The 72,089-nt window shown below is 35.7% G+C and overlaps 6 protein-coding genes across 9 annotated transcripts in view; 2 read left to right on the plus strand and 4 right to left on the minus strand.

Annotated features, from left to right (window-relative positions):
- LOC104907335 (60S ribosomal protein L18a-like protein) overlaps positions 1-632 on the minus strand; it is an 8,027-nt gene extending 7,395 nt beyond the window's left edge. Inside the window, exon 1 of the mRNA XM_010696248.3 lies at positions 159-632. Within this exon, the coding sequence (XP_010694550.1) occupies positions 159-387 (229 nt within the window). The 5' untranslated portion in view covers positions 388-632. The remainder of the gene's footprint in view (positions 1-158) is intronic.
- Positions 633-18,911: 18,279 nt separating this feature from the next.
- On the plus strand, positions 18,912-23,182 carry LOC125496901 (uncharacterized). 2 transcript variants are annotated; one of them, XM_057394232.1, is made up of 4 exons: positions 18,912-19,242; positions 20,134-20,198; positions 20,874-21,277; positions 22,583-23,182. In XM_057394232.1, the coding sequence occupies exons 3-4, from the start codon at positions 21,227-21,229 to the stop codon at positions 23,039-23,041; spliced, it is 510 nt and encodes a 169-aa protein (XP_057250215.1). In that variant the 5' UTR covers positions 18,912-19,242; positions 20,134-20,198; positions 20,874-21,226; the 3' UTR covers positions 23,042-23,182. The 2 variants fall into 2 exon arrangements, with proteins under 2 accessions (XP_057250215.1, XP_048498885.1); XM_048642928.2 differs by lacking the exon at positions 20,134-20,198.
- Positions 23,183-23,706: 524 nt separating this feature from the next.
- Positions 23,707-33,536, minus strand: LOC104907336 (persulfide dioxygenase ETHE1 homolog, mitochondrial). Of its 2 annotated transcripts, none has more exons than XM_010696250.4 (9): positions 33,048-33,536; positions 29,982-30,110; positions 29,115-29,222; positions 26,735-26,869; positions 24,604-24,645; positions 24,424-24,464; positions 24,248-24,301; positions 24,132-24,156; positions 23,707-24,028 (listed from the first exon to the last, which is right to left on the minus strand). In XM_010696250.4, the coding sequence occupies exons 1-7, from the start codon at positions 33,282-33,284 to the stop codon at positions 24,259-24,261; spliced, it is 735 nt and encodes a 244-aa protein (XP_010694552.2). In that variant the 5' UTR covers positions 33,285-33,536; the 3' UTR covers positions 23,707-24,028; positions 24,132-24,156; positions 24,248-24,258. The 2 variants fall into 2 exon arrangements, with proteins under 2 accessions (XP_010694552.2, XP_010694551.2); XM_010696249.4 differs by having other exon boundaries at positions 24,424-24,483; positions 33,048-33,534.
- A 10,773-nt stretch (positions 33,537-44,309) lies between these two features.
- On the minus strand, positions 44,310-46,563 carry LOC104901068 (uncharacterized). Its single transcript, XM_057393988.1, has 6 exons — positions 46,391-46,563; positions 45,858-46,274; positions 45,489-45,702; positions 45,049-45,397; positions 44,797-44,946; positions 44,310-44,716 (listed from the first exon to the last, which is right to left on the minus strand). The coding sequence occupies exons 1-6, from the start codon at positions 46,561-46,563 to the stop codon at positions 44,310-44,312; spliced, it is 1,710 nt and encodes a 569-aa protein (XP_057249971.1).
- A 4,008-nt stretch (positions 46,564-50,571) lies between these two features.
- Positions 50,572-68,057, plus strand: LOC104907337 (C2 domain-containing protein At1g53590). Of its 2 annotated transcripts, XM_010696251.4 has the most exons (12): positions 50,572-51,171; positions 51,311-51,385; positions 51,559-51,702; positions 52,606-52,701; positions 52,835-52,966; positions 60,468-60,620; positions 60,728-60,769; positions 60,917-60,965; positions 65,124-65,216; positions 65,284-65,470; positions 66,681-66,804; positions 66,889-68,057. In XM_010696251.4, exons 1-12 carry the CDS (start codon positions 51,046-51,048, stop codon positions 67,810-67,812), a joined length of 2,145 nt encoding a protein of 714 aa, XP_010694553.2. In that variant the 5' UTR covers positions 50,572-51,045; the 3' UTR covers positions 67,813-68,057. The 2 variants fall into 2 exon arrangements, with proteins under 2 accessions (XP_010694553.2, XP_048498864.1); XM_048642907.1 differs by lacking the exons at positions 50,572-51,171; positions 51,311-51,385 and having other exon boundaries at positions 51,559-51,683.
- Positions 68,058-69,039: 982 nt separating this feature from the next.
- LOC104907338 (pentatricopeptide repeat-containing protein At3g14580, mitochondrial) lies at positions 69,040-70,351 on the minus strand. Its single transcript, XM_010696252.4, has one exon. It carries the CDS (start codon positions 70,287-70,289, stop codon positions 69,075-69,077), a length of 1,215 nt encoding a protein of 404 aa, XP_010694554.2. The 5' UTR covers positions 70,290-70,351; the 3' UTR covers positions 69,040-69,074.
- Positions 70,352-72,089: the final 1,738 nt, after the last annotated feature.

The following is a 72,089-nucleotide window of genomic DNA, read 5'->3' on the forward strand; positions in this document are numbered from 1 at the left end:
CAGCAGCAACAATCACGATAAATCGACTTTTGACACTATTTACAAAGTAATCTTTTGGTAATATCAACTTTTTATAAATTTTACTTAAACATAATTCGAATATTAATGGTCAAAGCTGTGCGTTGGTAAACGTGTAAAAGCGAGAGCGAGGAAAAGACCTGGAACTGCTTGATAACCGCGGGAATAGTATTCTGGGGGTGGATCCATGGAGCCAGGAGGCGGGGCAGGCTGAGGAAAACCCATGGCAGGAGAAGAAGGAACACCCTGAAATGTGCCATAATGAGGTACAACAGGAGGTGGAGGTGGAGGAGATTCATCTTCTTGATGATGATGATGTGGTTGGTGTTGCTCATGATGATGATAAACTATCTTGCCTTCTTCACTCATACTAGTATTTGGTTGTAATTCTAGTTTTGTTCACTCTTCAATTGAATGTAGGGAAGATTTTAGCTGGTTTTAATGCTGATGATTGTTTGTAAATTGTGAATTCTGAAAGTCAAAGTTTTTTATTGCTTTGTTTTTTTTTTTTCCAAAGTTGTATCGATCAGTTTGATGAAGAGAGAGAGGGTGAAAGAGAGAGGAAAGTGAAAACTGGAAAGTGGGATGAGGTTGAAGGGCCCAGGAGTAATGAGATTTGAGAGTGGGGGTAGTACAGGTATTATCATGCTTTTTTAAAAAGAAATACTATTTCCGTCTCACAATATAGTATTTGATTTCTTTTTTTCATGGGACTTAAGACAAAGGAAATCTTGGATATGCATAGCAGCGTAGGAGAGTACAAGGATTAGTTAGTTAAGCTTAATGGAAAAAAAAACAAATTAATGTATTGTACACGCATAAAATAAAATGAAAACTAAAGAGTCATTAGAAAGGTTGTTCATTCATTAACTTTGTACAGCCTATTTACATTTAAAATAATTGACAGCGATCCTTGTACATACAAACTGACCAATGAGAGAACTTTTTATTGTTTTTGACAACCATAGAATTTCAGAATTAGTGTTCACACGGATTATGCCTCAAATCCCGAAAATTTGGAAGGAAAAAAATTTCCCTCCAAATTCGAAAAAGGGGATTGTTCATACTCTTAACCTCACTATAAATATAGGGGTTTGCAAGTGATTATGGTAAATCAAACACAACCTAAACATAATTAAAAAAAAATTTAACTTGTTCTCTGCTGCATCATTGCCTTTGATTTTTCAATGGCTTCAGAGTGGAATGTGAATGATGCATGGTGTCCTGATGATGATGGCAGTGACTGAAGATTTAGCTCAGAATATTGGAGGGGACTTGTAAGGTGAAGTCTTTGCAATTGATCTGAACATTGAGCCTCATGTACTCAATGTTGATCTTAATGAGCAACCAGAGGGAACTGAGCAACAAGAGGGCAGTGACCAACTAGGTGGCATTAACCAACCACCACAGGGAACACAAGGAAATGGTCATCACAACCGTCGCTGGCTCAGCAGTGAAGACAAGTTTCAGGTCCTTTGTTGGCTTCTTAATAGAGCCAAAGAGGGGAAACTCAAATACGGTTCTATCAAACAAGGGCAACTGAATTCAACCTATCAAAGAGATGTGTAAGCAACATTTGGAACACAGTAAGGAAGTTCACAGATGCATTCAGAAGGTTCAGTGTGGCAACCAGATTACATCATAGTGGAAGGAAGAGGATCCATGTAACAAACACAGATATCACACAACTGTCCATGGGACAAAGATTATGCATTAGAGACCTCTCATCTATGTTAGGTGTATCAAAGAGCAGGGCCGTCTTAAATACTTTAGAGGCCCTGTTCTAATATGAAAAATTAGGCCCTTAATATCAACTATCAATAGGTGCCATTTTTTCTTCAGCTAACATTTTTCTTCGTAATTTTAACCTTAACCATAATTCATTTTCATAATAGTTAGATTAGCCATTAATACATGCTTTTTTTGTAAAGAAAAAGAAAACTATGCAATTATAATCAATTATCAAACTATCTGAACACTTTTTTTTTTTTTTTTTGAAAGAAACTATCTGAACACTTTTTTTTAATAGATAACTCAGCAATATAAATATAAGAGAAGAAAAAGGATGATAATATAAAACAAACAATTGGTTACAGTATTAACTAAGTGTCTAAGTCTAACCTACAACAAATTGTTAAGATATGTTAGCTTATAAATGAAATTTTACCATTCTGATTCAATACACACCAAAAAAAAAAAAAAGGAAAACAGCACGACTAACGAAAATTCAGTATATCTAAACATATCCTATATGTTTGACAACTACAAAAAATAACATTAGTAATCTAAAAAATAAGATTAGCAAAAAGAAAACAATCTTATGAACTTATAGATTGCACTTGTTAGTTGTTTGGCAGCCGCTTGCGGAGAAAATTCTTCAAATCTTCACATCAGCCCTCATTACTCCTTTTCCCAAATGAATTTGTTTTTTTTGTCCCAGAACAAAATAATCGATAACTGTAATCTTAGATTCTTAATCGATAACGAAATAATCAATTGATGAAAATGTATTTGGTTGTTAATTCAGAGAGGAAGGTGAGATTCGGATTAAAAAAAAAAAAAAAGAGAGGAAGGTGAGATGGTGAACTGGAACTTTGGTTATGAGAGAAAATTAATTAATAAATAAGAAAAACAAGAATTAATCCGGAAGTTCCATTGATTTGTGGAATTCTAAGATAGAAAGAGTAATCAGGGGAAGGGAAGATCAAAAGTTTCTATGTAGCCTTGAAAATCAAATGAAAAATAAGGAAAGTACAAGACACCGATTAGTAAGAAAGAGAGAAAAACAAGGAACTTAATGAATAGGCTGTAGAATGCGGGGCCCCAAAAAATCCGAGGCCCTGTGCTATGGGTCTGTTTGCACAGGCCCATAGCCGGCCCTGTCAAAGAGTGTAGTACATAGAATGATAAAAATGAGGTTAACAAGGCCACATACTAATGCTCTTCATCCAGGATTAAAAGATGCAAACAAAGTAATAAGATTGCAATGGATATTGAATTTATTAATTGCAAACACACCACAAACCATGAGAAAATATTATCCAATGTACGATTTTGTCGTCTTAGATGAGAAGTGGTTTTATTTGACCAACAAAACACAAAGAGTTTATTTAGCACAGAATGAGAAAGGGAAGTATAGTGCAGCAAGTTCAAGCAAATTTATACCTAAGGTGATGTTCACTGCTTGTGTGGCAAGACCTAGGTATAACAGTGCGCAGGAGTTCACTTTTATTGGAAAATTGTATATTTCCATTCACATACCAAGAAGCAGCCAAGAGATCCTCAAAAAACAGATGTAAGGGGACTACGGTCACAGAAGTAGTGGAGTCAGTCAATCAAAAAGTCACAAGAGACGTTAATCAACAAATAATCCCTGCCATTAAAGTAAAATGGCCACAAGACACTAGTAGAATAAATGCTTATTGTTGCGGTCAAAAAGTGGCCTATTACTGCGGTTTTGGGAGCGCAGCAATAGGTGATATTACTACGGTCAAAAAGTGGCCTATTACTGCGATTTTTTACCTGTACCATGATCTATTGCTGCAGTTTTGAGAACCAACCGCAACAATAGGCCAAGATATTGCTGCGAGCCAAAACCGCAGCAATATGTTTATTTTTTATTAAAAAAGTACAATGTATTGCTGCGGTTTTAGCTACGAACCGCAGCAATATGTTGGCCTATTGCTGCTGTTGTTGCTCAAAACCGCAGCAATAGATCATGGTACAGGTAAAAAATTTTTTTTTTTTTTTTTTGCATTTTTCAATTAAATTTGAAAGAATGAAACCAACAACTGACCCATCCACTATCCACCAAATTGAACTTAATATGAAATAACAATGAATCTCATTAATATATAAACATAAAAATAGTTACATAAATATTACAAAAAAACAAAAAGTAAAATGAAAAAGCAAAAATAAAAAAAAAACGGTTACAAATAAATGACTAATCACACAAAATATAATAAAACCTAAAAATATATTATAAAAATTAAGAAACTGAAATTAAAAAAATCCTAAAACAAAAAATCTAGATCTAAAAAATGAAAAAGAAAACGAGAAAAAATAGAAAAAACAGAAAACAATAATCAAGCAGTTAATGTCACGGTGGTTTGGCCATGGTTGACTAAATCCATCTGCGAACGGGTGTTGGTGGAGAGTTGCGATTGATCGGGTGCAGCCACGATGTCTCAGTGAGGACGGATGAAAAAGTCGACCGGTGAGAGATAAAGGGGTCGACGGTCAGAGAGAGAGAGGGTCGACGGGTGTTGATGGAGAGGTGCAGTCATGATGTCTCGGTGAGGACGAGAGAAAGGGTCGACGGGTCAGAGAGAGAGGGGGGTCGACGGGTGTTGGTGGAGCCATGGTCGACCGGTGAGAGAGAGAGAGGGGTCGACGGGTCAGACAGAGAGGGGGTCGACAGGGTGTTGGTGGAGCCAAGGTCGACCGGTGAGAGAGAGAGAGGGGTCGACGGGTCAGACAGAGAGGGGGTCGACAGGGTGTTGGTGGAGCCAAGGTCGACCGGTGAGAGAGAGAGAGGGGTCGACGGGTGAGACAGAGAGGGGGTCGACAGGGTGTTGGTGGAGCCAAGGTCGACCGGTGAGAGAGAGAGAGGGGTCGACGGGTCAGACAGAGAGGGGGTCGACAGGGTGTTGGTGGAGCCAAGGTCGACCGGTGAGAGAGAAGGGTCGACGGGGGGGGGGGGGGGGGGGGTTCGACGAGATCGAGGGTCTACTACGAGAGAGAGGGGGAGTTTCGAAGAGGAAAGAGAGTCTGAAGGAGGAGAGAGAGAGTCTGAAATAGGAGGGAGAGGAGCGAGATGAGTGAAACCCTAGTTGGGCCTTTTAATATTAATTTCAAAACCCTATTGCTGCGGTTCTTTTAAGAACCGCAGCAATAGCTTCAAATAATATTTTTTATATTATTTTAATATATTGCTGCGGTTCTTGTCGAAAACCGCAACAATATGTTTAGTCAAATAGTAAAAAAAAAAAATTAAAACCATATTGTTGCGATTTTTGGCCGAAACCGCAGCAAAATGGTTGTTTTATATTTTTTCTTTTCTTTTTACGTGATATATTGTTGCGTATGGGCAAAACCGCAGCAATATCACCGCAGCGATAAGCAATTATTTAGTGAGATGAAGGACCAAAAACCATCTTTATTCAACAAGACAATGCTAAGGCTCACATCACCCAAGAAGATCTGCAATGGCAGCAAGTGTGCCAGCAAGATGGATTCACTTTTATTCTGTTACAACAACCTCCTAATAGTCCAGATCTCGATAAATTGGATCTTGGATTTTTTTAGGAGTATACAATCCTTAATGCATAAAAAATGTCATGTGATGTGGACAAAATGTTGGAGGCAGTCCATGATGCATTCCATGAATTAAGCCCAAAAACACTAAACAATGTGTGGTTGACATTACAATATGTCATGAATGAAGTACTCAAATGTGGTGGTGGAAATGAGTATGCCCTTCCACATGTCAATAAGAAAAAACTGGAAGCACGGGGGAAGTTAGAAGAACAAGTGAGTGCACGCACCCATGTGGGCTGTTGAAGAAGCATGGGAGAAGATAAGAGGTGGAGCATCAACATTAGGGATAGCAGCAGGGGCAGATATAGGGGCAGGAGAGGAGATGGAGTATTAAAACAAGGGAAGAACATAAGCTCTTTATTTTGCAATTTTTTTGCATTTTTAAGTTTATGTTTTGAACATGTTAATTTTGTTAAAGCAAGTGGACAAGTTGATGTTTTGAGTTCATCTATTGAATGAAAAATTATCTTTAGTGAAAAAATTTGCAGCAACTTTGCAACATGTAAATCTCATGACAAAACAATCAAAAAGGCTCCAAAAGGTTTGGTTAAGTTAGAAATATGAAGTTCGAAACATGTTCTTACCAAATAAAGTAACAAAAAAAAGATTGAAAACATAAAGTAGAAAGATTCTCAGAAGTTCCCAAGCATCATTGACACATTTAGCACAAACTATAAACTACCAAATGCCTCCAAAAAGTCAAGATGACTGGTGGCAAAATTGGTGTTTTAGTTTGTCTTAACAATGTTAAATGTGTCTCACAATTGGTTTTTCATCATTGAATTTTGCAAGTTCAATTTATCATCACATGACCAAACAACCAAATGCCTCCAAAAGTCATTCATGACTGGTGGCAAATTTGGCGTTCAGTTTGTGATATGTTTAAAAAAAAGGGTACTAGAATTTGAACACTAGAAGAGTGCCAAGATACTTAGAACACCAAAAAAAAGGGGACTGGTATTCAACATTTACCAACTAAAACAACAAAGAACAACAAACATCATCTCAATCACCAAGTAAAACAACAAACATAATTAAGCCAGAAGAGTGCAAAACTACTTAGAACACTAAACAACATTTTATTATTCATAATTTACCAACTAAAACAACATAAGTAGAACATAGAACACTAAACAAAAAACATCATCTCAATCACCAAATAAAATAATAGAAGAGTGTCAAGATATTTAGAACACCAAAAAAAAGGGGACTGGTATTCATGATTTACCAACTAAAACAACATAGAACAACAAACATCATCTTAATCACCAAGTAAAACAACAAACATAATTAAGCCATAAGAGTGCAAGACTACTTAGAACACTAAACCACATTAAGTATTCATGATTTACCAACTAAAACAACATAGAACAACAAACATCATCTCAATCACCAAGTAAGGCAACAAATGCCTCCAAAAGTCACCAAGTAAAACGACAAACATAATTAAGCCAGAAGAGTGCAAAACTACTTAGAACACTCCACATCTTATTATTCATGATTTCCCAACTAAAACAACATAAGTAGAACATAGAACACTAACCAACAAACATCATCTCAATCACCAAATAAAACAACAAACATCTCCAAATTATTCATGATTATCATACATATAACACTAAATCACATCTTATTAATCATAATTAAGCCAAGAATAGTGCCAAGATACTTAGCTAGCAGACTCGGCATCACTAATTTCACCATTTGGAGCATATTTGTAATAGCCCTGTTTTTAAAAGCGTTTAATTGAAAGATGATTATATTCATTAAGTTAATTATGTTCCAAAAATTCTTATTTTATTTGTGATGTGGAATGTGAATTATATTGTCGTGTTGTAATGTATTTATTTATCTAATTTTATGAGATTATTATTATTATTTTATATTGTGGGTTTCATGCAATTAGTTCACAAATTAGAAAACCAAAGTCATTTCTTTTCTTTTTGTTGTCAATTAGATAGGTGAGCCCAAATATTTCCCTTTTGTCGGTTAATGAAACAAAGCAAAACCCCACACACTCTCTTTTCCGTGTCTTCTATTTCGAGACCCAAAACCCCACCCCACATTCACTCTCTCCTCCCCACGAAACCCCGGCGAACCAGACCCCCTCTCTCTCTTGTTCGCCGGCGCTGCTCGCGAAGCTCTTTTCGTGGGCGCCGCCGTCCGCCGTTTTCAGATAGTCGGAGACTCGACCTCGCAGCCCTGTTCATCTCCCTCGTGTGCTGTGTTGTTGTTCGTGTCGCTACTGCCTTGCATCGCGTTGCTAGTTCGCCGCCTTGGCGGACCCGCGTCACACCACGACCGCTAGCTTCGCCGAAGCTCCGCTGCTCTGCACTAAAGCTTCGAAAATCCCCCTCAATATCTCTGTTTCTCGGTTCTTCTTTATTCCTCGCTGCTCCAAGTAGAGCAGAGGTAAATTTCCTCTTTATCATTAATTCAAACCCTTTTCTTTGTAAATTAAAGCCCAAGTTGTTGTTGTTATTGTTTCTGTCAGTTGTTGTTGTTGTTGTTGTTATATTGTTATGGTGGTGATGTGCCACGGTTTTGGTTTGTTATTGTTGATTGGTGTTGTCGTGTTGTTGGTTGTAGTTGTTATAGGTTGTTGTTCTTCTGTTCTTGTTGTTGCTGCGTGCTGTTGGTTGTTATTGGTTGTTGGTGGTGGTGGAGTTGTTGTAGTTGTGGAGTTGCTGTGGTGTTAGTGTGGTAGTTTATTTATAAAATGGTAAACTGAATTGTTGTAGTTACTTGTGGTGGTGGTTGTTGTAGTGGTGTGCTTGGGTAGCGGTTGTTTGTTGTTGTGAGCCAAGTTTAGCTAGTGTTGTTAAATTATAGTTGAATCGTGTATGTGAGGTTGGTTTATGGAATTGGCTAGTTAGTTAGGTTCTATTGGAATGTTTCAATTAGTGAAAGGATTTATATTAGAGAAGATTTAGTCCAATGAGTCTTTTAGTTTAAAATTTATTTGGATTAGTTCCTTTATCCGAAACATAGTGAGATTGGAAAGCAATTGATTATTGTTATTATTTTGAGGTCAATGTTGGAGGATTGTTATTAATTTCAATAGAGTTGATGGAGTTGTGAAGTTCTCAAAGTTCTTATTGTCGGAGCTAAGGAATTGGATTGCGTTCAGGTAACTTTTATGTTCAGTAAAATGTATTACTTATGCCCATGTGTGTGTGGAGTGTTTTATTTTCATATATAAGTTCGTACTATGGCCATAGATATGAATGTGATGATGAAATGTCATTGATTGATTATGAATACGAAAACTGTTTTGCTGGCTTAGTTTATGAACTGAAAATAGAAAGTGGGCAAGGTATGGGTGGAGGACGGTTACTCTTTGATCTGATACGGTCGGCTACGCTCCATAACGAACCTTGGGGGTAGTATTGCTGGGCTCCATAATGAATCTTGGAGGCAGTGTTTGTCCTTTGTCCAAAGCCTGTACTTGCCACTGGTTGTTTAAGAGAATGAGCTATGCCAGCGTTGTAATGAAAAGGAAATGATTTGAGAAATAAAATATTTATAACGGGCTGAAGTAAAGGTTACGAGTTTTCCACTCATTTTGGAATTGTGTTTGTTTTGTATTTTTCCCCTGAATTTGCAGGTTTGATATTCAGAGCTCGGAATTCGAAGTGGAGCAAGATCAAGGTGTCATAGTGGCTTAAGGATTAAGCTTGTATTTTAGATAGTTGGTTTGAGAAAAGTTATTTATATTTCATTGTGTATATTATTTGGGAATTTTAGTCGAGTTATTGGTGTATTTAAGGATATTTTTCCGCTGCGAAGTAATTTATTTGAGAGTTAATTCTTGTTTATGGATCTTAAGTGTGTTTAGTTAGCAGCTCGGAAGAGCGGGCTGTTACAATATTCATCACCATCATCGTCACTTACATCCTTTTTAGTATTTTCAGATTTTGGAACATCCAAAACTAGGGTTTTTGCTGGTTTATTTTCTTCTGAACCATTATCATGATCCTCAAGAACTTCGGTCTTCTCAGATGTAGAAGAAAGGATTTGGCCACGAATCTTTCTAGAATTAGGGCTGAAACCGTGAATTCCTTCACAGTTGTTGCCCAATTCACAGTATGGATATTCCGAACAAGAGTAGGTATCACTTGGAACATCATCTTTTGAAGAATGTGAAAAACCGAAACTCGTCTTTAAAATTTACAAGGGACTGAAAAGGGGACTTATGAAAAGTTTGATTTGAAAAAAAAATCCAAACCAAATTGATCTGAAAAAGGGTCATGTTCTAAAAAATTTGAAAGAAAAAAAATCCAAACCAAATTGATCTGAAAAAAGGTCACGATCTGAAAAATTTGAACGGAAAAAAAAAATCCAAACCAAATTTATCTGAAAAAGGGTGAGGATCTGAAAATTTTGAATGGAAAAAAAATTCCAAATAAAATAGTTTTTTAAATCTGGAATCAAGAAGGGGACAGATGCAAAATTTACGAAGAGAAAGATGCATTATATAGTGAAGTTACAGTGAATGAGATGAATTTATTTTGGATCGAAACAATTTCCAAGTATGTAAATTTCAAATTCATTGAACGAAACCCAGATGTGAACAATTGAAAAGAGATATTGACCGAAATTTTTAGGGTTTGTGTATGAACAGAGAAAAGAAGAGAGGAAATGTCAAAGATGTAGAGGAGAGAGAAAGTAAACAACGGTTTCCATGTAGTGAGGCTTAGTGAGAGAAGAAATGGTGTATAAAGATTCCACCATCTGGCATTAATGAGGGTACATTTCCACATGCTGAATTGAGGACAAAAGTGTAAATAAAAAAAAGCTAATGAGGGCATTTTAGGTAGAATCTATGACCAAAAATATAACCAAGCACTATATTTTGGGACACTCGAAAAGAAAATGAAGCACTATATTGTACGACGGAGGGAGTAGTTAGAAACTAATTGTAATAAAACTACTTTTATGCGTATCAAGAATTTACAACGCTTAAATGATGCGCATGTTTGTACGTGCAGCATGGTGCACACATGTGCACGGTTAATAAATTAAATGTACATGAATAATAAGTCAAATAAAAACATGTACTTGGCTTACAAGCCAAATGAACATATATATATTTAGGATAGTACATGTTCATTGGCATTGGTCTTTATGTTGATAATCTAGTGTTTGATGTTCATTGTGCATATGACTCATCCTACAAATGTGTAATTTGGGAAAAATTTAGGCCTTGTTTGGAATTATTTTCAGTTTTTGATTTTTGGTTTTATCAATGTAAATGAAATACTCCCTCCGTTTCCTAAAGATCTTCCCTCTTTCCGTTTAAGGGTGTTTCCAAAAGATCTTCCCTCTTTTGCTTTATTCCTTATTTGGCAAAACAAATTTCCCTATTTACCCTCTCATGTCACTATCATATGGTCTACCATTACATTATTAATTCAATTTTACTCCCTTTCTCTCTCCTACTTTAACACCTTTTTATTTGTTTATTTATCTTAACCCCTTTCTCTCTCCTACTTTACTCACACCATGCCCCACACAACTTGATTTTCCTTGGTATCTGTAGGAACAGTAAGTGGGAAGATCTTTAAGAAACGGAGGGAGTATGATACAAGAGTTATAATAAACTTAAAATTAATTAAATTTGTACTCGTGTCAATTATGAAAATTGACAACAGTAAGCTATAAACTTTTGATATCCATATTTTTGTTTAGGTTATTTTTACCATCTGCATCAAGTTGTGTATAGGTTTAGCAATTTGTTTCTACATTTATTCAACAAAACTGATAACTATGACATAGTTAATTAAGGATATTATTCTCTAATTGATATCTAAGGAGATAGGAAGCAAGATTGAATTACTTTCTCCCTATTAATTAAGATGTTACACTTTTGGTTTCACAAACTCAAATGCAACTTTTCTTAAAGAGTGATTAGAAGTTTGGGATATTGTTAATAAAGTGGCGGAGAACAAAATAGTGGTAAAGTTTGAGGGAGATTTTTTGAGACCACATAATTTTTCGAGGGGAAATATTGGAGGCTGACCACGTGGTGCTACTTTTTAGCCTCCAAAAATTGTTGCCAACACTGGGAGGGAGGAACCGTCCAAAACAACAAACTCGAAATTGTACAGTTTCCCTTTTGACCATATTTTACGTAGCAAATATGAGAGGCAATATTTCTCTCACAAACTTAAAATTTTGACAAATTAACAAGAACAAAAACAAATGACATTTTTTACTGAAAATGGGAGGGAATTTTCACCTCCAAAAATTAATTTACCCAATTAGTTTTCACACTTGAGACCAACAATTCATACCCTTGCCATCCAAGTAAACACCCCCTATTTATACCCAAAACAAAGGAAACAATCATAAATGTTTAACCACCAAAAATCAGCAACAATAAGACGAGTTAGTAGAAGCAACCAATAATTAGCAAAATTACACAACATACACAGCACTTAAATTGTTCATTTCCATCCCAAAAAAATAAAATAAAAAAATCATCTTCTTCATTTCTAGCTCTACTTGGGGCAAAATGCAGAATTTGCATGATGATGGCATGTTAATATGCTTGATGAGAGCTCTGAGTTAGATGAAGGATGTGTTCCAGATGATGTGGCAACGGGTTTACAAGAAGATGCAGAACAAAAAACAACAGAGAAAAGAGTTAGAGGGTCAGCATTCAAAATAGAAATACGTATATAAGAGAGAAGGAAGTTAGGGGAGAAGCTTTTTCAATTAGAGCATGCTAATAAATTACTATGGGCACAAAAAGGAAAATGTCAAGAGAGTTTGGTATTTACAAAACCACTCTTGATAGTATTTGGAAACTTGCAAAAAAAGTGCAAGGAAGAAGGTGTTACAATGGATGTTAGTACAAAGAAACATGGGAAAGTTGGAAGAAAACCCCTAGAGTATGCTGAAGAGTGGCTTCAATCGTGTCTATTAAGCTATAGGTCAACTGTAAGGGAATTTGCAAGATATCTTAAGGTTCCTCATTGCACTATATACAAACATAATTAAGAAAGACAAGCTTAGAAGTCACACTGCCAGCAACCACCCATCCCTCATAGAGGCATATCAACTTGAAATGATGAAATGGGTTCTTTCTCACATTATACCAGCCACAGAAACTGGACCAGTAGTGGTTCAAAGCATGGAAAATGATGTTCACATCAATCAAAAATAATTTTATTTAAATCCACACATGAGAAGATTCTACATATATTACTACCAAAGGAAGATGACCCTTTGCACATAGTCAAAGAGGTTCAAGATCACGACTTTGTATGACACATAAGGGAACATGATCATGATGAGAAATTTGGTATTTACCCTTTTGTCGAAAGGGTTGCAGCAAAGAAAATATGCAAAAGCAGAGTTGTAGGCACTATTGAGACCAAACCAATAGAGAAAATCATCAAAGAAGTCATCAGAGATGTCATTGTCAACAAGGCCATACCAACAATCATGCAAAAATGGTATGCTCATCTACCAAAAGACATTGTGATGCAATAAGATAATGTAAGGCCACAAATTCATCCAAATGATCCAGTTTTCAAGGAAGCAGCAACAAGGAATGGGTTCAACATAAAACTGGTATGTTAAGCCCACCCCCCCAATCCCCTGATCTCAACATTTTAGATCTAGGTTTCTTTAGTGCCATACAAGCTTTGCAGTATAGATCATTTTTTAAGAACATTAATTACTTGATTGAGAAAAGTACAAACATCTTATGAATTCTTTGATCCATATGTTTTTAAGTATACTTGGTTACAACTACAATATGTGATGGTTGAAATTTTAAAAGTCAAAAGGGGAAAACAACTACAAGAACCCTCACCATAGGAAGATAAGATTAGAAAGGTTGGGATTTTCTCAAAAATATCACACTTGATTAGGAACTCATTGATGATTCAGTGGACTATTTGTTTGACAACTTAAAGTTAGTTGAAGATTATTCGATGGAGTTTTTTGAGGTGGATGTAAACTAGTGGTTTCCAGAGGTCTTGATGAATAAAACAAGATGATAACTTTAACCTTTTATTTTCACTGCTACAACACAAGTTTGATTGTTGCACAAACCTTATCTTCATAGTGTCAATTGATATGCATTCTCTTTTTTGTGAAGTTAAATTGGATGGACAATAATTTTTTGTGTATTGAGATGGTATATGTAGATACATACCAATTTTTGTGTAGTCATTTGGTATGAATATAAACTTAGGTAAGTAAAGGAACTTTTGTATAAATTAATGAGTTGCATATCAACTTTGGTTTGTAGATGCACTCAAGTTTAATGGACCAATACTTATGGTCAAATGTGGTCCTCTATGTCTTTATGAATCACTTAGGGTTTTCTTGCTGTAACTCGTTGAAAACAAGGTTTGATACCTCAACAAAGTTAATTCTGGAGCAAATCAAATATTGTTTTGCGGTCAATGTGTTCCTTCATCATTTGGATTAGGTGGTAATCAAGGACTCTCAACTACAACACTAAACCATCCAACCAGACTAGGGACTAATCAAATTGATATCATGGATCATTAATGTATTTCAAACAAGCAGGTACTTAACCAATCAAGCATTTACATAATAAGCTAACAACCTCATACACAGTAAAAGAGATTGCTCATAGTTATTGACAACAAATGTTACAACAAGTATTCAGATCTTTTTGGGACAAAATAAGTATTTATTATGTGCTTATTGAGACGAATCAAATAATATCTCATATATCTATATCGTGTCTTCTATATTGAAAAGAATTTAAGGGCTTGTTTGAGAACTAGGATTTCATTTGAAATTCTGAATTTGGCCCAAATCAAGTGTTTGGGTACTCAATAGAATTGGATTTGGAATTGGGCCAATTACACCTCAATTCCAAACCATGTTAGAAAAAGCTATTTTCAAATCAGACCCCCTCCCCATGTGATTTCAAATTCTGGCCCAGACCAAATCTCACCCTTCCCCTAAAAAAACCACGATTCTCTCTCTCTCCTCCCTCAACGATCGACTTCTCCAAGATGAATTTTCAGTTCCTGCGGATTCTTGCAAGAATTTCCGGTTGATCTCAAAAATTTAAAGAACTAATTTGCAGTTGATATCAAAGATTGAGGAAAAATTTTAAATCTGAAGGTACAATTTCTTTTTCCGTGTTTTTCCTACTTTTGTAATTAGGTTTTTTCTACGGTTTTTTCACCAAATACCCCCGAGTTTTCATGAAATTCACCGGGTACCCCTGCACTTTTGAAAATACACGGGGTACCCCTCAGTTTCTGAACAATACACCCAAATGCCCTTAATGACTAACGGTGTTAACCGCCGTTAGTCATTAACCCTAATTTTTTATTTTAAACCCTAATTGACCCCTAATCGTAACTCTAATCCTAACCTTAACTCTAAACTCTAACCCTAACCCTAAACCCTAAACCTATCCCACCACCTCCTCCCCCACCCTCCCAACAGTCCCCTCTCCCACCACCGGCTAACAGTTCCCCCTCTCACCACCGCCAACCAGCCCCCTTCCCACCACCGGCCAACAACCCCCTCCCACCACCGGCCAACATCCCCCTCCCACCACCGCTAACCAGCCCCCCTTCCATCACCGCCCAGCAGCCCCCCTCCCTAATCCCCCCACTCCCGACGTTTTCCCCATTCCCGACGGTTAACCCTCGTTGATTTTCACACCTCCCTCCTAACCCCAGTCTATTTCGGTACCTTCCCCCGCAACCGCAGTTGATTTCGACACCCTCCCCCCCACCCCTGCCGGATTTTGTTCAAATGGTTAGGGTTTCTGGGTTGTTCATCAACGAAGGTGGAGGTTTGGTGCCGAAATCGACTGGGGTTGGGGGAAGGGTGCGCGACAATCGACACGGTGGAGGGGGTGGGAGGAGGGGACTGAAACTCATCGGAGGTGAGGGGAGGGAGCGAAATTTGAGTGGGGGCTTGGTGGGGTGAGCGGCTGCGAGGGGGTGGAGGTAGGGGCTGCGAGGGTGGGGTGGGGCGCGACCGGTGGTTGGGGAAGGGCGGTCTGCTGAGGTGGTGGTAGGGGGTTGGGGAGGGGGGTCTGCTGGGTGGTGGGTGGATGGGGTGGTGGGGAGGGTGGGGAGCGAGGGTGGTTAGGGTTTAAGGTTAGGGTACAAGGTTTAATGTTAGAAGTTAGGTTAAGTTAAGTTATGGTTAGGGTTAGGTTTAAGGTTAGGTTAGTAGTTAATTATGGCTGAAAACAACAAAATAACAGTTAATGACTAACGGTGGTTAACGGAGTTAACCGCCGTTAGTCATTAAGGGCATTTGGGTGTATTGTTCAGAAACTTAGGGGTACCCCGTGTATTTTCATAAGTGCGGGGGTACCCGGTGAATTTCATGAAAACTTGGGGGTATTTGGTGAAAAAATCGTTTTTTCTAATATAGTCGAGTTTATGATTTTTTTTGCTTTTTTCAAGATTAAATTTGTGAATTTGATATTTCTTTGGCTATAATCATATTGCGTTTTACTTATTTAGATCGGATTTTGCGGAATTAGGGTTTGGTTTCGGATTTTGCGGAAATAGGTTTGCGATTTTGATATTCTTTGGCTATAATCATATTTATGTACTGTTAGATAGATGATAACATCTTGTTTTTCAATGGTTTGATTTATTAATTCTATAAAATTCAAATTGTTGGTTTGAACTTTGGTGGTTTATGAGTTAAGTTGGTTGGTAGAGGCGTAGAGCTCTAGTAGATGAAAAATTGATTCGATGTATTGGGTTATTCACTTATGGTTTTATGTCTGGGGATTTTCTTTTGCATGTACAGTGATTTGTGTATGTGTTGGTTGGATTTAGTGGACATTCTTCAAAGTTACACTTCTGCCATACGTTTATCAATTCTCTATAATGTGCACTATTAATTAATTACACATGGGTTCTGTAAAAACACAACACTTCAATGGTCATGTAGGTGTCCTCAACTTCACTTCATACCAGGTGTCCTCTAGGTATATTCCTTTTGCAAAAAGGGAAGACTCAAGCCAATAAAATTAGATTCTGAACCTCAGTTATATGGTATAGCTCGTATGAATATCTGACATACTAATATTATGTTGACTGTAACTTCTTTCACCCTCATTGTTTTATCTTCTGTTTTAATAATATTACCTCTTTTTTCTGTTAAAATAATTTCTAGAATAATAATTCCTGTTGGCTGTGCAATATTTTCAATTCCATGTTTTTTGTTGCTATGAGATAGTGATGGGTTTGCTATTTTTATTAATCTTTGGCTATTTTTATGTCTCAGTATATAACAAGATACAATATGTCTCATGATCAACAAGTTTCTACTATTAGAAAGCGAACTAGATATGACAATGATGATGAAATGGAACTTATTACAATAGTTAGTGGCTTTATTATGGTAGCAGTGGGTGCATGGCATAATAGGTTTAAGCATAAGGACATGCCTTGGAATGAACATGAACGTGCAATGAAAAGAGCGTATTGGTTGGATTCCCTCATGAATGATAGAATTTGTAAGGAGCAGTTGCGTATGGATCGGAGTTGTTTTGATAAGTTATGTCATGTTTTAGTGGCTAAAGGAGGTCTAGTTACTACTAGGAATGTAACAGTCTTAGAAATTGTTGCTTTCTTTCTACATACTCTTGCACATGATCTTAAGAACAGAACGATTGGTGATGTGTTCACTCGTTCGGGAAAAACGGTAAGTCGTCAGTTCCATACCGTGCTCAAAGCTGTGATGAAGATAGGCAAGTTATATATTAAGCAAGTAGATTCTAGTGTGACATATGATGGAGACAATAAGTGGAAGTGGTTCGAGGGGGCACTTGATGGGACACTTATTAAGATGACAGTTCGAGTTGAAGATCGGCCTAGATATAGAGATAGGAAAGGAGATATTACTACTAATGTACTAGCTACATGTGATCCTAGTCTTCGGTTCAATTATGTTTTGCCAGGTTGGGAAGGATCGGCTTCCGATCCTCGCATTCTAGGGGATGCCCTCTCCGAAGACCTAATGGTCACAAAGTTCCCAAAAGTGAGAAAACCTCAAGATTTTTCATCTCTCTCCTTATAATAATAATAGTTAATTTAGTTCCTTATAATCTTTTTAATGTCACAGATAAGTATCTTCTTGTCGATTTGGGATATTCTAATGCACAAGGGTTCTTGGCTCCATATAAAGGCACTCGTTACCATTTGAACTTGTGGAGAGGAACTACTCCTACAAACTATAAAGAATTGTTCAACTTGCGTCATTCATCTGCACGTAATACTATTGAAAAAGCATTTGGGTTATTGAAAAAAAAGGTGGGCTATATTGAGGAAAAGTAGTTTTTATGAGAAGCAAACACAAGTAAGAATCATAAATGCATGTTTTGTTCTCCATAACTTTGTTAGAGAAGAATATGGATGAGGAGAATTTGTTATACGAGGTGGATGAGGATCTATCAAATGTTGAAGCTGTAGATACCTTGGAGGATGAAGGGGAGGATTTCGTATCAACGACACAAGCCTCACCTCAATGGAACGATTTTAGAGATGAATTGGCAAAAAAACTGTTTCGGGAGTATCAAGCTCGAAGGGAGCTACCTCACATCCTCTACCTTAGTTATTCTAGTAAAGTTTTAATATTGTAAAAGAATATTATTGGACCTATAGACTAAAGGGTCAGCTTTTTTTGTTTAAGAGCAACACTTTTTAGAACTCTTTCCATAATATTTGCTCCTTATTTGTGTGTTTTTCATTGTTTTATTGTTGCAATGTTGCTAGCGTGGCGGTTATGCATACACTGACTCTTTGTAACACTTGCTTAATTACAGCCTTCTTTTTCATTGTTTTATTGTTGCAATAATAACCTCTGCTTTAACTGTATGTGGATTGTCACAAATCATTAGTAATGAGCAACAAACGGAAGGAACCTATGCAAGCTCTTAAAAGAGGCTATGTGGCTTGGAATAAACAGATGGATGATATTCTCACCCGAGTTTTGTTGGAACAACTCCACAAGAAAAAAGAGATGGAGATTTTAAGCCCCAAGCCTACCAAGCTGTTGTCGATGAACTAAAGAAAGAGTTGGGCATCCCAATCAACGTGGAGCATGTGAGAAATCGAACTAGACTTTGGAAGAAGCACTATGGTTGCATCTGTAATATCCCGAAAATTCAAACTTGATTGACATTAATACTTAGCTTAAATAAATTATTTAAAATTTATTTATTTACTTAATCACTTCTCTAATATATTTGAAAATAAAATAAAATCGAGTATTCAATAATATAAGCTAAGTTAGATTGGTAATACATTAAAAAGGAAGTAGGAAAAATCACTATTTTAGTATTAGTAAAGGAATTAGAAAATTTCCAAAAAAAGGAAATTCACCATCCACACAATCCATCTTCTTCCTCAAGCTCCATGACCTTGCTCCCCAAGGCTTCTAGAACTCCTTCCTCCCCAAGTATACTTCACCATTAATCCACCATTATTTTAATTGAGCTTTGTTCCTAAAATTACTATAAATGTATGCTGATTTTACTATTCATCTCCATCCAAAAATCAGAAAACTTTCAACACACCACCCACACCTCCTTATTTTCCGGCCACTCTCCGACCACCACCACCTGTCGGCCTCCCTCACTGCGCGCCAGACTCGCACCACCAGCCAGCCACCCCGCCAGCACCGCCACCTCCTTCTCCCTCCCCCACGCTGCACCCCTCCTCTTCCTCTTCCTCTCCTTCTCGCTGCACTCTTTCCCTCCCCCATCTCGCTGCAGCCTCCTTGCTGCCGCGCCGCACCTGCCGCCAGCCGCGCCGCACCGCCGTCCTGCCGTCCGTCTCGCTGCTGCACCGCCACCTGCTCGCCGGAGCTCCGACCCCCACTGCACTGCCCGTCTTCTCCTTGTTACTTCACTTAGTGAAGGTATATTACATACCTTTCCCTCCTTTTATAAATTTGAAAAAAAAAAACTTGAGTTATGTTAGTTGGGCTTAGTGATTAATTAACATAACCCATATAGTAAGTTGGACTAATTAACTAAACTACCTTGAATTATTATCTTTTTGTTTATGCATAAGTGTACTTCTAACCTCTCAAGTTAAAATATAGAAACTTAGTATGGTTAATAAATCAAGTTGATTGGACTTAGTTAATTAATTTAATATTATAAATTCCATTTTATGAAATAATTATACAACCTAATTATAGTATAATATAGATTATGACATAATCACTAATATTACACCTTTACTATATATAATGGGTATCTTTGGTTAATTAAGTTATAGTTTCATGTTCACATAGATATTAACTTAAGTTTATGTAGTATAAAGTAATACTAATTAAGTACACTTGGATTTTTAAGTATAATATTAATAACCTTAATCTATAATTATAATCCCACTTTTAGCTTGATTAAATGAGTATCACTTTTAAGTTGTTAATTAAGTAAGTCACTAACTAGTAAGAAATATCACTAATACAAGTCAGAGTTTAACAATTAGTTAAATATCACTTTACTATTAAAAGTTTAACTAAAGTATGAAAGTTCTCTAATCATACCTTCAAGTCATTAAACATGAATTTCCATGAATCTTAGAAGAAATGGTTATCATTAATTAAATAGTTTACATAAGCTAGTAATCAAGTTACTAAATTCAAGAAGTATAGTTTAGTAATAAATGTTGTAATAAGGTTCCATAACTATTAATTTTATAAACACTCTAGTAATTCATAGACACATGATGGAAATGGATCGTAGAGTTTAAACTAGAATAAAATATTAATAAGTCGTCTTTATTAATCCTTGAATAGATTAGAAAGGAAAAGGGATATTACAAGCCTCACCCGGCTATCAAGTATAATAATCGCGACTCGAGGTAACGTCTACTGCTAACACCCGCACTCCCCTTCCAACTACGTTTTATGACGCTTTTACATAATATTTTATGATATGTGTTTATGGATTGCGGGATACGAAATGTTTTGCTAAATGATGTTTATGATGCTGATGAATTGGTTTTTTTTTTATGATACTTAAGAGATGTTTTACGACATAAATATAAAAATAACGAAACATGATAAATGAAAGTGAAAGACGGTTCTTGGCAGTACTTTATGGGCACCGCAAGTGTCACCTTTGTTGTGACCGCCTTTCGGATATGGGCACCGCAAGTGTCACCTTTGTTGTGACCGCCTTTCGATATGATATGTTATGGGCACCGCAAGTGTCACCTTTGTTGTGACCGCTTTTCGGATATATGTTATGGGCACCGCAAGTGTCACCTTTGTTGTGACCGCCTTTCGGTATTAAATGATTATTGATTGTTAATATATGTTGTACTTGCCAAGTTACCATTAAAAATGATGTAAGATTATAAAGGATAATATCTCAAAATGGTCGGAATTCTATTATCAAGTTATATGTTTGTGAAATGATGTTTGCGATATTCTCTTCTCCCTGTTTTCAAATAAAATGAGTTGAAATGAATTTACGTTGTTAGAGTAGTATGTTACTGAGCCTCGGCTCATGACGTTTTGCTTTTCTGTTTTAGGTACCGATGGGGATGACGCCATGGCTTAGCAGTGAGGAAATGTTATTAGAATAACTCAAACAATTAAAGCTTTTGTAACTTAAGTACTTACTTAGTTTAATTAACATTAACTCTGTTTTACTTTAATATAACCTAGTACGTTTAAGTTTCCATGTTATTATATGTTTATGCAAGTATGTTGCCTTGTATTTTCCTAATGGAAAGTACGGCAGTAACGCACCGATCAAAAGCTAGGACTTCCGCTGCTAATAAACAAGATTTATTAACCTAATAAAGATGCTTAGAGGTCGGGGCGTTACAGCATCACCGACATTAAGACTTATACAAAGTTTAAGTGGGATGATGAAAGAAAAATGATCGTCATCACAATTGAAGATGTAAGGCAATGGGAGGAATATATTAAGGTATCTATTTCAACAAACTTTGCATTATCTTGGGTGTTCTAATCTGATTTTTTCGAATGACTTAGGTCCATTATATGCATACAAAATATTGTTTTGTTACCCCATTCCTCAACTTGCTAGTGGTCTGATTCATAGGTATATACTATCTACGTATCTAAAATAGATAATGGTCATCCCTCCTGTATCTCAGCACCAGTTCTAAAATAGATAAGGCACAAATATGTTTTTTCATATGAATTATTGCCATTTGCCATGACTACTAACATTATTCTTGACAATGTTATCTTGATTTTTCTACACATGTAGTAAGTACTAACTACTTAATAATATGATTGTTAAGGACGTCTACTTGGTGTGGAAATCAAAGTGAGATAGTTTCATTATAGTCTCTTTAATTGCAGTATTGTGCCTATGCTCACAAGTCACAAGTAGTGTTCTTTATGGCTCTCCGTTTGGGACGTCTACTTGGTGTGGAAATCAGACTTATCTTTTACTGCTTAGCTTACAATTGTTAAGGACTTCTGTATAAAGTATTTTCCAGGGCTATTAGTTACAGTATATTATTAATTATTATTATTATTATTGGTGGTCTGGAGATGTTACTTAATGGTCACATGAAGTACCTTCTTACAATGTCCAAAAAGTACAAATTAAGTAATGAACTGCATTCTCATCACCTGATGCATTTCATGTAAACTGGTTAAACTCTGAGCTATTTATATTTTAAGTGTTGTGAGTACACTTGTACTTCTTTACATTCAATTCATGAACTAAGAAAATATCTGGAGTCGAGAAATATCTCTTCTATTTTCATATAATTTTCTACACATGTAGTAAGTACTAACTACTTAATAATATGATTGTTTTTCAGTGGAAGAAAAAAGTCAGTTTATTGACTTCAGATTGTAGTATATGTTCCTGTTGGCTGTGCATGTATTAGCCAGGTTGTAATACCAGTCTTTAATAAGAGTTGGATGCGGTATATGTTCCACTGTTATTTTAGAGTCAGAAAACAAGTGAACATTAGATAAATTTTGTTCCACTATCCAATCTAGGGCTTGTTATATAGCCATGAATTCTGCAGTAGTAGCATCAGGGGCTTGAGTCTTTTTGAGACCTATTTGTAGTATCCCTTATAGACCTGTTTGTAGAGTAATTCGTAGCATTCCTTTTTTTTCAGATCTCCCAACAATTTATCCCAAACTGTACACTTCAAAGAATATTGTTAAGTTCCTCTTTGCTAAACAGATTGTAGTATGCCTCATCATGTTTTCTTGTGCAATCATGTTCTACTATCATTTTCAGGACAACAAAAATGCAGCCTCTTATCGCAACAAGTGCATAGAGAATTGGGAAGATATATGCACTTTATTCGGTGCAGATAGAGTTGTTGGGGATGGTTCAGAACAACATGATGAGGCAGCGGACGCCATGGAGGAGGAAATGATAAGTGAAGGAAAGAGCTCATCCAAGGATCCAACTGTTTCGGGCTCTCGCAAGCGCAAAAAAGATAGTGTAGCTGATGCGGTCAACAGTTTTGCCGAGTCCTTCAGAGAATATGTGCAAAGCAAAATGAACGACACCCCGAAACCCACTTGTCAAGATATATATAACGTTGTGTCTGAAGTATATGGCATTTCTAGGAATCAGATTATGAGGGCAGTAAAAAGGTTTATGAATGGTAATCCCGACGAATTTCTAATGTTGAAAGAGCTACCGGAAGATGAGAAACTTGATTGGGTACTCTTGTGCCTTGCTGAGTAGTTTGACTCACTTTCATGTCATTGTAGGTTTTTTCCGTTACTTTATCAAATACTACTCTTAAATGTTGCTCTCGATGTTGAGATAACTTTTGTTATAACAATTTTGGATTGTTGGAATGTCAAATGTCTTTTGTTTGCTAAGGATTTAATATTTTTTGTTGAATGCAATTACAAGATTATCCAAACAATAGCATGGAATTAGAATTCCGGAATTCAATTCCAATGTTTTCCAAACACATACATAGATTTGAAATATTGGAATTCAATTCCCATTTTCCCCAAACAAGTTTGAGAAATTGGAATTGAAATTCAAATACATGATTTCAAATTTTAGAATTAGAATACAATAATTAAAATAAAATCCGGGTTCCCAAACGCTACCTAAAGGTTTTCTTTATTTCTAAATAGTGTGAATATTCTATCCACTATATGGAACTGCCGACGACTTTCAATGATTCCTATTCCAGTATGTATATTGTAATATATTGTAATATGCAGAGAGTACTATTGTTCAGTTCAATAATATTGGTTTCAGTTCATTCTAGTTCTTTTTGTTTCTGAATTAGCTGACTCAAGTCAACTTCATGTTGCTTCATAGTTAATTCATGTTATCATTCTTGGGTAAATATCAGGTCTTGGATCAAATAAATCGGGTTGAGCCAGATGTATTTAGAAACCATAAACGTGCAACTCTTTCTCTTCAACAATTATAAGATTATTGATCAGCCATTATTGTTCAAGACTTGCAAAGAAATTAGCACGGTTGCGAACATATATGTAGTTAGCAGTTCATTTTCTCCCAACCTTCCCAACACCAATGTAAATATGTGATCTATACATGTATCCTCTCCTCCAACTATCGAGGATTATTAGCTATGCCGTTTCATCCAGGGAAATCAGAGCGTAGCTGGAACTGGATCTTGCAAGCCACAAACCATGTTTGCTGGTACCGCTACATCTATCATCTTCGGATATGCCAGCTTTAAGTCTGTCATAACATGTTAGGATGATCATCACTGTCTACCACTTAGGAATCTTCTAGAGAATATACATTTGATACGATGCATTGATGCTATTAAAACTGCACTTACTTTCCATTATGCATTTGAATGTTTCCTGCACAAAGATACCATACTTCAGTCAAGAACTAATCTATTTTTAGATACATGGAAGACAAAGCAAAACAAAATCGTTTTAGCTATATTACCTCATCTTTTGTCAAGCGAGGATTGTATTGCTTTTCCTCTCCCACAGTACTAACCTGAAGGTTAGATAAGCTAAGTAAAGTGGCTATTGGAAGTACTTGTTAAGCAAGCAAAATTACAAAGGGCATTGATCATTGATGAATACAAACAAATATGAAAGCTTATCAATGTTTCTTACCATAAAACCCTTATAATCATGAGCTGGATAAACCAATGTCTCTGGCGGCAAGGTAAAAATCTGCTTACATGAGATTTACACATTAAGTGCAACTTAATGTAGACAAGTCCAAATATAGGGGTAAAATCCTGCTTCTTTTCATTGCCAGTTAAAGAGAATGGAAAAAATTTAGGTTCTTACCTGTGAATGCACCGACTTATAGAGCTCCGCTGAACTTCCACCCTAGAAAGCAAGATTGGAACATGCTGATTGAGTATACTATTACTCTTGAACCTGTTAGGATGTAATTAAGATAATAGAGATTCACTTGAAAACTATATGAATCACTTTTAGGCATGTTCTTCCCCAAACCCCTTCTTTTCTCCCTCTCCTTATGTATCAAGAATACAAAATACAGAGAAAAGAATAGACAATTTAGAGTGATTGTACCACATAATTAAACCAAAAAGAACCAGATAGTTGGTTCCAAATTGCATTATTAGTTCACGTTTTTTAATATATTGAACTCCTTGATTACCCACTTGCACTTTCATTTTATCCACAAGGAATTCATTTGATGAATCATAGAGAGAACATCATTTCGATTATGAGGATGAGCAATTAAGAACCTTATATGTTAGCGTGTTTGTTAATTCCAAAGGTTCCTTTTCATTGTCAGTCATCTACCTAAAGGAAGGAATTCGACTTCCTTCAATATTCCTTCGCAATTTTGACAATTTGAAGAGGTACCATGAAAGTTGATCTAATTACACAGAGGTAGTTTGTGTATCACTTTTCAATAATTACAGCGAGATGGCAGCTTTGAATAACACTCTTGATTTTTAGTGCACGTCAGTAAGTCAACATGGTCCCATACTTTTAACCAGCTAATTATATATGGGAAAAAATACCACCAACACAAAAGTGCAATTACGTAATTTCTTCATATGCATAAACCCACAATTTGCACTCCAATAGAAAAGAGTAACTAACTTGATTATCTATATTGATAGATCAACTAAAATTCAAACAACCATATGGAAAGACAAAAAAATAATAATATATAAATATCTTTTTTCATTTTAGAAATGAAAGAAATTAGATATCTAATTGGGCCCCAATGATAAAAAGAAATTAAGTTTAATTTTGTTAGCCCTTCCTTGAATCATCTTTATTTCATTTCCCAACAAAGATGAAACTAGCATGAACAATAATATTGTTCTATTGCTATCCTAAGCATAAATTTGTATTTCATGTAATTATGGGATAAAGCACATTCAGATTCATGAGATAATGCTTGAGCATTTAATGCAAACATGTATATGCTCATGTAAATATCAAATGAAACGAAGAGACGGAGGAATATGAAACAAAGATAAATGGACTTATGAACATTAGTTCAACTATTTTCTATTTCGTAAATGAGAGGGCAATAGCGCCTCCTTTAGGATTCATTACAAAAGAGAATTTCATTCAAAAGGCTATCTCAAATTATACAAACATTAGCTACCTAAGTGTGATTAGAGCAAACATAAGTGCCAAGCAGAAGGCTCAAGGAACACCGGGATCCTAGAGTCTGTTCAGTAAGCACAAAGTGCAGATCGATTGAGGCATCCACCTTATAGTGAGGCAAACTTTTCAAAATTAATGATTCTGTGTGCCAAAAGAAGTTGCAGACATTTGTACTACAGTGAAGTTAATGCAGCCACTGCTCCGAAGTGTGCCTCATCGAAAATGACTTGCCCTGCCCTTTTTAAGTGCTTGGGCAGCAGCACCGCCTTTTCAAACACTAAGGTATGTCTATTACAAGTTTCCTTTTTCAAGAGGGGCTTGCTTCATTGCAATATGACAAAAGTGGTGTAGGGTAAAGTCAAATACCTGAGCTATTTTCTTTTGTTATATATATCACACGAAGGTAACACATAGGTTTAAAATAATACGAAAACATATGCATGGAATCCTGTAGTGTGTGAAACAAGATACTCCCATAGTCAGTTACTTAACCATTATGATCTTACAGTGTGGTTGCATCCTAGCAATATAAATATCAAGATGAGTTCCCCTCCCTAATCTTAGCAAATATGACTTTTCAGTTTGCAACATGTTTGCACAGTAGCCATTTGAACATCATTGAGTTTCCTACCCTAGTCTTCTTAAGCAATATGATAGATATATGATCAAACACTGTGTTTGAACAGTAGCCATATGAATATGCAAGTTCTCTCTCCCTCCCTCTTCCCCTCATCCCCTACACACCCTATCCGCCCATCCACTCAAGCAGATACAATTGCACGCACGCAAGCACAAAAACATGCATGCACATATAGGTTACCTGGAAATCTGTTCGTCCACATCCACGTATCAGCAAAACATCACCTGTAAATGCCATCCTTGGCTGTGGCTGATCAGGACCATCTCCTGTAACATATGTAACACAGCCTACTGTATGACCTGGAGTAGGACGAACCTGAAACAATGTTCCACATTCACCAGCATGAGTTGAAAATCTCAACATATATTAGTAAATAAGATCCCTGAGGCTAAAACCTGAAGGTTCCTTTATCGACACAAATAAGCCCCACTATGTCATTGTAAATCTTCAATGATTGTAACAGTTCACATAAGAAAAAAAAACTTATTATTAGAAAAGGTAAACAAGAAAATATTAAACACCAGACATTACAAGTAGTAACTTCGAGGGCAAGAAGATGTAACTCAATGGAACATTGTAGTTTCGAGTTTACTGGCAAATCCATACAGCCCATGCAAAGGAAAGGTTAAAAAGATAAGCCAAGTGTTAGAATCCAGCATTCCTTTACTAGTATTTTGATTATCTAATGCTTTCTAGTAGTTTACTTTATGTTCTTAGCTCTTTGTTCAAGTTATATCTTCTATTATTGGGTTACTGCAAGTATTGTGTTCAATGGGTAGAATAACTATCTCACAATGAACCCTCTTTAGGGAGCATCACTGAATGAACGAAATCAAGCTTCCTACCAAGTTTTAACTGAGTTGCCATGTATTTCCCCATTTACGTTTGGTATTTCTATTTACGTTAAGGCTTGCGCCCCTTCGAGATACAACGTTGCTCGTACTTCTATGAGCTTCCGAGACCCTTTTTGCATAAGGCTTGCGCCCTTGCTGCCTAATATGTAAGAGTGAGCCGCACGATCTGGTGTCAGAACACTCAGACCTTGAACCAAAGGCCATCAATAGGAGAACAGAATTTTTAATACATGTACCAAACTGTGTTCCGCATATTCAATTAGAAGCATCAGATCAACAAAAGGATCTAGACATTTGGTCTTCCATTTTTAAATTTTATGGCATTAGTCTTTGTTGGATGCATTGGAAGTACGGAGGCACATACATCTCGTAACTTTTGAGTATTATCTAGGATGCTCAGTTCAATAAATGTCATTGTAGAAAGGATATGACATTTTTTGAGTCTTTTTCTGCAGTTTCCCGTGCTCTATGTTTAATTAACTATAGCATGCTAGTAACTATGAAGACTAACATAGAGAGAAAACTTTGCAAAGATGGAATTGATTCCAGTAAACAATCCCTTCAAAGTTATAGGAGTACTGTTGAGCATTTAGTCCATGCACATTAGGTGCCATGCTAAAGTGCCTTCTGATTATTACGACCAAATGCTTGCAAATAAAATTTAACCTTCAACACAAAAGGAAATCCAGTGCAAAGTTTATGAAGTTCTATTGACACATTTCATCCCAAACCTACTTAAACAAAAGTCCAAAACTGTAATTTCCTAAAATGTGAATTGACCTCAGTGTTAAGTACCAGCTTGCAACTGTTACCCCATTTCAAATACATAACGGTAACTAATAGGGATTAGTGACTTTCTGTAACCGCCAGAGATTAATGAAAACCTGAGAAAACTGTACCCCGAAGCCCGGACCAACCTCTGATGCATTATTTACACAAGCGAATATTCAGAACCTCCTTGCGCAATCCTGAAACAGAAGTCCTGCACTTATTTGTGCAAGAATATGGAACTGCCACCTCCAAATCTATTTGATTTGCTCTGAAATTTTAGAATTGAGACTTAAGTACTAAGCTATTGCCTGGCCTGAGTAAGAAGCCATAGATATTTTGGAGATCTAATGTACAGGAGACGAACAAGGCATTAAGAAGACATCAAACATATACTCAAGTACAGAGTCATGACTGTTGCTTTAGAGGACTATCAGGAGAAAATTTCAGTTAAAGTTATGCTTCTTGTACCAAGGACAAAAAATAGAATCTCAAAAGATCAATTTGAGCCAGGTTAAGGTTGCAGACTGTCTTCATAAAAATAGCTTGATATACAGGTAGGAACATAGAAAATGGATGAAATACTCAGATCTAAAAAAGGGAAAATCAATAGAGGGATATATGTGATATTTAGCTTAATAGTTGACTGAGCCTTTCTCAGTATTCCATTTCCCCCAGAATCACAGTTCCTTCTCCCTCTTTTCCAAGTAAAAACAAAGTTTACTTGCTTGCTCCTTAGTCAACAGTATGCTTAACATTGCCTAACAGCCTAAGACAATTCAGTGCCCAATCCTACTTATTATTCACATTTCTTAGTACAAACTGATAGGTATTAGAGCCATATCATATTGTCTCAGCCAGTGGCAATAGAAGAACATCAGAGAACATTAAGCAGAAGGGTAAATGAGATTAAATTTGCAGAAGATATGCACACCTACCTCAAGAAAGAGATCACCAACAAAGATTTTGTCACCAGGTTCCACCAGAAGATCAGCTTTAGCACTACTTGCTTTAGAAATGACAGATCTAATCCCAGGAACCTTACTCTGCAAAGAATAAGTGTGAATCAATAACTCTAAAAGGGGACTTTGCAGACATAACTATGATTTCTCAAAAACAACAGCCTATTCATATTTACGCTACATTATTGGCTCCAGAGCCCCATATTCCGAATCTTCCTCCAGACCTCCACTAACATTCTAAGTGAACAGCAGCAGAGCAACCACGAAGATGACTTAATGTAAAGTCCGCGAATTGTTCTAACCATTTTCAGAAAAGATATAATCATCGAGTTATGTTCACTTGTCTTTAAAGGTTCAAATGAGAAAGCCAAAAGCTCGTGAAATTCAATATAACAACAACAATATCAAAGGCTTTTATCCCAAAGGATCGGGTTGCCTTAAGAATATACACCTCCGAGCTCTGATGATTGTCAACAAATATCATAGTCCTCCCTTTGCTTCTAACTATGTTATATGCTTCAGCAATTCCACTTTGTTCATATAATTTTGGACTCCTCCTTCCAAGACATGCTTGGCCTCTCCATAACTTCTTCACAAAATTCAGTCTAATCATTGATATGCACATTGATCTAGTTTTTGAGTAGGGAAGATGGTTCTAAATTTTAATTACTAACTATGATTATGGTACAGGTAGATACTTATGCACAAGTAGGGTTGTTTTAACGACTATGATCAAAGGAATTCATAATTTATCAAAGAGATTCAAATCTCTAATCGAGTCTCCAACACAAAGAGTACTTTTAACAAGTGACTGTAGAGGGTAAACGTATAAAAAACATATACCTTCAGCATTCCAGTTCCAGTGACATGATCAGCATGTACATGGGTGTTCATCGCATATACAAGTTTCAGTCCAAGCTCATGAATAAGAGAAAGATCCCTGTCCACTGTCTTGTCCACTGGATCAATTAACTGCAAGGAGAAAGCTTGTGTCAGCGATATATGAACAGCATTTATTATAAATAAATAAAGAAGTAAAACGTTTGAAAAATAAATGAAATTTGTTGTGATTAGAAGGACAAGCAGAAAGATTAACTGGAGTTTACTAGTAAAATTTTCCGCTTTGGAATAGGCAATCTTTACACCTAAAGGCAATAAGAAGAAGAAAACAAGTTCTAGATAGGCCCTACTATTTGTCAATTGTTGAATGACAAGATAATTTACTCCATAATTCATAGGTCGTAAAGATGTAAAATTTTGGAAGGTTTCCAGTTTCCATGTAACACTTAGGTTAAAGATGGAGGATTTTAAGGTCTTCTAGAGAATAATGGCTAATAAATTGATAGATTCTCACATATAGGAGGCTTTAGAGGGATGAGTGACCTCACATGCATATTTAGCAGAACATGGTGAAGGGATCCAACCCATATATAGCTTTCTTCAGACACACAGAAGTCTTGGAAAGTATAACTTATAAGCAATTAACCAGAAACAAGCTAGAGGGTAGAGAAATACACACCAAAAGTCCATTACTATGTTGAAAATACGTTGGTGCTTAATTCTTAACATTTGTGGTTCACAAAAGACCAGGGAATGGATAAGTGGGCATGGCAACAAAAATCACTCCCAAATTGGAGAGCCTTACTCGGAGAGAATCACGTGAAAGTTCTCCGGCCAGAAAAGATACAATGTTTTATACTCAGCTACTCCCTCCGTCCCAATTTAATTGCTACATTTGCTTTTTCACAATTTACGAGAAGCAACTTCAAACACCAATATCTTGAGTTACATATATGAAAAAATTATAAAAATTATATATTTGGAAAATACAAATTGGGACGAATCAAACAAGATCCAACATGACTATGTTTTTTCTTATGTATATGGATTAAAAGATAGTCAAAGTTATGACGTGAATAGTGCTTAAGGTCAAAATGTAGCAGCTAAATTGGAACGGAGGGTGTATATGGCTGCCTTGATTCAAATTATCATATGACAGTTTTGTAAAATTTGTTTGTAATATAAGAGGAACTCCTCACATTGCAATAGACAGATAAAGAACTAAACATCCATGTCATAAAGTATCAAACACGTTCTCTATCTATGCAGAAGTCTCTACATTTACCATAACCAACATTCTTCCAAACCAAACACAAGATATCTCGTAATCTCGGCATCACACATACCATTTGATGCTTATGTGTACATTTTTATTTCACTCTATGTACCACTATGGATACTCAGCACCCCAACATAGGCATGGAAACATCATCCAATAATTCGCGTTTAACACTAGAAACTTTTCCATGAAGTAATGAAACGGAAAGTATACACATGGTGTTATAGAACAATAGGAATGCACTTCCCAAAAGCGAGCTCAAGAGGAGGAGAGCCCATTGTCCAATATAAACCACACACCAACCTCTCATACGGTCGATGTGGGATCCTTTCCCTGGGTCAGTGCATAACATTCGTCCCCCCATAAGGACCAACGTCCTCGTTGGTCACGGCCACGTTGGTCACGGCTGGCTGGTTCCAAGCCACCACTCCGTGGGCCACCACTCCGAGGTTTGGCTCTGATACCATTTGTTATAGAGCAATAGGAATGCAGTCCATAACACATGGATAAAAACCTACTTTAACACTCTAAAGCTAAGTTTAAAAGGCGAGCTTGCGTACACAGTAGCAAATGTATCTGTAATACCTAGAACTTAAAAAACAATCAGTGTATCCCTTCATTTTGGCTTCCTCAGATGACATCTCTTTTGGGTTTTTCTTCCCCTTTAGGCAATAGGACCAACCATGCATAGAAGGTCCAAATGTAAATATTTCTTTCAAAACCAGTCCTCACACTTCTCGATTTCACGACTAAGAAAGAACTAGAGATTTCAAGTTGTGTGCAACTATGAGGATGATTAAGTAAAATAGGTACTAAATTATCCTCAAGGCCACCCACCATATGAGGAGCGGCGTCGAGTAAATCTCTTAGATGCACCAACCAAAATATATCTCAAAAATTGTGACTGCATATTTTATGATGGGATATTTAAATTCCAAAAATGGATTTAGTAAAGAATATTAAAGTAACTAGATTTTCTACAAAAAGAAAAACACTATCACAACTGGATATTTAAGCTCTAGGACGGGAGCTTTGGCCAATTCAGAACTGTTCTAAATATTTATTGTTCAAATCATCAACAACATAAGAAGTATATCTAGTAAAAGAAGTAGCACATTGAATCAATAAAGTAGCATATTAGAGCCAATAACATCATTATGATAATATTATTAACACTTCCTCCGCTCCACAAAGAATGCAAGTATGCAACATTTAGAGTTTTCACGGTCTCTATGCACAACTTTGACCATAAATCTTTAATTATGCATTAATATAAATTATCAAAAAAATTATGTTTTGAAACTACATATTGACATGAACTTGACAAGATCTCATATGAATAATGTCATTATTTATAATAATATATATTACCTTTTTTACTTAATATACTAATATATATTTTGCTGAATATAGTCATATACCACCAAGTGTTCACAACAGTTGTAATTTAGGCATTCCTCTTACAACCGTAAATTAATGGCATTTTAGTCACAAAGATGCCACTTAATGTACATATTTTGTACATCTCGGAGATGGCACAGGCAATTTCCCATGAGTATGACATGATCACCTCTAGTAGAGGTAATTCTCTACTTCATAACAAAACATAATTTTGACATTCCTACAACACAATTATCCACCAAAATGTTCCCAAATTTCGGTAAGAAAGTCAACTAAATTGTGAATAATCTGATCAAATACAGTACATCAATTACACCCAACTTAAACACGGGGAAAATAAAACAGCATACAATAAATTATGCAAAAACTGAAGAGATAGAAAGTCAAACCAGAGCAGGCTTTTCTGGGTGAGAAACATCAGCAAGAAGATAAGTGTAAGTAGAAGACTCTTTCTCGAAAAGCTGCCGAAACAGATACTTTGAGGAATGAGACGGCGTCGTATGGAAACCCATTTGAATTCTGGGTTTTTTGGTTAAGGTGATCAGAGAAGAGATATGTTTGGGAGGGAAATTGCAGAGTTTGTTTGGAGAGATGAGAGAAACTCTAAGTTGACGGAATTTTAGCATTTTTTTCGCCCTTTTTATAGTACTAATTTCTGCTATAAATCAAGTCAAATGATTGAGGAAGAAGAGAAACGTTAGTTGATTTTGTGTTTGGTTCTTTAATGACAAGGCGTGAATGGCGAACTTTGTTGATCATGTAGAATGTAAGTGATGTCAGAGTCCCATACTGTATCGTTTCCAAGGGCGCCCATATTCTTTCCTCTAGATCTGTGGATTTCGGTGTTCGGTTCGGGGGTTGGGGGGTTAGAATTTAGATTGGGGTTGATTGAATCATCTTGGTTCGGATTCAGTCAGTTTGTGTTATTATTGATGGTTTGAGTTATATTCAGGTCGAGTTAACTCTAGTTATTTATTCTTTCGTATTTAGTTTGATTTCGAGTCAAGTCAAATTTAAATTGGATTAATTTTTTTTTGAGTTGAATCGATTTAGGTATGCAAATGGAAATTTTGTGTTGTGTTGTAGTAGGGTTTATCATCGGACCGATTGAAGTTTGGGTTTGGTAAAGTTTGGGTTGAATTAAGTCTAGATCAATACTTCGGAACTAGTCAAGTTTGAATAGACTTAGGGCCTATTCTCTTCGACATAAAACAGCTGAACTAAACTGAACTGAGCTGAACTAAACTAAACTAAACTAAATTGAATTAAATTGAATTGAATTAAACTGAATTAAATTAAATTGAATGTAATAAATATATAAATAATATTTAAGCAATAATAATATAAATATTAAATAATCATTATAATGATAAGTAATAATAATGAATAATTAATAATGAATAATAATAATAATAGTATTTTGGATATTTTTAAATGATAGTTATAAATAAATAATATTAATAATCATAAATTAATAATAATAATAATAATAATAATTAATGACAATATGATAATTAATAATTATTATTTTAAATTATTTGTATTAATATATTAATACTTGATGATGATTATATAATATCAATAATATCTTAGAAGTAAATTAATATTACTATTTTAATAATTAGATTTTATAATATTTAGTAATAAAAATAATGATTGGATCGGACCGCACAAAATTGCATCATAAACCGTTTTGACGCGATTTGAATGGTTTTTGGGCTAAAAAACGTGGGTTTATTTGTACTTTTAACCTAAACCATGTTCTTCCTAATAATAATAGTAATAATAATGAGTAAAGCTATAATAAACAAAATAATATATAGAAATAATAATAATAATAATAATAATAATAATAATAATACTTAATAATAACGATATAAAGCTAAATAATAATAATAATAATAATAATAATAATAATAATAATAATAATAATAATAATAAGAGTAATTAGTAAAATAAATCAGACCAACATAATAATAATATTTAACAAAATGGTTATAAAAGAATGGAGCTGAACTGAACTGAGCTGAACTGAAGCTGGAGAGAACATGCCCTTATGTTTGGTTTTGGTCAAGTTGAGGTCACTTTAGGTTATTATAAAACGTTTAAAAATCGGGATCGACTCTAACATGAATTTGAACAATTAGTTCTTGATTATTAAGGTTTTAAATAAATTTTAAATTGACATTCGTATTGGTTAAAAGTATATATATGGGCTAAAATTTTGGTTGAAGTTTTGTAACACCGTACCCCAAAATTTTGATTTCAAAACTTTATAAAACATTCACTTTTCATTAAAATATCTAACCAAACCTTTAGGGTGTTATTGCCGCATTTATTGTTAAAAATAAATGCAAGGCTAATTATTAAAATAAAAATTTAACATACAATCCAAATTATCAAAATAAACCAATCTAAGTGGTCTAATTTAAAACCAATCTAAAACTAAACAATCCCAAATAACAATAATGTAATATTTATTAAACTAGGTGAACTTAAAAACTATAGATTCGCTCATTTCTGCAACATAGTCCCTTTCACTGACCTGTACAATATAAATAGAAAAAGAACAAAGGAATATAAATACACAAAAATTAGCAAAAACTAAGTAATTACAACTCCATCCCGTAAAAAAATAATAGTCATATTTTAAAAATAATTTTTATATCATAATACAGACAAGTATAACGTAGTACAAACAAGTATATAATATGCTTAACCATTTTAATTATTTCAAGTTTATATGAGTCATACAACAACAAATTTAATTATTAAAAGGAAATCAAACGTCAGTAGGCCAGGACTAATCTCAGTAACCACCTACTTCAACATGGGTCATCACCTAAATAAATTAAAAGTAATGGCCAATATTGTTTTGCATAACGTCCCTAGTGTGGACACCCCTCACTAATCTAATGGGTATCCGCAACATGCACCAATAGTATTAGGAGGAAGACGATAAAATAGTTGTAACAGAATAAAAATTAAGTAATGTTCACCACCTGATGGAGGATCCAAGTCCATAGGACAATTCCCGCAATAATGTTTCAACTTTACGTGATTAATATATAGATTTTAAAAGTTATGACACATCAAACATCACATTAACATTAACAGGAACGTCTTTAGTTCAATAAATATTTTTCACAACTTAATCACTTTATAGAATTATAACTAGTTATTAGGCCCGGGATATGCCCCGGGTAAGAAAATTTTCATTTATTAATATTGTACTTTGATATAATATCACTAAATACAACTTGGTCTAGTGGTTAAAACTTTAGTACATGAACTTGAGGTCACGGGATCAAAACCTATACCATGCAATCTCTAATTTTTTTTATTGTACATGGATTACGTGACCTAAAACTCCCTAGGAAGAGCGCCACGTGGCACCGTTCCTGGTTTATGCACGCCTTTTAATATATTAGTATAGATAATCAACTTTCATAATTCATAGTAACCAATATGTCCATCATTAGAGCCTTATAGAGTCACAATATCAACTTATAATATCGTTCGTAACATCATTAATTCATTAGTTATACCTAGGGGTGATAATGAGTCTGACAAGCTCGCGAGCAACTCGGGCTTGGCTCGGTCAAAACTCAGTCAAAGCTCGGCACGAGCCTTAAACGAGCACAACCGAGCTAGGCAAAGCTCGGCTCATAAAGCTCATGAACAGTTCGATTATTTTTTTATACTAAAAATATATTTTATATTAAAAAATTGTTTATATATTAAAAAATTATTTATACATATTAAAAAATTATATTAAGTATTTCTTTTAAGATATTAACTAAGGTATATAATAGAAGAAAGATAAAAAGAAAAGGTAAAAACAATTAAAAGTCAAGCCTGAGCCTAATCGAGAACACGAGCCGAGCCTAAACGAGCTCACGAGCCGAGCCTAAACGAGCTCACGAGTCGAGCTCGAGCCGCAAATTCTAATCACCAGCTCGAGCTCGGCGAGCTCAAGAACCGAGCCGAGCCCATCAAAAGTTAAACGAGTCGAGCCCAGTGCTATTCGGGCTCGGCTCGCTCGATAAGCACCCCTAGTTGTACCCATTAAATTACATTATCCATATTAGTATAGTTTTAATATGATATGATATGATATTATATATATATACACATCATACGTAGGGAAATAGTACTAATAGTAATAATCATAACTTTAGTCATACAAGTACTATTATCATTCATGTCATATAATATATATCAAACTTAAGATATAATCACACAGTAACATCAATTACTTATAGCACATACAATTCCTAACGGGATTTTAAGTGTTGATGGACATTGTGAATTACCTCGAATGCGTCCAAGTATTGCAATAGCGCCTAAAGTCCGCCTTCTACGTAGTTTTCGTCTACAAACAAATAATACTACCTAAAGTTAGTCACTTGATATAATATCCCACAAATAAAACCAAGGTGTAAAACTTTAGTAATAACTATTAACCAAAGTCAAACAAAAAGTCACATTTTAAATAAATAATATTATTTAAAAGGTGAAAAGTTAAAAATCAAGAGTAAATTTTGCTTTGTAAATAATGAACAGTTTGTAACACCCCGACCTCTAAGCATCTTTATTAGTTTAATTAATCTTGATTATTAGCAGCAGAAGACATAGCCTTTGGTCGGTGCGCTACTACTGTACTTCTCGTTAAGAAAATACAAGGCAACATACTTTCAGAATTCTAACATATAATAATGTGAAAACTTAAACATGCTAGATTATATAAAATTTTAAAGTAAAACAGAGTTAATGTTAATTAAACTAACGGATAGCTTAGGTTACAAAAACTATAAGTGTTTGAGTCATTTTAATAACAATTCCTCACTCCTAAGCCATTATGTCATCCCCATCGGTACCTAAAACAAAAAATGAAACTTCATGAGCCGAGACCCAGTAACATACTACTCTAACAACGTAAATTCATTTCAACTCATTTTATTTGAAAACAGGGAGAAGAGAATGTAGTTAAACCATTTCATAATTCATATCAGGAATTTAAAAGAAAGATACGCATTGTCATTCCTCATTATTATATCATATCAATTATCAGAATTCTTCCTTTGGTTACTTGGCGAGTACAACAGAAGGACAATCCCTCTTGAGATGAGGACCATCGCATATCCAACAAGTGAGGGTCTTCCTCTTCTTGTTTGCAAAATTGGTTTTAGAATTGTTATTGTTGGATTTCTTGGTCTTACTAGACCCACCAACCTCTACCATATTCACGGTAGACTTAGGAATACTAGGAGTAGTATCCTTAACCCCATCTTGAGCCCAGATTCCCTCTTCAATACGAAGATGAGTTCCTAATTGCTCCATGGACATATCTTCCTTAATGTTTCAAGGAATGTTTAGTATCTTTCCAAGAGTGTAGTAATTTATCGATGACTGAGGCAACCGCATGCAATCGCCTCATCCATCACCATACCATGTGATCTTATTTGGTTCAAAAAGTGATGAACTCCATGAAATTGCTCTACAATAGGCTGATCATTAGTCATTTTAAATGAATTAGAATTACTACCAAGAAATTTCTTACTTAAAGCATCTTCCGAAATATACTTGGCCTCAAGAGCATCCTAAAGTTCCTTTGCACTCTCCACGTTTTGGTAGAGATCGAACAAAGGGTCGGTAAGAGAGTTGAGAATATGACCCCGACAAATGTAGTCATCATTCTCCCACTTTATCCTCTTCCTTGTAGTCTCAATAAACTCTTCCTCTCCATCTTTCGGGAATGGTGGTATGGGTGTTGAAAGAACATACACCACATTCAAAGTAGTCAACAAGAAGTGCATCTTCTTTTGCCATCTTCGATAACCCACCCCCTCAAACTTGTCCAACTTTTGGAACTTCATAGTCATGTCCATGAGTGATTGAGCCATATCCGAAAAGAAAAAGAAAATTAAACTAATAGATTGTTAGGTGTGATCAACAAGAGAACCGAATATACCACTCCAAGGCACGGAAACTACGCTTTCCAATTAGTTTAATTTTGCCCCTCTAGGATCACCGGGTTAACACGAAACAACTAATGAGATACAATGGAGAGAACAATTCACTAGATGATCTTCTAAGTGAATCAACAAGAACTTTGTATTTTAGAGTTTGTGAAGAACACTCAAGAGAAATTAGCAAAGTTTCTCCCAAGCAAAGCAAGTAGATTAGAGTGTGAAAAACTAATTTTTTTTCTTCTCTCTCCTCCTAAGAATCACAAAGGTTATATAGAAATATTCCCTTCATAGATTAGAGTTGTTACTTTCATAATCCCCCCTTAATAACTAATTAAGGACCTTTAATCCACTGAATAAGAATCCTAATAGTCATTAAACGGATAACATACACAATACAACAGTTGGAAACCATCAACGCACCTTTTCACGTCGCCAAAACAGAAGACCCGTCGCGATTCGCGAGTCACGACAACGCACTGGTCGTGACCCGCGACCAACCTTCTATTTTTGCTTGGTTTTCCACGTGCCTTTGCGTTTTTGCGTACTCTAATCTTTAACATAGTAGACCTCCTCCTCTTCTAGTATATGATCATAAGAGCATGAAAACTCATTACACTATAAATCTTCCAACACAATATACGAAGCCACTTTAACAATCTTAGAAGTCGCCTAAAGAGAATTCTCTACCTACCAAATATGAATACAACGACTAATCAATACTCAAATAAAACTCCAACAACTTTAAAATATTTTAAACCCTCTTTAAAAATGTTTAAAAACCTTTTTAATCATTAAAACTTCAACTATTAATGTCTCCTAGTATAGTACTACCATACAGTCATTAACAATCTTCAAAAACTCAAACTTTGACAACTAAACTCTATCATATGCATACTAATAAAAATTTCAGCAACTTATAATGTGTTTAGAACCCTTTAAAACATGCTTAAACATAATCATAATCATAAGAGTATTCAATTTCATAAACTATAATATAGTACTACAATTTCTAACTCATATAAAACCCTTAAAATCCATATTTTGCTACTTAAAACCTTAGTTAAAACACAATATTTTTTTTTTTGTAATTTAACTACTTCACTATATAAATTACATAATGTAGAACTTATATTTAAATCATCAAACTATAAATTTAAATCATGAAAATATTGAATCAATCCTTAAAACATAAACTTAACATTAAATAAAATAGAGGAGGAAGAAATAAACCAAAAAGACGAGAGGAGGGAGGCACGCGGCCCGAGGAGGAGGGACCACCGACGGCAAAGGAGGCATGGTTGGGCGACGTTGGCTGCTAGAGAGTGATGGGCCGAAGAAGAGGAGAGCCGAAGGAAAAGAGAGAGGAGAGAGAAGGAGAAAAGAGAGGAGAGAAATTTTAGGGTGAGTGTTTAAAGTGTGGGGATTTCGAATTTTGCGGGGTTCATATAGTTAACCCTTGTGGGCTTAGCGAATTGTATTTGGGCTCAATAATCATTTAATGATTGGGTTCTTTAATATAATTGGGTTCCTCTAACCCTTTTTAACTTTTTTTACTAAACTCAAAAATATTTAAACTATTTAAATAATTTTTAAAGTATGACTAAATAAAATATTTGATGATTTAAAATTATTAGATAATTCTTTTGACTTTCAAATAGTCAACATATTAAGAAATAAATTATTTTAATACTAATATATATATATATATATATATATATAATATATATATAATATATATATATATATATATATATATATATATATATATATATATATATATATATATATATATATATATATATATATAGTTGTAAATTCACAAACTTATGGGGGATAACAGTAGTTTCATGCATTCACCATAGAGATTTTTGTAGACACATAATCGTGTCTTCCCATTTAAGGACCCACTGATGAAACATACCACAATTTTAATCACTCCGACTTAAGGGAAAGCAGTCTGAATAGCCCGACCCAAATCGTTTTAAAGGGTAAAAGCTTATTTTAATGATCCAAATCCTATTTTAAAAACTCAATTAATTATTCCTTATAATTAATTGTATTTTGAGCCCATAAAAAATGATTTGATCTCATTTAAAATATATTATAACCGATCCTTTGAAAAAACCCAATTAATTATTCATTGATAATTAATTAAATATATATTTCCAGAAATAAATAAAACATTTTCAAAGATATTTTTAAATTTGAAATAAGATTTTATCCCGTAAAATTGATTTATGAATTTAAAGGATAAAAGAAAATCATTTAAAAACGCGTTGAAGAAAAGGCTAGTGTGTCGGAAGCAGGTGGTGCATCTGGAGCACCATGTGCGCTCAACGCACTGGTGGTGCCGCATCAGGTGCACCAATTTGCGCCTGGCACGTGTCTCTGTGGGTCACACAGAGACGTGCACCTAGCGCACTCTTTGCGTGACACTTAGTTTGCTTTTCTATCTTTTTTTAAATATTTTGCTATAAATAAGCCATGAGTTTTCCTGATCAAAAAACACTTTTTCATACGCACTTTGCACTCGAATATTTACGAACTCTCCCATACTTTCATACCCTTGAAACATAAACAAACTCATACATTCAAACCCATACACACTCATATTTTGATCGATCTTTAGGCTTCACGATTGCTCTCCCCGACGGTTGTTACTCTCTCAATACCTAAGTCGCATCGGTATACTCATGAGGGTCCTAGAATAATTTCTTTTTATTTATTTGTTGAACTTACTAACTATTTCTTTCATGATGTAGATCTTTTATAAAAACGTTCTTTTGTATATTCTAACCTTTCCTTCTCTTTTCATATATACGTTGTTATGATTGTCATGTTTGTGTTACATCAGCCACATGTTATTATTGTTAATCAATACCTAAGGAGTTATTCTAATATTAATCAGACTAAATAATTTGAACAACCTTTTAGGAACCCTGTAATTTTGATTATTTAATAACTTGTCATCACTAAAAATAGTCTTTTTAATGTGTCTAATATTTAACCAACTTAGACTAATATTTTTAGGGTGCTTGAAAATATTCTCTGGTTATTATATTGCATAAAATTTGACATGAATCGATATTAATTAGAGGCCATTAATGGACGAATGTGGTTCCTTACCGTGTTAAACTGTTAATGGAGTCATTGACCATTAATGGAGTCATGACGGGAAAATCTACATTGGATAAGTCCCTAAGTCGTCCCTTTGATTTCTCAATATTCAATTAGGTTTATGAGTCATCCGACTTCTTTAATTTCAATAAAACATTTACAATGAAATAGTCAAATACGTGCTCATCACTCGTAGACGAATAAAAACACGCCTACAATTTGGCGACTTCACTAGGGATGATTTAAAAAAAACAATTTTTTAAAGGATTTTTTAACTAGAATAATACAAACTTTTACCCATTCTCTCGCAGTAATACAAACTTTTGATTATTTTTAAATAATACAAACTTTTGCCCAAAATTCCTCCAGTAGGACATGATCGGTTAGTCACTTGTTGGTGCAGGTAAATTGCTTACATGGCACTTACTTCTTCCTCCATTTTTTTCATTTCATTCTTCTCTCCTGCTTCCCCTCCACCGTCTTCCTCCCTTGCCCACCCCTGACCCCACCCCCACCCCACCCCACCCCACCCCACCCACCCCACCCCCTCCAATGCCCTTTTCCCCTGACATAGTCGCCCCTTTCCCCCAGACAATTGCCGCCCCTCCCCCACTGCCACCTACCCTTTAACCACCACCAACACCAAAATCGCAACTCACCTAGTCGAATCAGCTCCCCTCCATCCCTAAAATAGCCCCTCACCCACCTATAAACAACCGCAACACCCAAAACAACCCCTAACCTACCCAAAATCAGACCCTGTACCCATTACCCATCTCCCACCCCCGTAACAACCCTTCACCCATAAGAAATTAGCCCCTTATCTAAAACCCACTGCCTTACCCCAAAATCTGCCCCACTCATAAATGATTGGTGATGTTTTTCTTTGGCGGTTTATTTAGGTGATTTAGGGTTTTATTTTGTAGGTGATTTGGGGTTCATGGTCGTCAGTGTTGTGTTGATAGGATTTGGTGGGTGGGGTTCATGGTGGTTGTGGCTGGCTTTTGTGTATTTCGGGGGTGAGGGAGTGGAGGGGGTGATTTTCGAGGCTAGGGTGGCTGGGATTGGTGGTTTTCGGGGTGAGGTGGTTGGTTTTAGTGGTTTTCGGAGTGAAGGATTGGAGGGGGTGGTTTTCGGGGGTGAACGAGTTGTGTGTGTGTGGGGGTGGGGTGGGGGGGAGCAGTGGTGCTTTCTAGGGTGGAGGAGGGGAAACGTGGTGTTGCTAGTGGTTAGGGTGGTGGAGGAGGGGGAGGAGGAGGAAAGGGGATGAGTCCAGTGGTTTTGTGGTGGCTTTCAGTTGGTAAGGGGAGGGGAGGAGAGAGAAAGAGATTTCGATTTTTAAAAATTTTTATTTTACCTGTTCTACAGGTTAAAGATCACATTGTCCTAGTGGAGGAATTTTGTAAAAAAGTTTGTATTATTTAAAAATAATCAAAAGTTTGTATTATTGCGAGAGAACGGTTAAAAAATTGTATTATTGTAGTTAAAAAGTCATTTTTTAAATGAGTGGGTGAAACTCGAAAAATACGATTCATACTTATTTTATGCTTTTAAATAACATTACAGTTTTGCATATGCATGACTATTTTTTAAGCCACCATAAGCGCAATCTTCCTTGCCTCATTAACTCATATTTATGAGTGAGGTCACCCTTGGGGGAGGGGGGCTTGCACTTTGTCCTTCTGAAAGCTTCCTAATCAATAGTGTAACACCACGGAGTTCCGCTCATAATTTCTTTGAGTTATTTTCCCTTACTTAAATTAGAAGATGTTACTCCTTACAAATATTTTATCATATACATTTTTTTCAACTTTTAAAAGGTTCTATTTATATAGTTTATTTAATTACTAATTATATATTTTCTACGGTTATTTCACAAGGTACCCCTGAGTTCTTGTAAAATTCACGTGGTACCCACAAAATTTTCAAAATTCACGAGGTACACCTCAGTTTCCGTACATTAACACCGCATACCCTATTTCGTCAACTCTCCGTTAGTGTATTTTCAAAATTCACATGGTACCCAAGATATTGAACTTATTTCACAAAATACCCAATTTTTTTAAAATGAAAAAACTAGCCGTTGCCAAGCTATAAAGGCTAGTTATGTTTTCCTTGCATATATATATGTGAGAGCTGGTGTGTTTCTTTGTGTGTTAACCTCCATAACATGTCTTCACATTCCATAACCTCCTCTTCATTTGAATCTACATACATTAGATTTATGTAATGTTGGGGAGATGAAGCAAAGTAATGTAATGTTACCTAAATATTTCGTGCAATAATATATGTTTTCATTTAAATACCACAAGCAAGTTAATTACATAATGTTGTTCTAAATAAATACACACTAACACATATGTTAAAAAAAGCAGCTTATGCCACTAAGATAGTCAACTGCAATAAAAATCTAACAGGTGAATTTAGAAGCACTACTGCCACTAATTGTCATGTTCAAAAAAAAGCAACCAGCTTGGTACAGGTGCAAGATTTCCAAAAAAATGCAATTTTTGCTATTTTTCCTAGTTAGCCTTTGTTGACCTCCTGGTTTTTCTTCCCTCAGCTTGTTGGAAAGAGCTTCCTGAGCAGCCTTTCTTTTCTTCCCCTGCCTTGTTGGCTTGCAGATAAACTTCCAGCTTGGCTCTTACTTTTGCAAGTCTTCACATTGTGACCCAACTCTTTACAGATGCTGCATTTGTTGTTCTTATGCCTCTTACCCTTTCTTGCTTCACTTGGACCCCTCTTCCTCTGCTTGGCAGGCCTCCCTGCACTTCTCTTGATAGTTGGAGGGTTGATTTGAGGGACATTGAATGAAGGCCATTGTGTATGGTCAGCCATTGGATGGACATGGTGAGCATAAGTGGCCTTATAAGCTGCCCCCTTGAAGTATGCAGACACATATTGGCAGGGTTCAATCTTTGGTTGTATATGACCCTCAATCCATGCTTGCATGGTATGCCAGACCCCTGCCATGTCCCACATCCACAACTCATTCTAGTGAGTGTGACAGGGAACTTGACATGACCATCCCTCACCTCAAACTCACCCCCTCCACATACAGTGACATGGCATAACCTTGAATCATCACTTCTTGTCTTCAAAATGTTCTCTGCATATTCAGTAAGGGAATTGGGGTCCATATCAACCGCCATATCAAACCTTGATCCCATTCTTTTCATTATCCATGTCCTAACAGCTATTACATACAATCCATACAACACAAAAAAAAAATTAGTTTACACATATATCATATTGCAACATTAAGTAATTTCAAATTATATTGTCAGTGCAATTTCACCTTCTAATAGTGTGAGAACAGGCAAGTCCCTGTTGTCTTTTGTGCAAGCATTGAAAGACTCAACAAAGTTTGTTGTGTTGTGGCCACAACAAACTTTGTTGTCAAAGGAGTGCCTAGACCATTCCTCACCAACATTTCTTAGGTATTCTTCAGCTGCTGCATCATGTTTTTTAATCTTTGACATTGCCTTCTCAAAAACATACTCATTATATGCATCTGCAGCAATCCAGAACAGCTTGTGAAAGGCTGATCCACTCCAACCTGCATTCTTGCAGTTGGAGTACAAATGCTGGCAGCAAATCCTCCTCGTGGCCCTAGGAAAGACCTCAGAAAGTGCTGATTCAACTCCCTAACAATCAAGGCAAAAAAAAGAAATATTAATTAGTTATGAATTTAATAATTGCATAAATGAAACCAATGATGCCTTAATAAAATATTACCCTCATTCTGTCACTTATGAATGTCCAATCATCCTTCTGACATCCCTCTTTTTCAAACAACAACCTTAAGTTTCTGAAAAAATAGGTCCAGCTATCTATGCTCTCAGAGGCTACAACACCAAATGCAACGACAAATATTTCATTGTTACCATCAATGGCAACAACAGTGAGCATCACACCTTTGTAATAACCCGATAAATGTGCACCATCTATCCTATGATTGGTCTACATCCACCTAAAAACCCTTTCACAGAAGCAGCAAAAGAAAAAAAACATGATGTGAATTGATGATCTTGGTTTGCGCTGTCTCCTGTCCATGTAATTAGTGCATAAGAGCCAGGATTAGTTGTCTTAATCATCTCAGCATACCTTGGCAATAAGGCATATGACTCAGCAAAAGAACCATAAATCTGTTCCCTTGCTATGCTTCTGACCTTGTACAACAACCTTATTGTCACATTGAGCCTGTACCTCTCCATACATAGCTTCTGTAATGCATCTACAGGTATCTCTGGATTTGCCTCAAGGTCTTGCAAAAGGTGTCTACACAACCACTCAGAAGACACCATTGGATTTTCTTCAAGTCTGCCACAAGTGTTATGCTTCCCAGTTATACTCTTGATTACCCAGCTTACATTATCTTTCAACCCAGTAGCATGGATCCTCCAGCTGCATGACTGCACCAGACAATATGCTGTGTACCTTGCACTGTCAGCTCTTTCAACAGTGACAGCAAAGCCTTCTTGAATGCAAAAATCCCTAAATACTTGTAGAAACTCAGTCTTGCTTTCAAAAATTAACCACTCTTCAAGTGCAATAGACCCAAATGGTAATTGCTCCAAATTTTGCCATTCAAGTACATCTTATCCAAATTATGACTCCCATCTAAGTAATCTTCAAACCTTTTTTCATGAATCTCATCAGAAACTACCAAGTCATCCTCATCAACCAAGTCAACATCATCAATGTTGTCATCATCATCATCATCCAAATCAGAGAACACATAATCAGAATCATCATTGTCATCCCCTGTCAAATCATCATCATCAACTTCCCTCACTTCTGCCTGTTGCATTCTGACCCTCTTACCTCCACCAGTACCTCATGTCTGTCCTTTAATAAAAGTCCCATGTCTCAAGGCTGTAGTCTTAGGAACTCTCCACTCTTTTAGCTTCTCTCTAGTTGATTTTTTTGGTGGATGTGGTGGATTGGGCTGTGTTGGGGGTGGAGTGGACTGTGGTGGAGGTGGATTGGGTTGTTCTGGAGGTGGAGTGGGCTGTGGTGGAGGTGGATTGGCATGTTGGTTTCCAGGAGGGGTGGGTTGGGTGTCACACTGTGATGGTTGGGGTTGGGAATTACCAGGGAAACATTCATCCAACTTCTCCCAACTAGCCTTAGCAGAACAGAATACAATCCCTGGCTTTTCAACTTCCTCAAGCCACACCTCTATAGTTTCCTTGCCCTGATTCCATTCCCACATTTTCAACATAGCATAATCATCATCCAACTCCATCCTCCTATTCGTCGTAGGTTTATTGACAGTCAAAATGAAATATTTGGGGAGAAACACATTCTGTTTTACAGAGTCCTCAAACATCATCTCATATAAACCCATCACATGACACAAGTCAATATCCTCCACCCATACATCAAAGTCTCCACCCTTACTATGCACCAACAGCCAGAATGAGAACATCCTAAACAACAAAAAATACAACATAATCACATTCCAATACTTTATTAAAGACCACAATTCAGTTGTTTCAAATAAACAAATTTCAGAAAATCCTATTTCTAACCAAAATCATAATAATCAATCCACAATTCACAGTACAACATGCATACCCATAATCACATTCACAAACACACATTTTATACAGCATTAAAATCATCAAAATTGCTTAATTACTTTCGATTTTATGAAAATTGCGAAAAACCCTATTTCATTCTAAAGATTTCATCTTTGCACTTCAAAAACAAAATCGAAAGCGACGAAATTACCTTCTTTTAACTCAATTGCACGACGCTGAAATTTAGGGTACTGTTGCAGATTGCACGACGCTTCAATTGCACGACGTTTCAATTGCACGACGCTGAAATTTTGGGTACTGTTGCGACGAAATTACCTCCTTTTAACGCTGATTGCACGATGCTGCAGATATTTTGGGAAGAAATTTAGGGTACTGTTGACAATGGTGATAGCTCAGAACAGGGGAGGAGAACAAGATGAAGGGTCGAATTTTTTTCAGTCTGTTGATATTCGATGGGGTTAGTTGGCGGAATAGTGGATTTAATACAACAAGGGCAAAAAAGTCATAACACAGTAACGGAGAGTTGACGTCTGTTAGGAAATAGGGTATGCGGTGTTAATGTACGGAAACTGAGGTGTACCTCGTGAATTTTGAAAATTTTGTGGGTACCACGTGAATTTTACAAGAACTCAGGGGTACCTTGTGAAATAACTATTTTCTAGTATTTAAATTACGCATTTGAGCTAGTATTTTTATTTTATCGTTGTAGCGCGTTTGGACTGTTGTAACGATTTTTAAATCGTGGAACTAAAACCCATTCTAATGTTGTCCCAAAAATCAGACTTTTTGAAGTGTTGGAGGTGATTTGTGAGCATCTTGTAACCCTTTTTTGTAAACCCCCCCATTTATTAGTCATTCAATCCATTATTGTAGCGTCTAATCACCCCTTTTAAATCGACCCTTTTTGGCTGTTCAAAGGATTAGAAAAGAAGTTACCATTGGCACCAATTGCATCCGTTTAAGAGAAGAAGAAAAGCAGGGAAAAACCAGCCATCTTTCCCACAAAACTACCTTTAAAAATTTTCTTTAACAACACTACCTTATATAACAAATTTCTTTCAATATACTACTATTATTTTGCCATTAACGGGGTTTGATAACTAATAATTGAGTCACCGTGAATTGTTTTTCTTTCTTCCCTTCTCGTTTCTCTCTTCTTTTCTCGCTACCCTACCGGCAACACCTACGACAATTGTCATTTATTGATTAGTATTTAATAAATACAGTAAAATAATAGTATATTGAAATAAATTTGTTATGTAAGGTAGTATTTTGAAAGAGATTTTTAAAAGGTTATTTTTTTTAAAAAAGTTGGTTATAAAAGCTAGTTTTTTTTTTCGAAATTCTGCCTTGATAATAAAACATTGAAAGTGTACAATCAATCCGTACATAGACTCGGAAAACAATGCAAATATTAAGAACCCTAAACATATTATCTCCATTGATGAACTACTCCAAGATCCTGTAATAATATGTCTTTAATACATCCACCACATCACAGATACATTTTGGTATAATATTTGGAATGGTGATAAATGATTAGTTTTCCAGACCAGACCAACACCCCTAGACCGACGCTCCACCAGTTCCACAAATATGTGAGACAAAATTTTCAAATTTGTGTCCTGGGAACTAGACACAACAAACACACACAAACTAGAGCTAACAAACCCACCAGAAGAGGGGTATCAGCACACCCCATATAGGAGACTAAAGCTCATAAAGATGGACCTTATTGAAAAAAAAACTAGTGAAAAAACAAAAAAACCAACGGAAGACGGTACACTTAGACATAGAGCAAACGAATTCACCACTACCAACCCGCTCCAACAAGGAAGAAGAGCCATCAAACTTACTGTATTAAACCAAGGATGTCTTGGCCTAGTGGTTAAGATTGAGGTGCTGTGAACGATAGGTCACAGGTTCGAATCCCCCTCCCCTTCTTTGTACTTTGTACCGCCTTCGTGGCTCATATGGATCAAAAAAAAAAAAACTTAATGTGTTAAAGACAGGAGGGGAGCTGGCTAGTGGTCGGGAACAACCGCGGCAGTGAGCTCCCCAAAAAGCAAACCCTTGGTTGAAGGAAGAAGGTAGAGAGAGGCAAGAGAAAAATCTAATAAAGAGAGAGTCGATTCAATAAATACTACTCCATCCGTTTCATTTTAATCTACACACTTTGACATCTTACACTATTTACAAATTTCACTTTGACCATCATTTGTGATTTATACGCGGATAAAAATATAGTCATGGTGGGATCTTTTTAGATTCATCATAACATACTTTTTATAATTTTTACAAATATAAAACTAAAGATATACTACCTCTGTTTTTATTTAGTTGCAACAATTTGTACTTTTAGGTGTTTTTTATTAGTTGCAACATTTCCCTTTTTAGGAAAGCTTTTGGGATAATTTGACTATATTACCCTTACTTCACCTACTCTTTCCCCATTTAATTATAGTACTAGTAGTAGGGGTAAGTGGATCAATTATACTCTCTTTTCTCATTTCTTAAAGTTTGTGCAACAAAGTGAATGTTGCAACTAAATATAAACATAGATAGTATGTCCTCAAAGTTTTGTATTAACATGCCTAAAAAGTGTAGTGTGTAGATTAAAATAAAACAGAGGGAGTAATTGGTAACTCAAACTTAATCACCTCAAATCTTTATTTTTAAGTTTGATTCGAATCAAATAGGATCACTTTTAGATTTACTGGTAATTAAAGATGAGTTGGTCTTGTAAAAGACCGTCTATTTTTAAATTAAAATTAGGCGATGACAATTTCTATATCAAAAACAGGTTTAACCCATTAGCTACTAGTTTGATTTCATTCGGTGATTAGTTTAATTCATTTGGTGATTCGGTCTGCTTTAATATTAAAATTAGACCGTCTCTTTTAATAATAAGTTGTGATTAAAGATTGAGCGCAGCTTAGCTGGCTCTAAGCTTAGAGTGTTTAGTTAGTTTTACAAATAATTATTTTATAAAGAGTCACTATCACGATTCACGTACCAAGGATGTCTTGGCCTAGTGGTAAAGATTGAGGTACTGTGAACGATAGGTCACAGGTTCGAATCCCCCCTCCCCTTCTTTGTACTTTGTACCGCCTTCGTGGCTCATATGGATAAAAAAAAAAAAAAAACTATCACGATTCACGTCGTAGTCAACTAGCCTCACACACCTGCTCACGTAGTCACGTGTCCAACAATCCAAATTCCAGCCAACTGCCGACGACTGTACCAATAATTAATTTAGAAATGTAACATAAACCATCGACCTTCATCTACCCTGTTTAGTTAAACATAATCCTAAAAATCTCAAAAGAAATTTTCTTTTTGTCGTTTTCTTTCTCGATTCATTCTCTCATCGTTGAAATTATTCTACCTAAAGCCACCCATTATCCGACCATCAGTCAGCATTCAAACTTTCCTTCACAAATTATACACTTATATAAAAAAACCATCTTTTATTTTATTTCCTTATAATTGCACATTTTCTTCTTTACTTGTCGTGTTCTACTGAATTATTACAAGTTCAGAAATTGATCCATCTGAACAAAGCTATAGTCCAAAATGATTTAGGATCTGCTAACATGAATCTGTCATGTAAATCATTTCTGTTATCAAAATCCACCTGAAGTTTGATTCTATCATCACTACACAAAAATCTTGGTTTTTTTCTTTTTGTGTGTGTGTGTGGGTACTTTAGAGTGGTTTTATTGGGTCAGAAATAAGAAAAATAAATGGATGTAACAGAGGTTTCGATGATCCATCACGTCACCATTGTGCTGGTTTTACTTTGGTTGTTGAATTCATACAATTGCTGCCACCCAGTTGTTTACTTCATCTCTTTGATTTACTTGTACCAGGTTTGGATCATATTCAACTTTCATTTTATTTACAAAATCTGTTTAAATTTTTGTTGGGTTTTTGTTCAATAATCATGTTCTTCTCAATTTGATATTTATTTGGCAAAATAAAGATGTGGGCCTTTCTTTTTGTGATTAGATTCATGAAAGATATTTTATGAGATTAAGGAAAAAGTTGGAATTTGGAGAAAGAAAAGCAGCCAATCAAAGAAGGGTATAGTTTTCATTTCCTTTAATTATAAGCTTACCTTTTATGTTCATGGAATTTGTGCTTTTTTTTTTTATAGAAAAAAGTTGTAATTAATTGGTAGATGATTTATAGTAAAGGCCCTTTTTTAACTGCCTTTTGATTTTGCATAATTGGTTATCTGGTTTTGTTTGTTTCAGATACTAACAGATTCCGAAACAGTAAGGTGGCTGAACTATGCAGTTGAAAAAATGTGGCCAATTTGTTTGGAGCCGCTTATTTCCCAGAGGATTTTTCTTCCTATTATGCCCTGGTTCCTGCAGAAGTACAAACCATGGACTGTAGTATGATTCAATATTTGTTTAATTTTCGTTCCTTGATTATGACAATGTTTTGCTGGAGCAACCATCGTCTCTATGATTGTTGGTCTATTAAATAGTAATGCGTACATATGAACCCCTATATTGGTTGCAAATGGTGGCCTCAAGGCCCTAGTTCAGTGTTAAGTTGCTCTAGACATGGGAGCGATTTGATAGCTCGTGGTTAGACTATTGGGGATAAAATCTCGGGGCTAGAATATTCGGGATAAAATCACTTCATATGGGTCAATCAGCTGAAGATTCATTTTGATGGGTTGGGATTAGTACTTTAGGAAAGTGTGTATGTGGTGTTTACACTATAGTACTTTATTTAGAGTTTGGGATTACATGTCTCATTTTAAGTGAAAATATAACAGTAATATACTCATATACATGCACAATGTTTAGTGTGCATAAAAAATTTCTGGAATTTTTGTTGTAATTACAGATTTGGTTAGATTTGTACTTAGATTGTGTCTCTTTTTTTTTTTTTTAGGAGATTGTCTCACATTTTTGCGCATTAGTATAGTAAATTTTGTGTTGGAGCTTCTCATATTCCATGATGATCTAGTTTAAATTTCTCATTCTTTTGAGATACCATGTAGCCAACTTTATAAAATTTAGGTCACTTCTCCAGCAGAATGTCTCTCTTCAAACTTTTTATGTGATGGAGTTTAATTGGATTGTTCGAGCATAAATCTTACAAGGAAATATTATGCTTTATAAAATAAGAAATACAGGATCTTCTTGTGCTTGCTTCAGTAACACTTTTGAGGAGGCACATGTAGCCTGCTTGACATATAAATATGATTGTTTCTGCTGTTTCAAATGGATGAGTGCTCATCGGTAGTAATCTCCATACTGATAAGTTCATCTTGTTAATTCTAGAAAAGAGCTGAAGTTCAACATCTTTACATGGGAAGGACCCCACCTTTGTTCACTGATATGCGTGTTCGTCGTGATACTACTGAGGATGACCATCTGGTAGGTGTCATAAGCCTGCTTCTGTTTCGGAGTCAGCTCGTATTTTTCAGTTAAAGTCTTGAATTGTCCTTTTTTTAGGAAGATGAATTTATTTTATGAGAAGAAAAAATTAAAGACTTGTTTGTGTATATAGGTTTTGGAGCTTGGCTTGAATTTCCTAACAGCAGAAGATATGAGCGCAATACTTGTTGCTAAACTGAGGAAGAGACTTGGATTTGGAATGGGGGCGAAGATGCACCTGACAGGCATGCATGTTGAAGGGAAGGTACGTCAGTTAAGCTACCCCCACCACCCACCCCAAAATAAAAAGAAAAGAAGAAAAATTAATTGTGGAAGACACTAGGCATAAGTATCTCAGAGAACTAAGACATGCTTGTTGGAGATATTTGCAGTATAATTTTATGTGTTGGGAAGGTGAGAATCTGATGTATTATTTATTAGAGATAAGTTTCACGAAACTTGATCATTTTTCCATCAAAAGTTCTGATAGTAACATAGTATATAAGAGTATGTGTAACCTAAAAGCTGTTCTGAAGATATGAATGTAACCACTGTGCTTGGTTTTCTTCATTTTATCCTCACTACTGACTATTCTGACCCTAGTGGGATACACCTCATCATTGTTTCTCTTTCTGCTCGTGTCAATAGGGTTCAATATCAACTTAGACTTATCTAACACATTTGTCTTCAAACGTGATCTTTACTGAAAAGCTGAGGTTTTGACTTGTAAAGCAAAGCTGCGAACAACAACTCGGCAAAATTTTCTGTCCACCTTTGAAGGTACATTATGATAACTATTCCGGATGCTTCTGTCCATTTGACGCACTCTAATCCGTGCTGCACAGAACATTTTGATCTGCACATTTTCTGCCTATGCATATGGACTCCAAATACTTATGATACTCACCAATAGGTATCTTTGTCCCATCAGTTTCACAATCTCTTGATCTAGGTCCTCATTGGTGCCAAATTCAAATTCTAAAATTCTATTTTACTTTGACTTTTATCTTGTTTACTTTAACTTATCCGCGATCTTATTATCTTCCTTTCTGTTTCCTGATATAGAAAATTTAACACTCTTACACACCTACATACGTCTTGGATAATTTAGAAGAGAGGTGGTCTCATTTCCAATGACGGCTAAGTTTCGTTACTGAGCATTAAGTGCATTATAACCGCCAGCTATGAGTGAAGGAAATTCAGTTTGTTGCTACTATCAGAAGAACTTTTACACTTTGTTTGGATGGCAAAATTAGAGTGAAAAGAAAGGACGAAGGTAATGGGAGAGAACATACTCTTATATTCGAGGAAAGTGAAGGGACGGAGTGTGAGTGATCTATGATCCCTTATTGGGATAACAATAAATGGGTGGGGAATGTGAGGGAGAATTGGGAGGGAAACATTTGTTTCTTTCTTCAACAAATCAGATCCTTCCGGAATTATAAAGATGGAAAAGAAAACACTTTCCTCTTAAGTCTCATGTGCCATCATTCGACATTGATCTTGCATAGCCGTTAGCCCTTCCAATGAACTATCTCAGACTCCAGCTGTATCATTTGTTTTTTATCAGTAAAATGGCTCCCTAAATAGGGATGATTAGTGACCACCACCTGTTTCCTTCATTCACGATAATGAACTGGAACTTGAGGGACATTATTAGGATCAAAGAGAACAAGAAAAATCCACACTCCATTTCCCTCTCTTTCCCTCCCACCTCCCACAATCTTTCCATTTCCTTCCATTCAAATTTCAAACATTCTATTAGTGTTGGTGTTGCTTTGCATATTCTTATGATATGAAGTACAAACTTGGCATTCTAGGTGGACATCTTTGACTGCAGTGGGAAATGGAAATTTCAAGGAAAGGGAGAGAAAAAGGGGGGAGGGTGTGAGGTTTGTGTGGTTAGACTTCTTATTTGTGGCTATGTAGATGTTATGGGTTCAACAAGAGATGCATGCTAACTTGTGTTATAAACTTCCATAGCTGAGAAAAAATTAAAGGAAGAAGAAAAAGATTAAGATTGGTAATAAGGAATAAGACGGGTAGTATGGAGAATTACAGGATAAAGGCAAGCTTTCGAGAAGCTTGTTCTTTTCCAAATCACAAAATGAAATGAATTTGTTGTCAATTTTCAACATGTTTTCTCTGCTTTGCTTTTCTATGTTTCTAGTCAAACTGATTCTCTTTCCCTCTTTTTACTCTAATTTACTAACTCTCTTCTTCCCGAGGCTACTCATAGCAACCTAAATATGCCAGACCCACCCTTACCCACCCTATCTGCCCTCTTTTGGCCATGAGTTCAACACAACTTGTGGTGACATCTCATGTGTATCATTATACAAGGAAATAAACACAATCCTTATATCATGGTGGTAATACTATTCTCGTGAGCAGTCACGTGAACATTCTGATGTTACTGCAATGCTCTGAAGGTGGCTCCCATCTATGGATGACAATTGGCTGGATTCAGATCGGATATTGCATAATCCAACTCCGACACGACTTGTACTCAAACTTCCAATGCGCCTCCACCTCTAACTCTAACTCCAATCTAAATCCTCCAACTTCGATCCAACTTTTTCCTCTGACATCCGATCCTTTTGGTTGAATCAAGTGAAACCAAGGCTTAAGTTGAAAACTGAAAAATGGACTTTTTGCTTATTTTAAGAAACTTCTGCTCATTTTACAATTTTTTGTTTATTTTACGTTTTTTGCTCATTTTAAGGAACTTTGGCTCATTCTACAGAGTTTTTGTTCATTTTATATTTTTTGCACGTTATGTTTTTGCTCATCTTACAAATTTTTGCTTATTTTAAGATATTTTTTTGCTCATTTTACAAATTTTTGCTTATTTTAAGAAACTTTTGTTCATTTTATTTTTTGTTTCCAGTTTTCAACACAAGGAGAAAACTATTCCTTGTGCTAAAAGATGAAAATGGGAACATAAAATGAGCAAAAAGTTTTTAAATTGAGCAAAAACATAACATAAGCAAAAAATTCTTAAAAAAAAAGCAAAAACATAAAATGAGCAGCAAAAGGTTTTAAAATGAGCAAGACAATATAATGAGCAAAAAACATATAATGAACAAAAGTTTATGAAATGAGTAGAAGTTTCTTAAAGATGAGCAAAAGTATAAAATAAGCAAATTACATAAAATGAATAAAAAGTTGTAAAATGAGCAAAAAGTCCGTATCCAGCCACTTTCTCTCTCTCTCTCTCTCTCTCTATATATATATATATATATATATATATATATATATATATATATATAATATATATATATATATAGAAGTGAGTTCATATGAGAATGCATACTTATATGAGAAATGAGAATGAATTTTACACGCTATAACTCTTATGAATAAGTGATGTAACTCTAATGAAAAAGTGATGTAACTCCAAAAACAAAATATTTGAAAAAAAATTTTAAAAAAAAAACAATTTTTTTTTTGAATTCAAAATTTTTTAGAGGGATACAACTCTAATGAATAAGTGTTGTAACTCTAAACCAATCGTGTGGTTGAGATTCATTCTCATTTTTCACGTAAGGAGCATTCTCATGTGATCTCGCCTCTCTCTCTCTCTATATATATATAATATATATATTTATATAATATATATATATATATAGAGGCAGGATCACATGAGAATGCTCCTTACATGAAAATGAGAATGAATCTCAACCATACGATTGGATTAGAGTTACAACACTTGTTCATTAGAGTTATACCCTGGAAAAAAATTCAAACCCAAAAAAAAGTTTTTTTTTTTCGAAATATTTTTTCTATTTTTTGTTTTTTTGGAGTTACATCACTCTTTCATTAGAGTTACATCACTTGTTCATTAGACTTATAGCTTGTAAAGTTCATTCTCATTTCTCATTTCTCATGTAAGTATGCATTCTCATATGAACTCACTTATATATATATATATATATATATATATATAATATATATATATAAATATATATAATATATATATATATATATATATATATATATATATGTAATTGTAACCATTTAATTGTTACCCCCTCCGGTTCCTAAAGACTTCCATCTTTCCGTTTAAGCGCGTTTCCAAAAGATTCGCCCTCTTTTACTTTATTCCTTATTTGACAATTTTTTTTTTCTCTTTTTACCCTTTCATGTCCCTATCATATAGTCCACCATTACACTATTTATTCAATTTTACTCCCTTTCATTTGTTTAATTTCCTTAATCCTTTCCTCTTTCATACTTTACCCATCCCAGACCCCACAAAAATGATTCCTCCTTGGTATCAATAGTAACAGTAACAAGGAGGATCTTTCGGAATCGCAGGGAGTATATACCTAATTGAGAAGTAATAGTCAAATTATTTACTACAGTGAAAGTCACAATATTGTAATTAAATAAGTAATATGAAGCGCAAACGTAATACTTATGACTAAAAGAGCAATATCAATTGGGTTGGGTACAGGGAAAAAAAACGCGATTGCCTTGTCTTGTAACGCCGAAATAGAAGGTTTCGCGGCCGACGCGGCATGAATTTTTTCAAAAATTCACATTAATATGTTTTAACCTTATTTGCATTTTTTTAGTTTATGAAGCATTATTACAACATAATATAATCAAATCTAATAGAATATCATGTTTCCGCAACTATATAATTAAATCATAAAAAAAATTGACCAATGTTTGAAAAGAATGGATGTAACAGGGATAAAAGTGTTCTAACGCGGCGAGTTCGCGTTACGGAACGGACAACGCGGCGAGAAGTATGTGAATTTTATCATGGCGTTCCGTAACGGTATTTCGCAGAACGGCAAATCCAAAATCCGTTACAGAGAACGGGAGAGTTTTAATTCCCTGGTTGGGTAGGATATTTAATTATGCCAGGGTGGGATTTTATATCGGATTTTTGAAAGTACATCAAAGTAATATGAAGTAGATCTAACATTATCAACGTTTGATCATGACTTAGGGATTTCGCACTCATTTTTTGAGATACCAAGTTTTTTAGATGGTTGGGAGGTCGTACACCAGCCGTGAATTGTACGATAAGTGGTAACTAATATAACATGGGCTATTATCTTATGGCCTATGGGTGGGTGGTATATATCAGACATAAGCTATGTTTGTGCAACCAATTGCATGTCTTCATACTCGTAAGGACAAGTTATTTGGTAAAGACGAAAAAGCCTCTTTAAATGATGTTCAGAGAGCGTTTGGGGAAATGCAAGCTCGGTTTACTATAATTCAGAATTCATCCCTTGCATGGGACAAAGAAATACTTATGATATAAGGTTGTCCTACAAAATCATGCACAACCTTAATAAGAAACGAAATATATATGCATACTACAAAAGTTTCAGGTAATTCACTAGAAGCACGAGAAATAATGACGACATATTTCAATATTACAATGAACGGATAGATATCAACATTTATGTGGGGAATAAAGATAAGGTTGAAGATTAGCATATGCATTAATCCTTAAAACATGATTTGGTTGCCATTATATGGCGGAAGTTTGGCTGTCATGCTAATCAAAGTCCTCTTTGTATACCTTCTTAATCTCTTCAATGATTTTCGCACCACTTATTCATGTCATTGAGTTAATGTAATTTTAACCTTTCCAACATGCCTTATCTAATAATTAAAAGAATAAATATGTATTTAATTAAACTATTTACTCTATTAATGCTTAATATCAGTTATTGACGGATATTTCATATTATTAAGAAATAAATAATAAATATTTTGTGTATTGGTGATTGGATTTTGAGAGACAAAATGTAGTGGGTTAAGGTAAATACGTAAGAGAGAGAGAGAGAGAAAGGGATGATTTGTTGGGAAAATATTATAGGATGATCTCTATAGAGAGAGAATGAGATGATCTTTTTGTTTGATCAGTGTAGATGGTGTTCTTACAGAGGTTTAGGATCAAATATGTATTTATTTCCTTATTATTTTTTCCAATAACTTTTTATTGTGCTTCAAATTATTAATGAGATTTCGTGGTGAGAGTAGAAATATGTCCAGTAGAAGTGTTTAAACTCTCCTAATAGCTATTTGGTCAATATAGTTTCTAAAGTAATTAGTGTTCGGTATAATTAGTTATTGGATTGTATAAATTGACAAAAACGAACTACATTCTACCTGTGCAAGCCACCTCTACCTCTACTTCAAGGCTTTGTTTGGTAGCCAGGATTTGGATGGAAAAGAAAAGAAAGGAAAGGTAAAAACAAACTTTCTCATGTTTGGTAAAAGAAAATAAGAGGGGTTTGATTGGAAAGGAGAGGAAGTGGAAGGAAAAGAATACTCTTAAATCCTTGCTTTCCTTTCCTCCTAAAATCGGAGGAATTTGACAGGATAGAAAGCTAACAAGCTTTTACATATGTTTTCTTTATTTCCTTCATTTCCTTTCCTTTACTAATGACAAGCAAACATGTAATTCCTCTCAAATCCACCAATTATACCAAACATTGGAAACTTCAACTACCTTCTTTTCTCTTTTTTTCCTTTCTCTTTCTTTCCTTTCTCTTCCTTTCTTTTCCCTTCCTTTACTAAAAAAATACCAAATAAAGTACAAAACTTTTTGTTTTTGATTGTAAAGTTGATTCATTAATACAATAATCCAAAGACATCTACGTCATAAATCATAACTAACAAATAATTAACAATCTCCATTAAATAAAAGTCTATATTGGCATAACAACGGTGGATGTAGATGAGGACTGACACTTACATATACCCTATTTTACATTGCTGCTTTATACAACCTTCTTTGAGGGGATTTTTCGATGCATTGTAGTTTTGAGATAGAGCTGAATCTAATTCAATTGCTTATAGGTGTATAATTGATATTTGCCGCGGCACTGCACAAATCTTTACCAATCAATAAATTTTCCCAAAACTAAGAAAATAGCCCAAGTGCTCACAAAGAGAGAAATAAAACCCAATACATGGGTAAAAATAACCCAATAATTGAGTAGTAAAGTTCTCCAAATAAGAGAACGGAGATTATTATTGGCCTGAAATAAAAACTAGAAAAAATTAAGAACATTGGGGATGAGCATCAACGAAAGAGTTAGCGGGCCCCTAGGCCGATAAGAAAACTAGGGCTTGGCGGGAGAAAGAGAGAAAAGGACCCCCTCTACTCCAAACGTTACTTTCTTTAGGTGCTTTAAAAACACTTACTCAATATCTAAAACCTACCTTTATCCACTACTTAACCGGGTTTTATAATAGTATATTTCATCTGTTTTTTTAGTTGCACCATTTGACATTTGGGCACTATTCATCAACCAACTTTGACAAGCTTTATCTCACCGTCGTATAAGAAAAAACATAATTAAGCGATGTCTTGTCAAATTCGTCTCAATGCGAGGATTCCAAATATCAACTTTTTATAATTATTATTTATACACAATTAGAGATATTAATGCTCAAAGAAGCATCTGGTCATACGTGAAAAAGCAAATGGGCAACTAAAAGAAAACAGATGAAGTATTTTACAACTTAATTTTTTTAAAATTCGGTAGAGTTTCTACCTGGTCAAAACTGAAAAGAACTTGACGAGCTGTTGGTGCAGAGAGTTCTGTTGAGCAGTTTCTAAGTCCTTTAAGCTGTAAACCTCTCACAAGGGGATCTTGTTCTTCTTAAGTTAGGTTAAAAGTTGTATGAGTTTGACATTTATTGGAAAAGGTACATTGGAGGATTTTGGAAATTGAATTCGCAGTTAATGAGTACAAATGTCCTCGTGCATTGTTGATTGTTTTTAGGTGCTGGTTGGTGTGAAGTTCCTACGCTCTTGGCCGTTCATAGGACGATTGCGTGTATGTTTCGCTGAACCTCCATACTTTCAGATGACTGTCAAACCACTTTTCAATCATGGTCTGGATGTCACGGAACTTCCTGGAATTGCTGGCTGGCTGGTAAATTTTCAATGAAGTGTGTTCTGTGTTTCAGTCTGTTTACTCTCAGTTATTGTCAATCATTCTCACGCATGGACTCTGCCTTATGATTTATTTTTCGGTGTCAGGATAAGCTGTTGGCTGTTGCATTTGAGGAGACGCTTGTTGAGGTAGTTTTTACAATTTTCTTCTATTTAGGGCGCACCTTCTTCGGCTATATATATATATATATATATATATATATATTTTTTTTTTTTTTCTTTCTGATTTGAGTTATGTGTATGTGTTCTAAAATGTACATATACTTACTTTGTCAGCCCAACATGCTGGTTGTTGATCTGGAGAAATTTGTATCACCTGAGTCTGGTATGTTTCAGCATAATTTGTGTGCATTACCTCAGTCCTCATGTGTAGTGGCCTAGTTATAAAATTGATTCTATATGTTTATTATACGGAAAACCCTAATCTGGCTTCTCTTCATGAGTTTGAGGTGGTATGAATTGGTAGCAGATCATTTAGGGACAGAGGAAAAAATACATGAATATCACAGGTTCCGAGTACTCCCTGGCCCCTGCTATTGTTGACAAGCCACCAAGTTCATAACATATTGACTGTGGTCATGGGTACGTACAGAGAAAAGGGATCATGTCACTAGTATATACGCGTGTCGATAAGGACGAAGTTTCTGGCGCTGCTTAGACTTCCACCTTATTTTCGCTTATCAAGGTCATTGCTCATGGGGGTGGTTGGGCGAGGGTGCTCATCTAAAGTAATCGCCTCAGCGGCCCTGCTTCTAACCACTAAACTTAATCTCCAAATATAATGTCTTAAATATTCTCAACCTTAACGCTTGAGATTCCAAAGTTTGTAACCACAATTCCAGCTTACCTTCTACGCCTTCTTTTCGACCCATCAACGGTCAATCAATATAATATTATATACAAACATCATGAACCATGGTATATGATCTTGAAAGATCAATTCATCCATAACTATAGCAAAGAGAAAAAGGCTGAGTGCGAAAGGTTGATGTGCCCCAATCTGATAGGGAATTCTTCTGTCTTCCTAACATGGCACACTTGATGATATCAGTATGTTTCCGTGAAATATTTTTTCTACTCAGGCTCACCAAAGTACTTCCCTCGGTAGCTTATCATATGCCTTTTGCAAATCAACGAAAACCATATGTAAATCATTCTTTTTATTCTGATATTTCTCCATTGGCTGTCTTCTTTCTAAGATGGATTGTCTGCTTAAGTCGATCTTCTCGGCATAAAGTCAAATTGGTTCACCGAGATCTTCACACTTCCCCTTAACCTTTCCTAACCACTCGCTGATCCCTCGTCAGTTGGCACCATCCTGGACTTCATCTTTGTACTTGTACAAAGGAAACGGATTGGAGTTATTTTCCTCCTCTTCAATCACTTAATTACTTTACCAAATCTTATTGAAGAATCTAGTTAACAATTCGACCCCTCTTTCTCTCAAACATCTCTGAACCTCAACGGGTAGGTCCCACTACTCTCTTCAATCCTGTCTTATTCAATGCCCGCTTTGGCGTGTCCTAGTTTGAATTATCAGGGATACTTATATGTCCACTATCTTGCCCTTGATCGCTGTTGAATAGCTTACCGAAGTATCCACCTATCCTTTACCACCTTATCTCCCCAGTCCCACCAAAACTCTTTATTCGAATTTCGGCATCTTTCACACTTATTTCTTCTAATACCTTGATACCTTGTGTTTTCCTCTTTCATATGAGCAAGTCTATATATGTCCTTTTCCCCTTCTTTTGTATTGAATCTTGCATAAAAGGTCCTGATTGACTTTTGCTCTTGCATCTCATAGGGTCTTATTTGCTTCCCTTTCAACCTCCTATTTTGGTATCCAATTTTTACACACACACACAGATAGATATGCATATTTTTTTTTGAAGTGAAAGTACATCTTGAGAAAATAGATGCATATTTAGTTAAAATAATGTATATGCTAAAAATATTCACAATATGCAAAAAAAAAAAAAACTGTATATATAATATGCATATATATACACACACACGCACCACACACACGCACCACACGCACACGCACACGCACACGCACACGCACACGCACACGCACACGCACACGCACACGCACACGCACACGCACACGCACACGCACACGCACACGCACACGCACACGCACACGCACACGCACACGCACACGCACACGCACATATACACACGCACATATACACTTACATACACACACAAACGCACACATAATATATGTTAGTTTTGGTTGGATAACCGGGCACCCGACTCACTGAAAAATGGGGGAACTGGAACCAGTTACAATTGGTTCCTAATTTTGTTACCCAGAACCTGCCAGGTTGTAACATGTTTCTGTTCCTAATTAGGTACCCCAATTTTCACTCACCCCTACTTATTTGGAGGATTCCTTTTCTGATACGCACTTATAGCTTATGTATTAAAGTAAGATAACATTTTCCTTATTATTTATGACATTACCACCAATGACATCCTAGCAACAATTGAACTTCAAATATAGCTTATAAGTGATTATATAATAGACTGCTATGTATTTACTTAAATCACAATCTGCCGAAAATGATAGGTTCTGTAATAGAACAAATGCCCTATTATATTCTTGAATTTTTTGATGCCTTAACAATATGAAGTACCTAAATCCTATCAAATTATTACAAATATGGGAACTTCCAAAGTCTAGCTTTGAGACGTGCATGGTGAAATCTTCGTAAACTAACTAGGCTATTTACATCCATCCCACCAGGCATGTGAAGGGTGGTTGAGAATGGCATAACGCATGAGTAAGAGCAACTGACTAAGGCCTTGTTCAGCAAAAGCTTTTTAAGTAGCTTTTAGTGTCTCGACTGAGTCAAAACATTAATTAAAAAAAATAGTAGTGTTTGAGCAGTGTTTGTCAAAAGCTTTGTAGCTTTTGGGGTAGCGTTTAATGGTTTATAAATTATATATTAAAGTTCACTTTGAGTTTTTAACTTGTTATTTGTAAACAACTACTTTAATAGCTTCTTTTACCGAACATCAATATCTTATAGTACTACTTGGATAGTTAACAACTAACAGCTATACACTAACAACTACCATCTACCAGCTACCCTCACAGCTAAAAGCTACTACCACAACCACGGGCGGATCTACTAAGTAACGAGGGGTAGTATATGCCACCCCTAAAAAAATTTAAAAAAATAGGGTGGGAGAAAAAATTAAGAAACAAGATATAGATAAAATCTAGCAATATGTTACAGATGAATTTCGCTTGCCGTAGTGGTAGTTTCACTTTCCTGAAGACATGCAAGTCTCAGGTTTGATTACTTAGTGAAATATTTTGTTGTTTTTAGTCATCTACTCTTGTTCATTCTCTTTTTTCCTTTTCCTTTATCTTTTTTCCTTTATCTTTTTTCCTTTATCGTTTTCTATGCCCTAATCTTTTCCATCTTCCACAATACATTTGTAAATTTAAACAATATAGTACTTCATACAACAAACTTTATTCTAATTATAGCTTCCTTTCAGCGTATTATAAATACATCACTCTCCTAATTTCGAATAAAAAGGTTCATCCTGTTATAAATCACATATTATAAAGAGAATCTTCTTGAATTTTTTTTGATGAAGTATCCATGTATTTTTCATTTTATACGCTATATTCGAATATATTTTTTTTCTTTTCAAATTGTAGCTTTGAGCTTTTTTAAATCTATATTGTCCCCCTTTGTTAAATTAACGTTAAGTTTTTCATTAGTTTCTATTTTTAGTTCTTCAAACTTACGTTATAAGGGAGAGAAAATTCTTCGGCTTTAAAAGGGTTGGATATGATAGCGCAGTACATAGAGTTTTTACGAGAAGAAGTCTCTCATAATATAAGTCTAAAGAATATAGTATTATGAACCATATAATAACACAGTGTCGTATTTTTAAAAGGGTTATAACTGTAGGTTGACGTGAATTATATTCTAGTATTATGAACTGTTATTTGGTTAGTTACATTATGCTACCCCTGATTGAAAATCTTGGCTCCGCCACTGACCACAACTATTGTTGCCGAACACGCCCTAAATAAGTCTAATAGTGCTTTTTTCTTTTTGTTTTTGTTTTTGAAATTGCGTCTTGCGGTGCTTAATCACATATTACTTTATGGAAAATTTGACCAATGTCAATGTCTGTTTCTGTTTGGAATGTGGAACAAATGTGCAGACAAATGGTTGGGGGGAGGGGGCAGGAGTTAAATAACATAGAAAGAAAGAGTTTCCTTGAGTTCTTAAGCCCTCAGAAGGCGTGGGGGAATGATCAAGAATTCGAGATTGTTGCTAAACAAGGCCTGAATTTTGGGGGGAAGGGGGGGGGGGGTTAACACCAAAAATGGAATGGACTTGCTGAGATTTTTGGATTTTGAAGATGAGTTTTAAAAGTAAGCAATTGTATGTGTTGATGCAAACTCTTTCGATACTGAATAAGTTATTTGACTGCTATGAAACAGAGAATTGGTTCTCCATGGATGTGAAGGAACCTCTTGCATATGCACATGTGGAGGTTATTGAAGCAACAGAACTGAAGCCATCAGATCTCAATGGTCAGTGGCCAATTTTCCTTTCATACACAAAGTGTTTTTAGGGTTATAAACTCTGATAATTCTGCAGGTTTGTCTGACCCCTATGTGAAAGGACATCTTGAGCAATACAGATTTAGGACTCAAGTACATAGGAAGACACTAACTCCAAAATGGCAAGAGGAGTTCAAGGTTCCAGTTTGTTCTTGGGATGGACCAAATGTGCTAGAATTTGAAGTCCGTGACAAGGACCGCTTTTCAAATGATGATATTCTTGGGTAAGTCCTGTGATGAACTGACATAGCTACGGCCAATTAAGAGAGATGATTATAAAATAAAATAGACTTGGGATTGATAATATGAAACTAGACAGTAGAATAAAAGATAATTTCAAGCATTCGAGATGCTTGAATATCTCCCAAGAACAAACTAAAACTCTTAACAATATTTTTCCAAAATCTCTCTCTCTCCAAACTATTCTATTTATAAAGTTTGTTTCCCACTTCTAACTTACTCCTCAAGCTACCCTTTACTAACATACCTAAATTTCCCCACCCCCTTTGTATGAGTCTATTACAAGTCCTCAAGCTCTTATGCTCCTTTTCAAACAAGTGTTAATTATTAAAATATGTATCGGTTTACTTTCCATGTTCACTCTTGCTGTACACTTGTAAATTGTAATCCATTCTTAGTATCATGTTATTGTCAAAGAAATATGAGATCTGAAGTGAGCAATTATTTTCACATGTTAAAGGATGCCAGATAATATTTTTATTATTACCTTTACTATTTCCTGTTTTTGTAGCTATTTTTTTATACTATTTTTTTCTGCTTCCCTCTATTAAAGTTGAGAGGATAGGCCAATACCATTATTGGTGTAACAAGAGTCGAGTGTGGTGGAGAAAGTACGAGCAATAAATAAGAGGTTTCAGGCTTATATGTGATTTTATTGTTGATGGCTACAGGAGCAGTTGTAGTTCTGTTGCTCTTCATTTCCCTGGATAAGCATCCGCCTTATACATCCAGATGTGCTAGTGAATTCCTTCTCATGCATGATCAGATAATTTTGTGTGTATCCAACTGAGTATCATTGGTCTTTTGGAATTTTCATTATAAAGAATTAACTAAATATTGATCATTGAACTCGTTTTAAATACTACACCGTCTTCAAATAAAGGATTGGGGATCAAGTGTAATTATGTCTTTCTTTTTGCAGGGGTAAGGTTTTGTAATGCAACCCCTATGATCCCGCACTGTCATTATAGAAGCATTGGATGATGTTGATATTTATATTGTTGCATGAATCAACAAAAATTTATGCATTTGAAAATTGCTTTTACAAGTTGACCATTAGTGACAAAAGAATACTATCTGCTAATGCATTGTAGTTTCAAATATGCTTGCTCAAATAACCATCCATGCTTGTGTGCTTTCGGTTTTCTGATTGTTTTGTCCCAAGTATGCTAAATATGTGATTATTCCCTTCAGAAATTGTTCAGTGAACATCAACGAGCTTAGGGATGGCCATAGGCATGACATGTGGCTGGCTCTTGAGAATGTCAAAATTGGAAGATTACATCTTGCTATAACTATTATTGAGGCGAATGAAAAGGTAGTGTCAATCTTGTCCAAAGAATTGTTACATTATTAGTGGTTGAACAAATACTCAATTCTGATCTGATAAGGATGTTGACAGGGTAAGGAGCAGACGCCTGTAGAGGTCAAGTTTTTGTCAGAGAAAGCCGCATCACATCAGAACGAGATGGCTGAGCAAGGACCTACCTCGACTACAAACCCCCAATTAACTGCTGATACATTTGAACCAATTGATGTTGAGGGTCAGAAGGAGACTGGAATGTGGGTCCATCATCCTGGAAGTGAAGTAGCTCAGACATGGGAACCTAGGAAAGGAAAGAGCAGGCTAACTGATACTGAGATCCTCTCAGCGGACACGCCAAAATCATCTCGGCTAAGTGACAGTAGTAGTAGTGGTGATGATAATAAAGACGACCACAAAAAAAGACGTGGTAATATATTTCAAAGGGGCTTTGACAAGGTATTTCACCGGCATCCCGAGAGTGAAGATCAAACAACAAGCTGTGAGCCTGAGGCTGTGGATCCATCGTTGCATGCTAATGTGAAAGCCTCTCACATTAAGAACGTTGGGCTCAATCTTGTGGTGGATAAGGATCTTTCCGGACCTCTTTCTGGACCTCTTTCTTCCGATCGAAAACTTGGAGGAGGTTCTAGTAATGAGGGAAGTGGAGGAGAGAATTCAGGCAAGTATCATGTCAAAGGTAGGGCTAAAAACATGTTCAAGAGTGCTAGAGATTCTGCCCGTAATCTAAAACTGTCATTTTCAAGGAAAGGATCCCAGAAAACTTCAGAAGAGGGGAGTCTCTTGGAGTGTGATTCTTCTGATGAAGACTCGTTATCATCCTCTCTTTACGATCAACAGCTCGAAGGAACTCCAATATCTTCAAGCTCCCTACCAAGATGTGGTGACGACGGGGTAGAACTTAAGGCTAGCCTTGATGCACCTGTTCTTAGTGTTGACGGTGTTAGTAGCTCTGAAGGAGATAGAGAGTTGCAGACAGAGAATCCTTTGGGAAAAATATAGAGGAAATATATTGAAGGGCATTTTCTTGCTGGCTTAAAAACAGTGAAATGATTTTGTGTATACAATAGTCTTCTTTTGCTGTAAAGGCTGACAGGCTGTTCAGATTTTATAATGTTCCGACTTCTGCATACGAGTTGTATAGAAGTTCTGGATTAGTGTACATTGCAGACTCATATAGGTGGAATCTTTTGAAGATTGTTTTTTTCAGTCCAAATTTCAGTGATTGCAAAAAACTTTTCCCGTTAGTTTGCGACTTTAAGTAATTCGCATTCTTGAAATTTCCGAGTAAATGATTATTTTTGGAATCTACGTCACTTTGCATGCCGAAAGCAAACAAATTTCTGTTTCTGGATGCTAATATGCTATGCATTTTCAAGCACATGATTGACAGGAAAACCTCACTATATCTACTTGATGTTTTGGAACAATCTTAAGTGCATATAAGTTAATTACTGATTTACCTTTTAGTCTCTGAAACCACTCGTTATTTCAGTATTGACAATCAAATCGCCTTCCCCTGTTGCCAGCGATATTCCCTTATATCATTTTACATAGACAAGTACCACAGTGGTGCAAATCAGTAGGTGCACACGTTCGTATGGTGATGAAGGTGTACACAGTGAAGATCAAGCACTAGGTTATGAATATAAAGACCAGTACTAATTAACATATACTAACAGTCATGTTCATTTGGCTTGTTAGTCATGTACACGTGTTCATTTGGCTTGTTATGTACATTTGGCTTGTTAGCCATGTACATGTGCGCACTTTCCTCACCATACGGACATGTGCACCATCTACGAATTGCCACAATGGTGATGCACATTTAATAGAGAAACTAAAACGCTGAACTGAAACTTGAAAATATTTAGTTTGGAGGCAAAGATTAATGGTTGAAAAAGTGATTTTTGCATTTTCATTTCTTTGATTCGTAATTGGCAACAAATTGCTTGCCAAAGGGTGAAAATAATGCTCTCAAAGTAAAAAAAAATCCGCCTTCCTAAAAGTAGGAATGTCATAATTTTCTCACTATTCCTTACTTTCTTGCTTAGGTACTCCCTTCCATTCTTTTCCCTCCCTTACATTTTCATTCTTTCTTAATTCTCTAACTTTTCTCGTGAAAAATCAAAAAAAAAAGAAAACGAAGTTAGAGTTGTATCTTAGAAAACCATTGTCCATTAAAAATGTTTTCTTTCTAACTAAACACAGTCTAAGAGCCATATACCATACTATATAATAAAAGGATAATATTAATCAATTTGCTAATCCTTTACAATTTCACTAAAAGTTACAATATGGGGTGCATTATGCCTAGTGAAAATCTTTTCAAGGACATTTCTCCACATCACCATCCTTGGAACAAACCCAACCGAAACCATACTTTTCAAAACCCAATCCACATCTCCAAGCAAATTTTCTTCGCAAAGTCCCAACACCAATTCCTTGTAAGACAAAAAGCTTGGAATCAAGGACTTGCATCTCATCCTATGCACAAAACTTCTAGCATCACCATATCTCTTGGATTTAAGTAGTCCATACAAAACTTCTTGATAACTTCCTTTATTAGGATTACAACCCATAAGCCTCATTCTATCTAATAACTCAATTGAATCCTCAGTTCTCCCTTGCTTCTGCAACCCAGAGATCAATATATTAAATGTAACGGCATCCGGCGAAATCCCTTCCTTTTCCATCCTCTTAATCAACCCAAATGCTTCATCCACCATACCTTTTCCACACATACAATGCATTATGGTAGAAAAAGTCTGCTTATTTGGTTTGCACCCTTGTTTAGGAAATTCGTCGAGCACTTGGAAGGCATCCTCTAAACGCCCACATTTACACAACCCTTTGATCATAATATTTAGCGTACAACCATCAATCTCCACTCCAAGTGAAGTAGCACCTACAAAAACCTCATAGACAACATCAAAATCATTCGAATTCACTAGCAAATTCAGCACAAAATTGAATGTTTTTGTTGTCGGCCAACAATTATATTCAGGCATATTGTGAAGTATCTCGATTACCCTCTTAGTTAAACCACCCAGATTGCCATAAACCTTGATCAAATCGTAGAAAAAGTCATCAGAAAGACGGCAATTTTTGTGGGTTTTGATCATTTTCAATGTATCATCAATTGCGTCAAAGTTCTTCACTTGGGCAAGCTTGTTAATGATCACAGTGTAAAGGGTTTCATTTGGTTTATAATCTTTGCGCTTAGAGATGTGATCTAACATAGGAAGAACTGAATTGGGTGGTAATGTAGAAAAGATTTTAACAACTTCATTTGGAGATAACCAGTCTTTGTGGAACAGTTTTTGTGTGGTCAAAGTTTGATGAGATAAAGGTAAAGATGGAGGATTTAGTTGGATTGATGAAGTATACTGTTTGGTTAATGTTTGATTGAATTGTGCGCTAAGTATGCTTGTTCCAAGCTTAGTTTGGGAAACAGAGGTGCAGCGAAATGCTTTCATTTCTTCCTAGTGAAATATAAGACGAGAATGCTGGGAAATTGACAATCTTTTATATCAAAGGACCAAAATGTTTTAGGGTCTTGCTCTTTATCGTTCGTATTTATTAACATTACCCGTATTTTTGTATGCATTATATGCTTTTTATCTTAAAAAATATAAAAACTTAAGAATTTTTTAGCATGAACCGAACCAAGTTTTTGTTTCTATCATAATAAAAACGAAATCTCGATTTGGTTTCATGTGAACAGTGACAAAAGAAATTATTGAAAGACAATAGTGAAAGACAAAGGAGGAAGAAGAAAAAAGGGAGGAGGAGGAGCAGGAGCAGTGGTGTTGGGCTCCGACTAGAGCTGGTAAAAGGATCGTGTCGTGTCAAATTCGTGTCGAATTCACCGGTAAATGGTTCGAACCCCCTCAATCCTAATTCGGCCCGTTTATTAAACAGGTCAGCAAACCTCAACTCTTACCCGGCTCAAATCCGTTTATGTAACCCATTTATCAAGCGTAAACATATCCATAAACCGAACAAGTCAACCTCATCTATCTTTTTAACCCACTTCTTAATTACTAATATTTTACCAAAATAAACTAAATCAAACAACTAAAGACTAAATCTTGTATGGTTAAGAAAGATATTCAAACTTTTCCAGCCCAAAATGATAATACTAAAAGTATGCATCGATATCGTGTCGGATTTGGAATAAAAAAGTTTCCTTAACCCAACCTGTTTAATGAATGGATCATGTTCGGTCAATTCACTTACTAAAATGGGTTGAAAACCTTGACCTAAACTTGCTAATTTCGTGTCGGTTCGGGTCGAGTTAGCGGGTCGTACCACTTTTTGGCACCTCTAGCTCCGGCGAAGGACAGGGAAGGAGGAAGGAGAAGAAGGGAAGAGGAGGAGGAAGAAGAAAGGGTAGGGGTGTTGGGCTATGGGGTAGCAATGGGAACTGACAAGGGAGGAGAAGGAGAAGAAGGGAGGAAGAGGAAGAAGGAGAAGGGAAGATGAAGAAGAAGGTGGTCGCGCGGTGGTGGGGGGAGGGAAGGGCTGCGGTGGGAGGCTATAGGTGGTGGCGGCAGTGGTGGCTGAAGAGTGGTGGTGGTGGTAGTGGTGGCTGAAGAGTGGTGGCTGGGGAGTGGTGGTAGTTATGGTAGGTCAAAAAAGAGGAAGAAGAAGTAGAGGAGGGAGAAAGAAGAAAATTATTATGGTATAAATATGAACGATGTTTGGTAAATACGCCCGGCAAATAGAGTGACATGTTTTAACTCTTATTTATCTACTTTAACTTGTGTGAAATTGGAGGACAAAAAAGTGTTTAATTTTTCCAATTTCAGTTTTTAAAGCACAATTAATCATTCATAATAATTAATTGTATTTTTAAAGTCTATTTTCGAAAAGCCCAAATAATTATTCTTGATAATTAATTGTATTTTAATGAATATGTAACGCCCCAACTTCTAGTCATCAATATTATGTTAGTTAAAGAGTACTCATTAGCAGTGGAATCTAGGCAGTCGGTGCGTTACCGCCATGCTTTCCAAACTGGAAAGGAAAAGGCAAACATGAATTCATGAGCTTGAACATATCCAAAGTTGAAAACATAATTATCCATTAATTATACTTAAGTTGAAACTTAGTTACTAAACATAGTCTGACATTAACTTAAATTAAAACATAAGTGTTTAATAAAGCTTAAAAACTAAACAACTCACTGCTACACCATTCCATTAGCACCATCGATACCTAAAACTAGAAAACAAAACATCATGAGCAGAGACTCATCAGTAACATACTACTTT

Source organism: Beta vulgaris, chromosome 4 (genome assembly GCF_026745355.1).
Source record: "Beta vulgaris subsp. vulgaris cultivar EL10 chromosome 4, EL10.2, whole genome shotgun sequence".
Taxonomy (NCBI): Eukaryota; Viridiplantae; Streptophyta; class Magnoliopsida; order Caryophyllales; family Amaranthaceae; genus Beta; species Beta vulgaris.

Coding starts and splice junctions, on each gene's coding strand:
- LOC125496901 (XM_057394232.1), top strand. CDS start 21,227: ATGATCGTCATCACAATTGAAGATGTAAGGCAATGGGAGGAATATATT. Junction 21,278..22,582: donor AATGGGAGGAATATATTAAG/GTATCTATTTCA, acceptor TATCATTTTCAG/GACAACAAAAATGCAGCCTC.
- LOC104907336 (XM_010696249.4), bottom strand. CDS start 33,284: ATGCTAAAATTCCGTCAACTTAGAGTTTCTCTCATCTCTCCAAACAAA. Junction 29,223..29,981: donor CTGGAACTGGAATGCTGAAG/GTATATGTTTTT, acceptor TATTCTTTGCAG/AGTAAGGTTCCTGGGATTAG. Junction 24,302..24,423: donor ATGATTATAAGGGTTTTATG/GTAAGAAACATT, acceptor TCTAACCTTCAG/GTTAGTACTGTGGGAGAGGA.
- LOC104901068 (XM_057393988.1), bottom strand. CDS start 46,563: ATGCAACAGGCAGAAGTGAGGGAAGTTGATGATGATGATTTGACAGGG. Junction 45,703..45,857: donor TCATATGCCTTATTGCCAAG/GTATGCTGAGAT, acceptor GACCAATCATAG/GATAGATGGTGCACATTTAT. Junction 45,398..45,488: donor TCATAAGTGACAGAATGAGG/GTAATATTTTAT, acceptor CTTGATTGTTAG/GGAGTTGAATCAGCACTTTC.
- LOC104907337 (XM_010696251.4), top strand. CDS start 51,046: ATGGATGTAACAGAGGTTTCGATGATCCATCACGTCACCATTGTGCTG. Junction 51,172..51,310: donor CTTTGATTTACTTGTACCAG/GTTTGGATCATA, acceptor TTTTGTGATTAG/ATTCATGAAAGATATTTTAT. Junction 65,217..65,283: donor GAAGCCATCAGATCTCAATG/GTCAGTGGCCAA, acceptor ATAATTCTGCAG/GTTTGTCTGACCCCTATGTG.
- LOC104907338 (XM_010696252.4), bottom strand. CDS start 70,289: ATGAAAGCATTTCGCTGCACCTCTGTTTCCCAAACTAAGCTTGGAACA.